The sequence below is a fragment of the Chenopodium album genome, chromosome 11 (assembly GCF_948465745.1).
Source record: "Chenopodium album chromosome 11, dcCheAlbu1.1, whole genome shotgun sequence".
NCBI classification, from domain to species: domain Eukaryota; kingdom Viridiplantae; phylum Streptophyta; class Magnoliopsida; order Caryophyllales; family Amaranthaceae; genus Chenopodium; species Chenopodium album.
In genome coordinates, this window is record NC_137844.1 from 50,412,674 (window position 1) to 50,469,607 (window position 56,934).

The window sequence follows — 56,934 nt, forward strand, 5'->3', positions numbered from 1 at the left end:
ATGAATATTAATATGTGTATAAGTAATCGTATAAGTAACCTTTCTCTTTTCACGCTTGCCAACGCACTATTTTGATGATTAATATCTCTAATTCTCGATATTGTAAAATTATAAAAAGTGGATATTAATAAAATATACATTGAGACGATTTAAACAAGATCGCACTTGACTATGTATTGTTGTAGCTATAAATCACAAATGCTAGTCAAAGTGTAGTTTGTTAATAGTGTAAAAGTCAAACAGTGTCAACTAAAAAAAACGGAGGTAGTACTTAATTAGTACAAACACGTGACCCGTACTTAATTAATACTTAGCCTATCCAAGTAATCCAACTACATATAATTGTATTCATCAAATTAATATACTTTGTATAAGTAAAAGTTCTAATAAATTAATCAAGATAGCCTATTAAATCACTTGTTAGATTTTATCTTCATAATCTAGTATAATATATGATTATTATTCTGTATACTACTCTACGACACTCTATATAAAGAGAGTCATTTCTAAGATTTAATGAGGGTCAGATGAAACAAGTCACAAAGAGTCAAAGACCCCATCTCCTCCCTACTACATACCAAACATTGTAGGTATATAGTATGGAATAAACCGACAAGGATTTGTACTATAAACAAATATTAAAACCCTAACCTTTTGGAGAGAGGAATCCAGAGACCTACGAGAGTTGTTATGCACAAATTATCAATCTAAATATTGTTTCCCTATATTTTTGTACCTCCTTATTTACTACTTCCTCCGTTCTGGTAACATTGCAATAACTTGACTTTTACACTATTCATCATACTTGTTTGACCACATACTATGATTTATACGTAAAGTAACATATAGTCATGTGGGGACTTGTTAGATTCGTATGGTAACACACTTTTACAATATCAACATTTTTATAAGTAATTTTTACTCTTATATAAATATGGATATTTAGCATATAAAATGTGATTGGAAAATTTGTCAAATAACACCTTTTATAACCGTTTTATTGTGAAAAAACACCTTATAATTTTTTTTTGTTAAAACACACCTAAAACCAGTTTTTTTTTTTGCGAGAACAAACCTTACCCCAGTTTTAGGCCATTGACTTTGATTTAACGACGTTGACCCCCTCACATGAGTGTCACGTGCTTAGAACACCCCGTTTCTTTCTCCTCACAAGCCACCACAACCACATCCTATCCAACCCTAGCCGCCAACACCACCGCCTAGCCGCCACTAGAACCACCTCTCAACCGTGGACACCACCATACCACCCACGACCCACCTAAATCACTCTAAACCTACCTAGAAAATCCCCCTCCCTTTCTTCATCCATAACAACTAGGCCATCCTCAGCTCCTCTAACATCGGCGCAACAATCCACGGCAAAGAGTGACCACCTTAACCATCAAGAACAAGATTAAAGTCAATAATTTGTGGTGGATTAGATGTGGGTTTTTGTTGGGGATTCTTGCTCCATTGTTAGATCTAAGGAAAAGTTCCAGAAAATTGAAGATCTTAAGAAGGAGGGAATGAAAATGGAGGAGAGAGAAAGATAAATGCGATTTTTCAGGTGGATTTTTTGTTATTTGGGTGGGTGATGATGGTAGCTAGGTGATAGGTGGTGGTGTCCACGTTTGAGAGGTGGTTCTAGTGGCAGCTAGGTGATGGTGTCGGTGGCTAGGGTTGTCTAGGCTTGTGGTTGTGGTGGCTTAAGGAGAGAGAAAGGGGGTATTCTGAGAATGTGACCCTCACGTGAGTCTCACGTGACGAGTCAACGCTGGTAAATCAATGTCAATGGCTTGAAAACCGAGAAAGGTGTGTTCTCACAAAAAAAAATCTGGTTTAAAGTGTGTTTTAACAAAAAAAAATTTATAAGGTGTTTTTTGACAACAAAAGGGTTATAAAAGGTTGACAAATTTTCCAATGTGATTTAAAATGCGTAATTTCATCTTTGTTGCAATATCAATGGAACAGAGAAAGTATGAAGTAATAAAATATACAATAAAACTTAATATAACAAAACCTATTTAAAATATGGTAAAATAATGAGACATAACATTCTCAAACAACAAATGAGACTATGAGAGCGTCCCACAATAACTTTTTTTTAAAAAAGTTAACAATTTATAACCCAAGGCCCGTGTTTAATATAGCATTAGTATGAACTATGAAGCTCACAGCTCGGCCTCTTAAATAGCTTTATTATACACTGGGCCAAATTGAATTGGATCACACAAACAAACTTAAAGAACTCCAAAATAAAAACAATAATTGTGGATCTTGATCTGTATCACTGTTCCTTAGTGATCACTCCTTCTTGTTCTTGTAACTCTTGGAATAAAAATCCACAAACAAATACAAAAGAGAAGTATTAAACACAACACCAAAACTCCAAGCATATTTAGGACCAGAACATGGGTATTTCACCAAGTGATAGTACAGTCCAACTCCTGCGGCGAAAAACCCGAAAATGAACTGTATAATCTGTATATTTGTAACCATCCTCTTCCAACTCGGGCGCACCCCAAGTGAACACATTAAGTAGTACCCGTACATAACTGTATGTACCGACGCGTTCGTTACGACCCCTAAGGGAAACAACGACTGAGCGGCGTCGATCCAAATGTATGACATGATCAACACCATAGAATGGTGAAAGACATGGAGAAATGACAGCCGTCTTCGGGTGCTATTCCCGTTTAAGAGAATCAAGAGTGTGTCTGTAAACTCGAGGATTTTGGACAAGTAGAAGACGTAGCCCCAGAAGAAGACGGGCCCACGAGTTGGGGTGCGGTTAGCAGGGAAGCAGAAGATCCAGTCGGGGTTGGGCATTTGGGATAGGGTGGAGAGGCCGCACCCGACGGCCATGAGGAGGGATAGAGAGAAGGAGAAGAGATTGTAGACTACGGAGATGGAGCGGAGGGGTAATGACATGGGTCGAAACGAGTAGCGGGAGAGGAGTAATGTGAAGGAGATGTAGGAAAGAACGGTGAGAATGAGGAAGTGAGGTGATGCACCATTTGTAGTTCCTGTTTTCCATTCAAAGTTGTGTATTATTGGGTGATAAACTAGCCAGTTTTTGGCTGTTTTTATCACTGTTTCCATTGTTATTTTGATATTTTTTGTTTGTGGGAAGTTTGATGACTTTAGAGGGAAGATAATAGAATGTTAATGTTTATGTTGGATGACTCATTGTAACTTCTAAGATCGTTTCCTTTTATAGAAGAAAGTCTATGTATCATTTGCTTTGAATTAGTCATAGATTTTGAGTGTGATGGACTATGTCTTAAATTGTCTTGAACTGGTTGAAACATTTTCATAATATATTTTAGGACTTTTGTCAATAACTACCTTTAAAAACAATTTTTTGTGAGAAACTACCTAATAAAAAAAATGTCGTAAGAAACCACCTATTAAAATAAAACTGTTGTAAGAAACTACCTTTTAAAGCAAATAATGTTGTAAAAAATCTATTATTGGTCGAATTTTCATCTTTGACTAATTTCTCCGGCATTAACCATGCTCGGCAGGTCACATGAAAGGCGACATTGTTGGTGGGGCATGGAAAAATAAAGGTTTTTAAAGTTCACGTGATTGGCAAGTAGGTGGTCAATGCCGAAAAAATTAGTCAACGGTGAAAATCTGGTGAAAAGGTAGTCTTTTACAATATTTTCATTTTAATAGGTAGTTTCTTACAATATTTTTTTTGTTAGGTAATTTCTCACAAAAAAAATGGCTTTTAATAGGTAATTTTTGACAAAAAAACCCTATATTTTAACTTATTATAAACTTATCTCAACTTAAATTATAAGAAGAAGAAAAAATGAATCAAATAAACTCTTGGTCACTCTTTTCAAGAATTAAGGTTCACAAACTTAACATTCAATTCTAATTGGATTCAATGAGATAAGTCACCTTATTGGAAGGGTTCTCTTTGCTTGCTTACTTACTTTGAAGAATCTTCTACTCCCTCTATTTCCAATTAAAAGTCTCATTTACCTTTTGCAAAAGTTTTCAGGTAAATAAAATAAGTAAGATAGTAAAAGTTTGGTTGTACATAATGGTGACTATAAAAACAAGGTAGTCAAGTTTGGTTGATAGAGAAGAAGTAAATAAAATAGTGGGCTCTTTCCATATATGCTAAGATAGTGGGATTTTTTTTTTTTTTTACAACGGTTTAAATAAATATAAAAGTATTACAAACTATGAGCCTTGCTAGCTCTTCTATTACAAAGAGAAAAACTTGAATTAAAGTACTTCCATGTTTGATCTTGCCGATTTGAATAATGTACCACTTGTCTTCGAGTATGCGACGAGGAACACACCATTTCATTTATGTATTCCACTTTCCAATGAACTTGGAGAATGCATTGAAGGACGACGACGAACAAACAAGGCATACATATTAACGAGCAGAAAAGGACACCAAGTACCTATTACATTAAGTAAATGGGGCAGGAAACCAAAGAGGTCAAAACTTAACAACACAAACTGAATCACCAATTCAAGTAAACATGGGCACGGGCCGTGCCCGTGCCGCCGCGGGCCGTGCCCGTGCCGCTGCGTGCCGTGCCGGGGTGGGGGCCGTGCCGTGTCGGCTCCGCGGCGGGCCGTGCCGTGCCGTGCCTGAAATTGGCACACCCCAGCCCACGGCACGGCCCACGTGCCTTGCGGGTCGTGCCGTGCCGGGCCGCGGGCCAAACCGTGCCACCCTTTTTTTTTTAATAAATGAAAAAAAACGAATTAAACGATATATATTTTTTTTAGTACAACTTAATATATGTGATTAATTTATGTTAATGTTAATATATTTTGTTTTCATTTTTTGAACAACTTTATTTTAATTTAGGTTATATAAATTATTTATCTAATTAATAATTATGTTTAAGTTTATTTAAACAAATAAAAAAAAATTTATTAATTTAGCAAAAAAACAACAATGCATATAATAAAAAAAAAATACGAGTGCGATAATCCGAAAACACAAAAAATTGAAGAATAACTTATTTTATTATATGACGGTAGCCGGTACGAATGTACGATAATTCAATAATAAAAAATAAGTAATGATAATTAAAAATCGTAGAATAGTGTATGAATATTGAATAACTTCATTTATTATACGGAATACGAAGTTCGATAATACAAAAAGAATACAATAGTGTATAATGTAAATATGTAATCATGTAATTATTATTGGTCGTCTTCGTCTTCATCTTCGTCTTCGTCTTCGTCTCCTAGAGGTTCAAGTTCATCCGCCAATTGAGTTGATTGAGAAGTATGAGAACTAAAAGAAGTCGACGTTCCTTCATCGTCGTCGTTTTGTGCATAAGTACGATCTTGAGAACGAGTTAAGGCATCCAACCAATCCTTGAAGAAAACACACATTTCAAGTGTTTCGGGTTTTATTCTTGTTCTTCTATCGTCTAAAACTCGTCCCGACGCACTAAAAGCTCTTTCGGAGGCAACGGAGGAGACTTGGATAGCAAAAATATCACGAGCCATTGCCGATAAAATTGGATGTTTCACGGCTTGTGATTTCCACCAATCGAGGATGTCGAGGCCAAACTTCTCTTCATCGTCCATGCCTTTCATGAAGTCGTAACTTAAGTACATTTGCAACTCCGAAACATCGCTTAGTGTTCTCTTACTTGATGATGATTCCGTACCTGAAAACTTGGACATCATGTTAGCAACTTGTGCAAATAAACCTTTGGCCCGTTTACTTACATTTTTGGATGTTTGAGAAGGGGAAAATCGAGACACGGTTCCATATTTACTTTCATAAACTCTATATAAAGAAAAAAACTCATCAGTCACCTTATTTTTAAAAGTTTCAACATCATCTTCAAAATTCATGTTACTATAATAAATATCAATTAATAAAAAGGTGCCATCATATTTTTGTCTAGGATCTAAAATAGAAGCAAAAATATAAATCATAGGAATATCGGTGTAATATTTACGCCATTTTTCCTCCATGGATGGAAGATATCCACGATAAACATGTTGTGATCGGTGTTCCGCAAAAAGTTCTGCAAGTAAACATGCATTGTTAAGAAAAGAATGAGAACAAGGATTATATACAGAAGAAAAACAATGTGTCATACCATAGCTGTTTATAGCTGTTGGAAAACGGCCAAAAACGGCTAGTTTTCCAACGGTCATTTGGCACGGGCCGTGCCGTGCAGTGCCGTGCCGTGCCGGGCCGTGCCGGGACATGCCTGGCCGTGCCACGTGCCGTGCCGGCGGGTCGTGCCAGCGTGCCGGCCCACGTGTCGGCCACCGTGCCGCCCACCGTGCCACGTGCCGTGCCCGTGCCAAAATCCAGAAAATTGTTCACGGCCCACAGGTGGGCCGCCGTGCCATGCCGTGCCGCCACCCGTGCCGTGCCGGACCGTGCCGGAGTCGTGCCGGGCCCGTGCCGCCCGCGTGCCGGCACGGCCCGTGCCCATGTTTAAATTCAAGTGATTCGATACCCTTAATTGTGGGTACCATTGATCTCTTCTCAAAGGAAGAGACCATTGACATACTATAAACCTCCAAAATTTTCTTTCACAGGCCCCCAAACATTTCATTTTGGGGAGCTATGACCAACCTTGTCAACCAAACCATACCACAACGATGGAACATTCCCCACAAAACGAAAACTCGCATATCCAAAATTCTTATAAACAGGAGCATAACACACCCATTTAAGTCCTCCAAAAACCTAGACAAACTCCAATTACAACAAAGAGAAACGCATCCAAGACCATCAAAATTAGAGCAAAGACCCATAAAAGCAAGGAAAACTAAAACCAAACTGTTAAAAACAAGTAAGGCCATAAAGCAAGCAAGTAAAACAACCAAATTACACCGACCTCCGATTGTAGCCTTTACCGTGAAGGCCAATACTCGACTAACTCCAACGGTGGCCACGGCAACCAAGAGAAACGAACTCGGTCCGAATATACGAAACAGAATACGGAGGAAAGGCACAAAGAATAAAGCCCAACGCAAGAAACTTACAAACCCTAACCCTAACCCTAACTTTACCTTTACCAACTCGATCTTTCCGATCACCCGTAGTCGGCGGCGTTAAAGCTAGCCGTGGAAACTTGTTTCGTCAACGAAACCTTAAACCCAAATTGAAAAACCGACCTTCTTACCCTCCAATACCCAAACCACAGACCTATATGTACTTAAAAAAATTTGAAAAAACTCAGAAGAACACCTTCACAATAACTTTCCGGCGAGAAGAGGATAGCACTAAGTGGAGGTAGAAGCCCTTGTAGGAACCTGGTTCCACTTCGACTTCACTGCTAGAACAGGATCTAAAGAAAACGTAGAACAGGTGAGGAACCCGCCGGAGAACCGGCCGCGGCGCCGGAACTCCGGTGAGTTCTAGGTTTCAGAGGGGAGGGGTTTTTGTTTTAGAGGAGAGAGAACGTTAACTTCTTTTCAGTTAGTGGGATTTGTTAATTAATTCCTCCCTTCAATTTTTTTGTTTTTTTTAGCAAGGCGAGTTGAATTTAGTAAATCTTTGTGGAAATGGGTTTTTTTTTTTTTTTTAAACAATTGTGGAAATGGGTTTGTTGAGGATTAAAAATTAATAACGAGTAATAAGGGTTTTTTTTTTTTTTTTTGAAACAAAGCAAGTAATTAATATTAGGTTCCAGTCCCCTCCCAATTGTTGTTACAGGGGATCGAACACGGGTCCTCCCTACCAAGTGTAATGCCAATCACCACTTCACCAACAACTAATTGGTAGGTAATAGTTTATTAAAAAGTAATAAATATGAAAGGAGAAAATTAATAATTAAAAAAAAATAAAAGATAAAATAAGAAATTATATCCCAAAAGAAGTTAGCAATTTAAAAAATTACTGCAAAAGAAAAGTGATACACATACAAAAAAATGGTCACAAAAGAAAAGTGGTGCACTTACAAAAATGAAGAGAGTAAAAATAATTTAAAATAATAAATAAAGATAAAATTAGACTTTATTTAGAAACAAGATTATTGGGAGAAATGAGTTTTATTGGAAATGGAGGAGCTACATCAACATTCATCCAAGCTATAAAGTACCAAAATTCTATCGACTTGAAAATTTTCTTTGGGAGTATAGATATAACAATTTTTTGTACAAGGATAGTGTGGTACTATACAAGTAACTCTAAAATTACAATTTTCTCAAAATTTTAAATGGAGTAGAAAAAAATGAGCATATGACATATCATACACATACCTTCAATTTTAATTATGTAGGCTCAAACCACATTAGATTTTCTAGTAAACAGTAATGTTCTCTATATGTAGTGGAATGTTTGGGTTAGGTGAAAGGTTAAATTCAAAATGACTTTGAGATAATGTATAATGTGTCTTGCTAAACTCAAAGTCCACTTTTTCTTTGCACCAAAAAGATATAAAGTAACAAAATTTACCTTTGTTTTCATTAGTTAAAAGAATAACTTGTGCTAGTTAACAACAAATGGGAGAAATACTTGTTATTAGCACTAACTAGTTCGCTCTATCTCACACAATTTATGATAAAAATTTGCTTCAATTGAAGCTTCATTTTTACACACTCAACTTTAGGCACGCCGCCGGTACACGACCATTTTCAAGATTTCAAGCAACAACTACATTTATTCAAACAAGTAAATATCAAGTATTACTTTAATTTTATTTATTTTAAACTAGATTTCATACATGATGTTTGCTAGAAAAAGTTGCAACTTTAGCTTTTAGGTTGGAGAGGGTGATAGGTGGCTTGCAGAACCACACAAAATGTTCGACGTAATTTATGACTCTGCTTTGTTCTATGTATTTTATTTTGTTTGTATTAGACAAATAAGTTATGTCATAATGAAAATTAATTCTAACATGCTCACAAAAAATTTTCTATTCCCTCCATCCCCAAAAGTTCAACCCTTTTAGTCTAATTTTAATCCCAAAATGATCAATTCATTTGCATTAAAATACCCACCAATTTACAATAATATTTGTGCAAAATTAGTTTTTCCATATAAAATTTTGTTTTTTCATGTAATTTTATTACTTTCTTTTTCTATTTTTTTATAAACCCCATGTAAATTTATCTTTCCAATACACTTTTACTTCTTTTTATTTAACTTTCTTAATACCTGCGAAATCAGCCCAAAAAGGTCGTTCTTTCGGGGACGGAGGGAGTACTAGTACTACATTAATGAAGATAATATAATCTTTAACATAGGTTCGTATGCGTTTTAAAATATGTTCAAATGTACGTACTAGGTACTTCGTAGTTCGTATAACATAAGTCTAATAAAGTGTTTGAATAAAAAAGTCTTCATTCCTGCATATTTATTGATCAAATGCATGCACATAGTCTTCTGTGGTCGCTTAACAAATGACGAATTGACGAGTTCAAATGTTCAGAAATTCAGACAGTATTGAAGTATTTAGTACTCCGTATTTTAGAGCCGAGTTAGGGAAAATGAACTATGAGATTCTTTCTATTGTTGAATATTTGTAATAGTTTAAATAGTACACATGCCAAGGTTGGTAACCTATACTCCATATATGTTATTCAATATTACTCCTACTAAGAATTTTTTTAAAAATGTTAAAATATATGTTGTAAGTTGAAACTAATGTACGGATTTAGGTACTCTAAGCGCAATTTTATGAATCATATTTATACGCACCTAAAACAAGATTGCATACATAATCGACAAATTTAATGGCTTGTTTATTATTCATCAATAGGTAGAGTATTTAACAAAATCTAATATCATAAGATATGAAATAACATTGGATCATTTACCAAAATGGCTAATTTAACAAAATTATTTCCCAAAACGGCTAATTATAAATTTTAATTCCAAAACTAGCTAAATTATTTACTTGGTAGGAAATTATCTATTTCTAATTTCCTTTAACTAAAAAGGTTCACTTTTTTGGGGTTTTTTTTTTAATTTTTTTTTATTTTGTCTGTTTTGGGTTAATTTTAAATTTTGCTCTTTTTTAGTTGGAAAATTTAAGGGCCAGTAATTTTGTACGTTACGTAGTATATGGTCTTTAAATTCCGATTTGCCAACATTTCTCGTTTTTTGGATTTAAAAAAATAATAATTATTTTGGTTTTTTTTCGAGAAATTTTAAGCCATAGTTTAAAATATCCATTAATTTGGGAAAGAACATAAACATAATATATTTGCAATAATTTTCAATTTTTTTTATAAAGTTACACAAAATAAAAAAAATGTCTTGAAAAATAAAAAATCACTCGAAAAATTATTCCAAACTTCCAATTAACAAAAATTAGCCAACATAGCAGAGGACGTACAAGCAAACATGAAAAAGATGAACAATAACTTAAAATTTCTTATCGTCATATAAATTTGCGGTTGTATTGATAGAACAATAATATTTTAAAATTCAATTTTTTGTGATATGATCACGTCGATCAAGACAAAAAAATTGGTCTTTTAACTTTACGTATATATGTATTTAGCTTTAAAACTTTCCAACTATATAAACCCAAAAAAAACCACCCCCTCCCCCCCACCCAAAAAAAAAAAAAAAAAGGTGAACCAAACTGGTTCAAAGGAAAATAAGAAATAAATAATTTTCCTCCAAATTAAAATTTTAGCTAGTTTTGGAATTAAAATTTACAATTAGCTGTTTTGTTAAATACTTTTGTAAAATTAGTCACTTTGGTAAAAGATCCAACAACATTCCTAAAAGATAACCTACTTTAACCATATATCCTAGAGATATATTCATTATCAATAAGAAAAATATGTTACACATATATTTTCCAATATGATTCGATCCCATATCTCTAACACCCTCTCGCAATCGACTACTCTGTTTGTCGCCTTCAAATTTATTTATTTTTTTTCACATTGTTGAAGCCGATCGAGATGCACTACTCTGTGTCTCTGTTGATGTGGCCTTCAATTTTTTTAATTTTATTTTTTTGAATGAGGAGAACGTTCATCTTTTCGAACCTGCAAAAAAAACATTACAACGAGAACGTCTCCTTATCTGAAACTCGTCATATTTCATTTGGTTTCTCCCGCGTAAAACCGAGCTCTAAATAAATATTGGTTTTTCATAGCAATCCACACTCAAAACATTTAAAACCCTTCTCTCACGGCACAAGAAAAACTAATATAAACCCTGTCTCACGATACAAGGAGAACCTATGTATCACGATATAAGAGAGCCAAAATTCTTTTTTATTTATTTATTTTATTTTTTTTAAAAAAAAAAAATCAAATCACAGGTCAAAGCTCAGACAGTCAGACCCTTGTTTTCACCTCGTCAACAAACTCACCAAAAACTTCCTCCCATGATTATATTGGAGCAAGCATCACAAACTACAAACAATATCACGCATGCATGATTCTTAAGTACTAAAAAAATCTATTATTTTAGCTAAAGGTTCATCCCACCGGTGAGTTTAATATTCTAACCCACCGGTAGGGGAATTCTTTTCTTGCTAACACTCTCAATATCTAACCCGCTCATGATATACCCTAACAATTTAATGACTTGTTTATTATTCATCAATGGCTTGTTTATTATTCATCAATAGGTAGAGTATTTATACAAAACCTAAGATCATAAGATAAGATACAATATTCCTAAAAGATAAACTAGTATAACCATATATCCTAAAGGTATATTCACTACTAAATATTATTGACTATAAATACTGAAAATATATCACACATATATGATTTGATCTCATATCTCTAACAATAACACATACACAAGAACCACATAATTATATATTTGAAGCGTGATTTCCACATAGCAACTTGATTGGCAATTAGGGAGAAAATAAAGCCTCAAGCGTTGTTCCTCTATCTACTTAGTCCACGGGATTCGAATGAGCCGTCCACCAATACTAGATTGGTCGGATGAAGGAGAAACACCACGATCACCACCTTTGAGGACAATCGACACCACGACGAACCACCACCACCGTACACCACGCAAGGGGAGAGAGAGAGAGTTTGAGGGGGTTGGTCTCGTGTCTGCTAACTCGGGTTTTTTAATTAGCAGTAAAAATTGTCTTATGAAAAACCTAAGCAGTTAAGTTTATAATCATATTATAATTAGACTAGAAGCAAAACCCAAAACCCTCTACACTCCTCCATGTGGCCGGCCACCAAGAGAAATGATGTCCAATATGGTCTCTTCCTCTTATGCTCAATTTAAGCCTTTTGTGTGACCTTATAGGACATAAATTTTTGGATGAGGTCACGCTCAGCTAGCGAATGAACATTTATTTTTGAACATTATATTATATAAAAATGAACATTTATAAAATAATAGTAAAATAAAGAGACTATGAAACTGGAAAAAAATAATAAAAATAAAAAAATTGTACATTTAATATCATATAATTGAACATTTCAGTTGTAAATAAAAATGAACATATGATATTATTTCGTATTCATCAACATTTTTTTTAATCTTCAAGTTAAATACCTTGATTTGTTCAATTCTATATGATTTAATACCAATTAAATAAATCAACAATATGTTTTTTAATAATGAACAAAATGTTAATGTCTAACATTATTAATGCTTGAACATCCTTTATTATAAAAACGAACCTTTATACAACTGAACAAACATAAAAATTTGTATTAATTAAAAAATAAAAATAACATTAATTTCTATAAGAATGAACATTATAGGCATGAAAATGAACATTTATTTTATAGGAATGAACATCATACTGCATGAAAATGAACATTTGATTATTGTGAAATACAAAATTATTGTAAAATATATTCAGTTAGAAAATGTTCATTTTTGTTAGAGTATATGTTCAATTTTGACGATGACCTTTACCAGTGCTGGCTAAGCGCGACCTCAGCCATTAACTACTGCTTATAGGATCTGTTTAGTTGGATTTTGGTCTATTTTACTAGCCTAAAGATCGTTATCTCTAGCTATAAAATAATGTCGAAGAATGTTACCGAATGTACTTGTTGTGGAAATCAATCTAGAGGTAATTACCATGGAGGATTATAATTATAATTTAATTACCTCTAGCTATTAACATCAGTGCATTAATTTCTTGTCTTTATATTTAATGAAAAAGTAGTGTACATATTTTGTTAAAAACCAATAATTGATCCCTACAAAAGACAATTGACACCCTATCATTTCAATTTATTTTTGTTAGCACTTAACAGTTAACAGTTAACAGTTAACAGTATAAGAAAGCCATGAACCACATTGAAATGATAGGGTGCAAATTCTCTTTTGTCCGGATCAATTTTTAATGGTTTCGGCCTCCACCATTGCCGGTTCACTGTGGGATGATGTAATAGGTGCCGCCGTTTAGCATTACTTCACTATCGATCCAACTCATTCACACGCTAGGTATAACATCGTTCTTTTATTTTCTTCCGATTGCTTTTTTCTTTCGAATTTTATATAATTATTGTTTTTACCTTGGCAAGCTCAATAATTTTTTCCAATTTGGTTGTTCTAAATTATGCCACTAATTGTAATTGCCGATTTTTTTTTTTTTATTTATGGTTGAGTGGGGCATTTATTTTGAACAGAATTAGGTTAAGAAATATAGAATTGTGATTTGCTAAAAATTAAATTTTTATTAGGGGAATCAGAAATCTTGAAATTATTTTCGCCATTCAAATGGAATAGGGTGTTCAATTGGTGAATTGTGTAGCCATGAGTCGAGTAACTATAGTCAACTATCAGATATGGGCTCATAGTTGTCCATACCACAATATATATATATTTTCCTTTTCTCTTCATTTTCTTCCTCCCTTAAATCCTTTCCCCACCTCCATGGATAGCTTCCATTGCCGGCCAAACCTCCGCCTACCACATCTCCACCTCCGACAACAAGGAACCCACCCCACCAGTCACCACCTTGGTCGAAACCCAGAAACATGCAACCACCTCCGTTAGAAATCACCAAAAACCACCCAAAAAACATAACCTGAAAAAAAAAAAAAAAAAAGAGTGAGCAATGCTATGGAGTACTTCCGGCTGATTTTTCATGGCCTTCAAACATAAACACGTTCCTTGTCAGAGACACAAACTTATGGCTCTAGCCATTAAAAACGATGAGTCTATGCTGAAATTGACGACATTAATTGTTTGTCGGTGCTCAGTTATTATTGATTTGTATACTGTTATTATTGGTTTGTATACTATTATTCTTGATTTGTATACTGTTATTAAGAGGAGAGAGACTACTTTTTCATAGCATGGCAAGTAATACGCAAAATTACATTTTTTGCCTCTGGTATGGGCCCAACGAGCCCATACCTGATAGTGGTCTATCACTACTCGCCATGAGCCCATGATTACCAAAGTAACCACCTTTTGTGGGGAAATTGAAATCATAAGAGAAATCTTGGGATGCACCAATTTCAATTTCTTATTAATTATTTGTGACTGTTTAACATACACACTTTATTCGGCAATTTGAGTTAATTCTTGGTTTCTAAGTATATTACTTTGTGTTGTAAATTTTTAAGTATGTTTTGGTTGCCTTAGAGATGTGCTAGTTTTGGCACTTATTTTTGTTTATCTGATCCGTCAATAGCCCTTTAACACTTTTCAATAAGAGTTCAATTGAATAATGCAAAAAGTGCAAACAAAGCAAGTAATAAAATAAGGAGGGTATATATGAGTACTATGTATTATGGAACCCAAGCAAAGTAAATTTGGTAAAAACTACTATTTTTTTTTAAAAAAATAATATTATTATTAAACTTAATTCATTTAAATTTTTTCATTTTGTATCGAAAATTCTAGTGTAGTGTATTGGGATAAAAGTTTGTGGCGCGCATCCACTATTATTTAATCTTTATAGATTGGATGTACATCCTTCACTTATCAATATATTACTTAGTTATATTCTTCAAATATTGGATGTACAGGGGGTAGCACGAGCCCCTCGGGTTACAACGTAAGTCGTTTGCCAGTGGTCACCAGATAAGAATGTTAGTTGTTGGCTTGTTGCTAATGCTAGCCAGGGCCAAGTACCAACATGTAAAGTGATGGGATGAAACATAGTTTTCATTGTACTACATTTACAATAACAAAAATGTGAACTACAATTTTGGTAGATATAGAACAATAATTTAATTAGCGTCACTCGTACAAATTAAACTTGATTGATTTTAAAAGTGATAGGATTAAGCGTGACGTGTGAGTCATTTCAAAGGTGAGTTTGTACACTTATGTGAGATTGCATTCTAATTGAAATTTTCTTCCTGCGTGCAGGCGTGCTTGGTGCATATTAGGGTGGTAATTCGGGTCAGGAGGTCGGGTTCGAGTCAGATTTTGGATTGATTTCGGGTTATGATTAGAAACAATAAAAAAAAATAGAGTAAAACTTAATAGTATTACGAAATATGAAATTTGGCGTGACAAAGCTTGGCAAGCTTATAAAAGGAAAGTTTATGAAAGATCAGTTTTAATTTATGAAAAGATTCTTTAAAGATTTTATCTCATAAAATCCGGTTTTAAAAAGATAATATTCTTTTCATAAAATTTATCTTTGATAAGTTTTCTAAAAATATTTTCTTCATAAAAGATTTACATAAAATGATAAAATGTGTTTTGTGAAAATCGGCAGTTTTATAATTTCTATCTTTTAAAAACTCTACTTTACTTACGAGTGCTTCTTGTACATAAAGTAGTAATCACATTTTGCACGGGGTGTGAGTTTATGCATGAAGAATCTGAATAAAACTCAATTGTGTAAGTTTTCCAAGTCTAAGCTTTGTCATATTAGTTTCGGATTCCATGTGTAGCTTTCCTATCACATATTAGAAGTCAAGTGTTTGTATTGTTTTGGTTTGGGTGAGTGAATTGTTTATTGCATATTAATTTGTAGCCTTCTATATTGAAGCTAGTGAGAAAGTATTCAGGGAGTACGGAGAGAACCTAAGTCAGGGACTTAGATTGGGTTGAATAGGGTTCTACTTTGGTTCAAGTTTATTCTGGAACTTGTGAGTTTAGGTCGTCTTATTATAATAGATTGTAACAGGAGAGTTTGCCCTATTATAGTGAAGTTTTTTGGAGTTTGTAATCCCTTAGAGGGTCGAGGTTTTACTTCCAGTTGGGCCTTGGAAGGTTTCCTTGTAAAATACTGTGTGATGTGCAAGTTCCTTTTACATTTGTTTTATATTCCGCAAAAAGTAGTCAATAGAAACTCACCTACAATTCACCCCCCCTCTTGTAGTGTTCGTCTCAAGACTCTCAACTAACAATTACATAGTTTCAAAATCATCCCGTCCCATTTTTGGCCCTTAAGGATGAACTTCCATGTCAAACCCCTTGACCTCGTCAAAACAATTTAGTGTAAATTTTTGCAAACGAAAAGAGAAAAAGGTACCTTTATCAACTTCAACTCTTACGGTTTTTAAAGTCAAAGCTAGTATTTACGGGCTAACAAATACTTAAAATTAGACATGAAGTGAAGTAAGGAGATCCTCATCTCCAAGCACCTTCAATTCAATTCACTTAGTAAAATTCGAACCCTAAACATTTGGTCGATTATAATCTAAGATAAGAGTCTTATCATATGAGTGAACTTTGATTATTGGTTATACACTTATTGTACTAAGAGTCTTATCAAATGAGCAAACTTTAATTTTTGACTATACAATATATTCCTAATTACTAAGATATCTTTTTAAATTGGCCTTTAAAATTTAGTAAGAAGTCATCTCAAAGATCGAATAAATATTATTCAACCTAGGTGACCTCTCAAACTTTGCAAGATGGTTTCAATGTCTCATACGTAACAAAGTTCACTCATTTTAGTCAAGTATTAGTCTTCAACAAAAACATGAGGAGGACTAGAGGAAACTTATAAAACTAAACAAATAGAAACATCCAATATCAATTCTTTGGAAGGATTATTTTAACATGTAATCTGCTTGACAGTAGAGTAACGCCAATAGTTTTAATATCGATCGACAGTGCTAGTTTACACTAGTAAGAACTTGATTAAGAAGAATTCATTTTTGCATTTTAATATTCAGATCTTGACAAAGTAGATTGTTTTTTGTGATTGTGAAGAAACTATTCTTCTGTTGATGACCATTTATTCGTACCTTGTTACAAATGCATTTAGTTACTAAAGAAAATCTATGACTTATGAGTGCACCCTATTTATTGTCAGGTTTGATATATGCTAAATTATTTTTCCCTTCGTTTTCATATAAAAACTTCATGTTAGTGGACCAACTCAACCAAAAGCTTAAGCTTATGGTTGAGGCCCAGGAATATGTTTTATACTCTATCACTCCCCCTCACATGAAAGGCCCTTTGGGCTTGAAATGTGGATGCAACACAGGCCCACCCATACCTGGTGCGAATTAATTCCACTTTGAAGGAGGGGTGGATGAGATTCGAACCCGTGACCTTTGTGTCACGCTGGCTCTTGATACCACGTTAGTGGACCAACTCAACCATAAGCTTAAGCTTATGGTTGAGGCCCAGGAATATGTTTTATACTCTATCACTTCATTTGCGCAATACATACAAGACCTTAAAGACAGTGAATAAACAAACTAGAAATTTAAAACTTAGAGTTTTATTTGAAAAGAATATGGTATTGCAATGAAATAAAACTTTAATCTATTGAGGGAAAAATCATGCAATGCCTTAGCACTTCATCACTTGTTTATACATAGAGTTCTAAATAAATGAATTAAAGTGAGCACTCCCTTTGTCGCTATATAAATTTATGTGTCTATAATTTTTTTGTGAGAAATTCACCGCCCAATCAGAAAGACGTTTTAGAAACGATTATAGTATTTAATCGTAAAGCGCAAGTTATAATACACACATTAATTAATATGATTGCTGAAATGAGCGAATACTTTATTCAACATAAAACAAAGTGACAGTATACAAGCGAACCAAGTGAAGCGAGAGGAAAAAATAACAATTGCAGTTATAGCTAGGGATGGTATTTAGAGAATTAAGCTATTAAAACGTAAAATGATTTTTTATTTAAAAAGTGACGTATTCATATATTCATAAACGGTCAAATAACACAAGTAATGCACTTATTCAAAAATTCCGATGTAATGTCACATAATCATTGCCACCAATTAGGGATACTCTATCAATAATGGGGCCTCGATTTCTCTTCATAGAAAAAGGATTTTAGGGGGGGGGGGGGGGGGGGGAGGAGGTGGAGAAGATTGAGTGCGGATCTTTTAACCATAAAAATTGATAGATCCCAAGCACACAAAATCAACAATATTAAGTTTGGTATTGAATTACTTTCACTTTATACAGATCTAGCCATGATTAAGCAACAAAAAAAATTATAATCCAAGTTTGCTTGAATTTTGGATCATGCTCTGGATACCATCACATTATATAATGTGATGAAAGCTAAAGAATACCACTAAACAATTTAGAGTAGTAGCTTGAATAGCTATACAAAGGGTATAAAAAGGGGTTATTAATTATAAAGTAGGAATGATTAATTACAACTAATCAATACAATTCAATCATGCGTGAATACAACAAGGAAATAATTACTTTTCCTACAAACGTTGTCCAAAAATATAATTGGGATTGTATATGGTGTTTAGATATCATAATGTAGGTGGTTATGCCCTTTGTTTGTCTCAAAGAGTGAGGGCTCTTTGGGAGAGATTTGAATATCATCTCGTGTTATGGTGAATTTCTCATCAGCGTTTTTAGATTTGTCGAATATAATTCCCTTCGTTGCTAAATGTATATACTTACAACACTGGTATATTATTTGTTTGTAGTTTAAGTGTGCACATACGCATTATGTGAAAAATGAGATTTTAATGTACAATAGTACAAGTGGTATTAACAGTTTGTAAATAAAAAAAAATAATAATAAAAGTTTAGTGTAACAGACTAACTGGAGTGAAAGAGAAGAGAACACAATGAAATGATATTAGTCCCATGTGAATTAGTTAGCCCCCTTTGAACGGCTATCAAGGGGTCTCGTAGTCCCGATCAGTGAGTCGGAGTCCAAAGAGCGACACATTATGGTGTGGTCACCAATGGGGTTTTTTTGGAAAGGGGGGGGGGGGGGTGTAATTCCCTTCGGCCTAAAACTTGCGAATTATATTATGTGAGCTATGAATTTTGTTTTGAACATATTTTCGGCTTATTCCATTTTCAGTTATAGGAGTACTATATGAACCCCTTTGGTTTAACCTAGTACCTAGTCACTAGTTGTAATTTGAACTATCCTCAATATCAATAAAATTTGGCTCTCACTTTTCCGTAAAGTAACAACTCCTTAAGTCGTTTGTGAAGTTGTGAACCACGTAAATTTGTGTTATTTTTGTTGATTTCTTTACTTATCAATACATTTATCGTAACAAAACTAATCTTACTTAATTTCAAAGCTAATCTAAGACAAATAGAAATTAATTAAGCAACATCCTTAAATTGAACTCAATATTTCTTATAACGCATATTTTTGTTGATTAAGAGTCAATTTAACACAGTAGTAATTGTACATTAAGAGTCAATTTAACACAGTAGTAATGTACATAACTACATATAATGTGTGAGTGGTTGTTTAGATTAGGTTTGGAAAAATCGTTGCCGAAGAAACTTCATAACATCTGCCACGATAGGCTTTTGTTACCGGCCTAAGTTGAAGCCCAATATCTTACACATACCCAATATGATATTATTGGGCTCAACAAGAAAATGAAAATTTTCAACTATGTCCTTCAACTTTATTGGATTCCTAATTTTTAATCATTCTATCACAATTATAGCAGTACAGCAGCAGTTTACCTGCTTCAAATATCTCAAATGGGTGCTCCCTTCATTTCAAAACATATACATCTCGTCTTGACTTTTATACTACTTACATACACCATTTTAATCAGGGGGGCCAACATGAGCCTAGCCCCTGGTACCAGCCAAATTTTTTTTAGTGCAATAGGATGAGTAAGGCCCAAATTGTGTACTTGCTATTAAATTTTAACCGTATACAATTGTCATATACTATCTTTAAAAAAAATTTCAAGATTGACCACTGCGACTACGTACTGGAAGTCTTGAACATAAAAGAAAGTTAATAAAACTATCTTTAAAATATAATAATTTCACATCACAAATTCTCAATAATTTAAGTTCAAAGTTATAAGTCTTAAAATTCACAATCCCATCAAATTTTAAATAGTTTATTACACAATATCGATTGTTTTAAGATTTTGGTCACTCTTGAGGTTTAATTTTAAAAAAAAAAAAAAATCAAGCTAGATTGGAGTAGATGAAAAACAAATACTTTTTATTGTTCGAGTCCATGGGTCAAATTTGGGTTTGTAATTGTTGTACCTAGGGCTAAACCCAAATCAAGAGCACATGATGATGAACTTCAATCTATTATGCTAAAGTTCTTGGGTCCAAACCCTAAAAATTAAGTTAAATCTAATTAATTTTGTTCGGGTCTTGAACCCATTGTCATCCTCAAGATATCGTCGTTTCACTTATCATTAATTTTGCTTCTCATCACGAGTTTAAGTCATTCTCCAAATACCATGCATGCAAGTGCAACATAAATAATACTCTTTCCTTTTTTTTTAGATGGTTACACTTTGAGATCTTCACAACAACCAAAAAGAAATGGTCGGAAAGTTAGAAAGAAATATCAAAACTTGGAATGTTGTGATAAGTTGAGTAGAGGGATATAAGAAAAGACAAGATTTTTAATAAATTGGCCAAGTAGAATGCATTTTGTAAGGAATAAAAAAAAATTAGGTTAAGTTAACTATTTTAAGTTAAGTGAGAAAAAGTATAGTGAAATGAATCTAATAAGGTGAGTCATATACCCTAAAATGAAATAAATAAAGTGTAACCATTGATTTGTAACACTTGTGTTAGAAATTGTGATTACTATATATTGAAATAGAAGGAATAGTTGAAACTATCTAGTTGTATTGTCTACAATAACAATAGTAGCACTACTCCATTAAGTTAAGTTAATAATTGTGTATTTATAAAAGTCAAGTAATTAAGACAATACTAAGTGCATGTGCAACAATGAGTTAGTTGTTTTTCCCAATTTAATTGATCATCCAAACTATTCGCTCTTGATGGTTGAAAATAATGCGAATAAATGAAAAGACGAGTGATGATTATTAGGCTGGTGATGGATACATAGTTAGCAGATAGAGTCAAGTTGAGCTCCATTCAATACACCCACAATCCATTGCTAGCCCTAATTTTGAGTAGTTCGGCCACACTTGTCACTACAAATCAATTGTCTTGAATGTGTACAAATAACAACTGATCCAACTCGTGACATAATACATCGGACATAAAATATGATTACTCTAACTTCAATGTTTATTTCCCTAGTATAGATCCCCCTATAACTACACACATGTTGATCACAAATACAATAAAACTATTGATGGATTGCATAGATGACTTATTATGAATCAAACATGTGTAAATGTTTTGTTAGATGACTTATAGTCTTTTAGTTCCACGTATCCTATAACTTTGTTTCATTGAATGATATGACCAAATCGATTGAATGATGCCTTTCCTTGTTGTGCGGTGAAATGAGAAAAACATACATAGGTGAATGATCATAAGACTTCACGGCACAAGCCTAGCTGTTTGTACAAAACTATCTATTAACCAAATAAACATTTTTGGTAACCAATTGCCAGCTGCATTGGTACCAATGTCTTGCCAATTTTGGCAGCCAATTGAAGCCACACAACATGTTACATTTGAGTAAGTAACTACTATTTGTATGACTTGGGATTTGCAACCCCTCAAAAGCCTAATTATTCCCAAACCAATGCATAAAATATACTATTAGAGTATTAGCTTATTATCTTATTTCCTTGATATCTTTTTCTAGTATTGGTTAAGTTATTCTATCTTGTATTAGTACTTTGTATGTTTAGTAGTTTTTTTACCCCCCCTGGTTATTATTGTAAATTTGTTCAGTTGATAAAGAATCAAGCGAGATTTCAAAATGTGTCAATATTTCTGATATAGTCATGTGAATTAGAAAGGAAATAAATTTTCATTTGGCTACAAAATATTATTAGATCATCTCTTTAAAAAGGCTATTGTATGTTGGCTTCTAGTAGTATATGAGAGATTTCACACTGTGCTACATCTACTCAACTATTGTAGTTTATATTAAGGATTCCTCCACACTTCATTAAACTTGTCATGTATTTGTTGAATTTGTATTACCAATATACTAGTGTATGTCATATAACGTTGAATGAGTCGTAACTTTATATAAATGGATGGAGAGGGGAAAAAATTTAAGGAGACAATTATTTTAAAATCTTAATTGTTAAACCCCCTAGCGCTCTTGATCTAGGCTTAAGAATTAAATCCTTGTCCATGCAATGGGGAGTTGTGTGGGTGATCTTGGACCTTTAGGTGGCTATTTAGAGAGGACAACCCATCAGCCTTTATTGTAACATAATTTTAGGCAATGCAGTTTACACGTCTTTCTACACTCCCTTGTCAGATAGAAGGGGAAAAATAATTACCCAAAATCGTCATTTGTGTAATTTTAATAAAGTTTGGGTCGAATAATCATGTACTCCGTGATTGTCAATTTATCAAGTACTCATACAATCATAGCGTACCTTTGGTGCTAATCTAAGCTTGGTTGGAAGTTACCAACATGAAAGTAATTTAATGGTTTTTAGTTACACATTTAAATCCGCACTAAGAAGAATAATTGATGGTAATAGTACATTAAATGCTCATGTTCCTTTATTTTACTCGACTCCCATAATTTTCCAACTTAACAATGGAAGGGAAGAGCTTGTCCTAATGGAGTTTCGTTATGCATAGAGAAATGCAGACAATGGGTAAGAGTGTAATTACACGTATATGCATATTCTGAATTAAGAGTAGGACCATTGGGTGATTAATACTACCATTGGATGATCAAATGCTACCATTGAACATTCAATAGTACAATATATGTATGTATTGGTACTATGCATTCAGTGGTACTAACTACGTGTAGGAATAATATCACTAAATAGACAATGGTATTATATAAGCTTTTAGTGGTATACTTAAAAGTAGTCCCACTTACCTATCTCTCTTCTCCTTTCTCTCTCTTTCATGTACTTTTTAATATTTTTATATTTGTTATGCATTTGCAAATGCATAACAAAACTGCATTAGTATTTCCTCGGAAGGGAACAAAGGAGGGGTACTTACACTACCATTGTAAATTCTTCAATTATAGCCTTAGAGCACCAACATCAATGATGAGAGATTAAGGCTTAAGGGTATACTCCTTCATCCTTCTTCTTCTTTCACCTCATTCCACTAATTTGACCTACCCCTTCCTCAAGTCTTCTTTGAATCTTCTATAATCTTGACCCAAAATCACCCCTCTCTATCCCTTTGTTACTATTTGCACACACCTCATATCGAATTCTCTAATCTTTAGAATATAAAAATAAAAATAAAAAAAAAATTAGTGTTATTATTACTTGATACAATCATTGTTGATCAATAAAATAATAAATAGATAATAAATTACACTATATACATTTATTATTACTTAATATGAACGTTCTATTACCATTCACCAAATTATGACCTTAATTCGATTAAGTGTATCAAATAATATTCGAAGTAGTGAAAAATCAATATACTCAGCCTAAATCAAAGATTCTATACATGTTGTGCTTGAGGCTTTCTCATGCATGACACGTCTTTTTGTGCTTGGGTCATGCCATATTAGCCAACGTTAAATCCAATACTCGTACAACCCATATTTTTCTCTTTTCGATAAATCGGCCACGTTTTTCACAAACACAACCACACACTAATATACACCCCATAATCATACGTCTTCTTCATGACAAACTATGCTTCAAGTCAATGTGCTAGTGTCATCTTCATTTTAATGTAGGGAGAGCCACAAAGGGCAATTAATGTACACAAAATTTGATACCAAACTCTATTTATTTACCAGAGTACCACCTCCTAAAAATAAAACCAATTAAAATAGTTACATCTTTCCATTTCGATTCATAATTATATTAGGATAAAACCGACTTCTCCATCAATCCAAGTATTATAGAGAAAGAAAAGGGCACAAAGCCAAAACCACAGTGCAAACAAAAGCAAGTAAAGCAACCAAAACCCACCCAAAAAATTACCAATATTGGTTGAATAAACTCAAAAAGTTCCCTAGAAAAACAATGTTTAACTAAAACCACCACAAAACTTTCCTATAATTTAAAAAACCCTTGATTTCGCCCTAATTTTGCCCTGTAAAAATTTTCCCGCAAAGCTTACCTTTTCTCATCATCTACAGCCCTAATTTTCCCGGGAAAAATTAACAGCCACTCGACAAAGTTCGCAGGTGAAATCAATCTCCATTCTCTCTCTCTCTCTCTCTCCTCCATCTTTCCTGTCTTCATCTGCCCCCTCTTTTATTTTCTATATCTTCTTTTTCACGCCTCTCTCAAAAACCCCAGAAAAAGAACCCCATTAATTCTAAATCTGCATCTTCACAAACCTTCAACAATGGCGGATGAAGATCTATCTTCATCATCTAAGCCTTATCTCATCAACCACCCTTCAAAAATTGCTCGCCCTTCTCTCTCTTTGGACAAGAAAATCGATGAGGGTCCCACTACCCCATCTCAAATTATCGACCGAATGATCAATTCGAACCACTACCCTTCTCCTTCTAGAACCATCTTGAGTGATCGATTCATCCCTTCTAGAACTTCCTCGAATTTCTCCTTGTTTAATTTGACGCCGTCGCCGTCTTCTACGCCGTCGCCGAGTAGTAAGAATCAGCCCGATGGGGCCCGGAGTGAGGATTCTCCTAGTGCTTATACATCGCTTCTTCGGGCCGCACTTTTCGGGCCGGATTCTGGGTCGTTCTTCCCTGGTACGCCGGATAAAGGACCGCCAAATCGGAATATTTTTCGGTTTAAGACCGAGACGAAGCGGCCATTGCCGTCGTTGATGCCTTTCGGGCCCGATGATTCGATCCCCGGTGTTAGTTATAGCCCGGTTAAAACTCCCCCGAAAGTACCAAGGTCGCCTTATAAGGTATAATTTTGATTTTAATTGGGTTGTAATTTTGGTATTTAGTGCTGCATTGACTTAAATATTGTATTTTGATAGTGGGGGTTTTGTGGGTATGGGTTAATTTTGTCCAATTGTGTGGGATTTGTAACTTTTATGGAATGTGATTATCATGTGTTAATGGGTGTTTAAGGTTATGGTATTATTGTTACTGTTGTTTGTTTTAGGTTATGGGGTTGACTTGGATTGATTCTGATTATTGTGGATGAAATTTTGATTCTTTGGGTTTGGGATCTTTTGTCCGATTGTTTGCCGCGATGGTGATTTAGGGTTTGATTTGATTGGTGTTCAAGAATTGGGTATTGATGATTTGATTGGATATTTGATTTGTTGGATTGATGGTTTTGTAGGGTTTATGCTTTAGCGATTTTCTGTATAATGTTGGATCTTGATGGTGTGTTTTTGTGGTAGGTACTGGATGCACCGGCATTGCAGGACGATTTTTATTTGAATTTGGTAGATTGGTCTTCACATAATGTCCTTGCTGTTGGATTAGGAAATTGCGTTTACTTGTGGAATGCTTGCAGTAGCAAGGTAAGCGCTTGAAATCCATTTATTGTGTGCATTTTATTGTTTGTTTGCTGATCATAGGCAATGCTCCTAATTTGGTTATGTAGTCTTAGTTAGGGTTCTTGGTTGAGTTTTGCGTATGTATAGAGTCATTTCTTGAATGCTTTGCTTGTATGGAGGGTTCTGATGATATTAATGTGTATGAGCAGGTGACTAAGTTATGTGACTTGGGGATTGATGACAGCGTTTGTTCTGTTGGATGGGCTCAGCGGGGGACACATCTAGCTGTTGGTACAAACAACGGCAAAGTTCTAGTAATTAATGCTTGTTTAACTGAATGAATACTGTTTTTGCTGAAAATATTTAGGTCAGACGCTGAGATTGATAGATTGCTTTATATAACGAATCAGTAGAACTAATATATGGCAATGTGGCATTTCTTGCAACAGATTTGGGATGCCTCTCGGTGCAAAAGGATCAGAACTATGGAAGGCCATCGGTTCCGTGTGGGTGCACTAGCATGGAGTTCTTCTGTGTTGTCTTCGGGCAGCCGAGATAAGAATATTTTTCAAAGAGATATACGTGCTCAGGATGATTATGTCAGTAAATTAACTGGACACAAGTCAGAGGTTTGTAGTAACTGTTTTCAGCCAAATTATCCTGATTTTGTTGTTTTTATTGAAATATCATTTCTTATGAGGGTGTGACTTTCTTATCATTAAATACTTTACTGAATATTCTCCTTCTGTTCCTGTGCTGAACTGATAAAATCTATTCATTGATTTAGGTTTGTGGGCTTAAGTGGTCGTATGATAATCGTGAGCTAGCGTCAGGCGGGAATGACAATAGAGTAAGTTAACCTAGTTATATGTTGGGTTGAAATAATGCTGGAAGTTCCTAGGTCGAGTTACTCATATAATGTTTGCTTTCTTCAGCTTTTCGTATGGAACCAACATTCAACTCAACCTGTATTAAAGTATTCTGAGCATACAGCGGCAGTTAAAGCAATTGCTTGGTCTCCCCATCTTCATGGGCTTCTTGCATCTGGTGGTGGTACTGCTGATAGATGCATTCGTTTTTGGAACACAACCACTAATTCACAGTTGGGGTGCATGGACACTGGTAGTCAGGTTAGTTTTATGCAATTATGCTGTATACTTGTATTTCTGCTGGTTATGCGACTTTCTACCTTTTAAGTTATTTCTTGAAATTTTTCACTTTTTAAGATTACGATTGAAGGATTTTAATTAGTTGGGTTTCTAAAGGGTAAACAGTCTATTGTAGTAATAAGCACACTCTATGCTAAATTTGGGCAACCATTGTATTATGGTGAAAATGGCTAAAACTAAATGTACAAGTGAAAATGTTAATGTATAAGATTCTGCAGCGATCAATTTCTTTCCCAACACTTGAAAGCTAGTTTGTCAAACTTGTTGGACTTTAATTGTCACTAATAATTAATGCTTGGAGCTTTTTTTTTATGAAAAACCTTGTAAGGATCTTCATTGCATAGACAACTTTGTGTGCTTTTATATGGAGGGAGCTATTTTAGAGTGGAGTGGGTGATGGCTATTGGGTTATGAAGTTTGAATGACACTGCAATATGCATCCTACATTTTTAGTGACCTAATTTGTTGACAATATTGAGCAATCGAAACTAGGTCCCATACCAGTGGTAGCTTGTTAGAAGAATTCAAATTTTTGGTCCTTAGTTTCCTTAATGTTTTATTGGGATAGATGCTTTTCATAATGATTAGATGGAACATGTAAAAGCTTCCAGTAATGTAATAATTTCTTATGTCATTGCATGTACCTAGAATATTTAATTGGAAGCTATAGATTGCAAGCGTAAGGTTCTCTCTTTGATGGATTTCCTATTATGAAGAATTTTTATACGGTTCCAAGTACATAGTACTCTAGTTCCTAAATTAGTTCACATTTGAACTTACTTTGCAAGTAGATGTAGAGAAGGAAAAGGTAAAATTTGAAGATGGAGAAAGATTGCCATTGAAATGTTTTGAATAGTTGCAGCTTTCCAAAAGGCTAATGTTTTAGTATTAAGCTACACTATATGGTGGAAAGAGCAAAAAATATATGTAAATGTGATAAGGGAGATATATGACTTGTAGCAAATAACTAAAGACTGAAAGGGATGTATTAGCAGCGAACTGTTTCTTTTGCCAACCCTTCAAGATTAGTTGGTCAAACTTATTGAACTAATAGCTTTTTTCCAGTTGTCGTAGATGATTAGGCTGTTGTAGGAGTGCCAGAGTTTTGCACTTGCTAGATTAGAGTGCTTAAGATTTTAAATTCATTTCAATTTCCCTAAAATTAGTGGCATAAACTATAAAACCTAAATGGAAATGGCATGATGTAGCTGTATATTGTGTGAAGTTTAATTCCTGGATCTTTAAGACTAGAATGAGAACATGATGGACATAGATGCTGGCTTGTAGTAGAAAATTGTTAGAACAGCCTGTATAGATTCTGTGCATACTTTTGTGTAGATAGGCATGTTCTTTTCAATGGAGAGGGGTTGCAAGGTTGGAGAAGGTGGTGGCTATTTGTGTCTATACTGCAGATTTTTTTCCTATATTTGATTGACTTAATGTCTTAATTAGCTGCCAATAATGAGCAATTAAAATTTTAATACCAGGTCCCGTCCCTCGTTGTTAGAAGAAGACTACAAGAATAAATGCTTTTTGCCTCGCTAAATTTTTAGAAGGAACACATAATATTTGCCGTCATGGAGTTTATGTAATACCTTATTGCCTCGTGTCATGTACTGAGGTCAAATATTTCTCTAAATGGAAGATGTAGACTGCATTATAAATGAAGAATTTTTTAAAAGGTTCAAATCACGTAATATTCCTTTTGTTCCTAAAGAAAAAATCTCGCATTTGGATTTTTCACGTAGATGAAGTATAGTGGAAAGAGGAAACTTTAGAAAACTTGTGGGGATGGAGTTACAAAAAGTTAAAGAATCAGTTATGATGGATAGTGATAAATATTGCTTTAAATAGAAACGTAAATTTCTTTTTGGACATCCATATGAGAAATAAATGAAATTTTCTTGGTAAAGGAGAATGTTAAGTCGAAGGATCGAGAACATTAATTTCCATTTGAATCATCCAACACCAAGTATTTGTTATATTGATGTATTAACATGTACTATTAGTATTACTAGATGCTTAAGGTTAAGTATTTATTTACTTGTATTTGTTATGTTAAAAATTGTTATTTTTCCTTTAATTAATGTATGGAAAATTAATCATGTTCTTTTTAGGAAGTTATATATATAACTTTGTAGTTAAGGCCATGTCTCAAAATATCCTTGTCATTTTAGCCAATAATTTGGATGAAAAATTAAGGGTGTTATTAAAAAGAGGTTAAGTTAGCACATCATAGTTTTAAGAAAAGTAAGATTTTTTTTTTTCACTTATTAAATGTTGTGCTTCCTATCAATCCTATGCAATTTACTACTTAGAAATTTGAATAATGAATGGGATTTGCCTTAGATAAACTATCCCTTATACTCTATAGCTAAGTGGAAAAAGATTTAAATCGGATGGAAGTTTCATTGCTCATAAAATTTCTAGGTTTTATTACCATGAATCTCTCCATTGTATCTCCTCTTCACTGTCTTCATTACTATTGTCACATTCCTTCCCTCTTTCCTCATCACTATCATTCTCTACACTATCATCTTCATCACCCCTATCCTACCCCCTCATCTTTGTCATCCCCTTGGTTAGCACTTCTCACTACCTCTTATTAGAGCTCCATTCTTTTTCCTATGTGATCTACCCTGTAAACAAAAGAATGCCATTACATTGGATATTCATTTTTTTTCCCTCCATCGCTTCGTCTAGGGACTAAACGGTAAAGAAAGAGTAAAGAAGAGTGAGGGGGAGAACTCTAGAAGAGGGAAAATGGAAACACGCTAAGATCTCTAGTAACCTTATTCAAAATATTCTTTCAAACTAAAATTATTTCAGTGACAAGGGGAAAGGCAGAAGAGAAGTGAGCTGCGAGAGAGTAAGTAGAGCATCTTTGGCAACAACTAAGCATTAAAGACAAGAAAATAAGAAAGGAAGAGTAATTAAAAGAGGTGATGGCTCAAAATCGTGAAACTTGAATTCAAATCTTGTATGGTTGTTACCTCTTTACCCAATATTATATTGGTTATCTCCTATTGATTGTGAATTGGGCAGAAGGGACAGTTGGATGGTAGTGATTGTCAGAGGGGGTTTTGGTGGTGGTGGAGAGTGTAACAAGCAAATGGCCATAGTAGTGGTGATACGCCATAATAAAAAATTATGCTCAGGGCACATACTCCATACATTTTCTTTGGTAAAAAACATGTCAAAATGTAAATGTGCTATAGACAAGTGTGTAGATGTTTACAATGCTTTCAATTTGCCTTTTCAGGTAGGATCCCAATTACTGTTCTCATGATCAATTAATTCTTTCTATAATACCCACTGTGCTCACATGATTGAATGATCCTTAATTAGTTTCTGTTTATTTAACTTCTTTTTTTTTTTTTTATTTAACTTGAATTCAAATCTTGTATGGTTGTACCCACTGTGTGTAGTTTCTGTTTATTTAACTTTTTTTTTTTTTTCCATTTCTTTAATTTTATTTTTATTTTCATTGCAGGTTTGCAACCTTGTGTGGTCTAAAAACGTTAATGAACTTGTCAGCACCCATGGATACTCCCAAAATCAAATTGTTGTTTGGAGATATCCTAGCATGTCAAAGGTAATATTTTCAGACTGTTCAATGCAGTATCACCTGAATTTTGTCTGTGCCTGACTTTTTTTTCCTTGTTCTGCAGCTGGCAACTCTAACAGGACATACTTACAGAGTCCTCTACCTTGCAATTTCACCAGATGGGCAGGTGATTATAGATATTTCTAATTCTAGTTGTAATTTAACTCCCTTTTTGTTTAGAGGTGTTGATTTTAAGCCTATGCTTGTTAATTTACTTTGTGATGTAATCTGTGTAATGAGTAATCCGTACAGTACTTTCTTTAATATTATGCCTAACTTTAGAATCTTTGATAATGTCAGACCATTGTAACTGGGGCAGGCGATGAAACACTGAGATTTTGGAATGTCTTCCCTTCTTCAAAGTCTCAGGTTAGTTTTCTCCATGCTATATGCATGAGGATCAATCGTCTTCAATATCAGTAGAAACTGCAGTGATTCTTCTTTCTGATATGATCAGATTTGATTATACAATTTGTTCTTCCTCACTTGCATTGGGTTGATAACAATATGTATGTGCACGCCCTAGAGACTTGTTAGGCTAAATCAATTTTTGGAAAATGCTACCCATAGAAGCTTTTTTTTTTTTTTTTTTTTTTATTGAAGTAATAAATAAAAACAGAAGTAAATAAAGGGAAGAGTGATAACATGTCCTCATTTGGCTCTCCCATCCTCTATTGAAAATGGATGGAGTCCAGCTCATGTATCATGAAATTGAATGTGGGTAAAGTCCATTAAAATATGGCTAATCCTTATCATTTTTCATTTTCATCTGAATTCTTTGTTGTGGGAGGAGAATCTCGGTTCTTTTTTCCTGGGGAGTGGGAGGGGTGGGTTTGGTGATGTTTTCTTTCTTTTAGACTAGGGGTTTCCATGGTCAAATTCTACTACCATGGCTCAGATTTGGAGTGATGGGGGTGGAATTTAATCATCAATTCCCAGAATCAGTGGTGAAATAAATTTTACAATAGATACACGGGGTGGTTTGGTGGGTGAATTCTGACTTTCTGAGGCCCTGATGGCCGAGAATGATTTAGTGTTTGTGGAACAGCTCACAAGAATAGGGTTCTGTTTGGGGTTATTTCCTTACAGTACATACGGGTGGTGATGGTGTATGGGATATTTTATTTTTGGAGGTTATAGATGAGCCATTATTATATGAATTATATCAGTGCCATTTGATGGTATTTTATTTTGTATGATGGTATGCAAGGTTGTATTGGTAGTGACTAGTGAGTGATGGTTTGGGCATGTTGGTAGCAGGGGCTGTAGAGTGCATGGTGAGTGTTAGGGGGTGGGAGTTTGTTTTTGAGGGACTGAGGAGGGGGGTTTCCCCTTATTATATGATCTGCCCCTTTATCAATGCTCTTTTAGTGGACCCCCAACTGTTAATGCCAGCATCTTGCTCATCTTTTCTGTTATTAGGCTTCCCTCAAACCTAAGTCCCTCTTCATCTCCCTCTCCCTCTCCGTATTGTTTTGGGAAGGTGGCACGTGGACTTACCATGCTACACCGTGTCTCATGAACAATTACATCTTCTCTTGTTGCAAATGTGTTGGAAAAATTAGTACATTGTTGTTTCTACTACTGTTGACTGTTGCAATGCGTTAAGGACACCTTATTATGCATGCAGAACACTGACAGTGAGCTCGGATTTCTATCTCTTGGAAGAGCTCAAATACGGTGACATCTACGACTTATAATCCTATTTATTGTAGAAAGCTTATACAATTGAGCAACAGGAGATTGCTCGTCTCTTGGAGGTTCCAGATAAGGCTGTGGGGAAAAATTGAAAAACGATAGCGATTTGTCTTCCTCAGGCAAGCCCTACAAGTTTGGTCTACTGGTGCCCGGATTGGCTCACTTGTTCGAGTAATTGGGGAGTCCCAACAATTTTGTCACTAGAGTTGATGGAAATTGCTATTAATATTGTTGTCTGAATACATGTATAGAGTGGGAGTTGTTCTCCTGTTATAATATATCCGTAGGGGCCCCAAAGATAATCAATCTTGTAAATAAGATAGTTGTCACATTACTATCATTTCTTATAGAGAGCTTTTTCTGTTCACATTTTGCAACACCCCCTCCCCCCTTTCTCTTTCTCCCCCTTTTTTTTATTTTCCATTTTTTCAAAGCTCTTGACTGTTTATAGATTTGTAGTGGCTGAAGGTGAAGCTTGAATCAATAAAATATGACCAACTCGATTGGAATATTCGGGCCTATTCTGATTTGCTGAGATGAACTGAACTGATTGGAGCTGAACTGAACTGAATACAGCTGAAATGAATTGTCTACGAGAGAAGGATTTAAGGAACTGAACTGATTAGAACTAAACTAAACTGAATTGAAATTAAGCTGAAAAGAACATACCCTCCATCCATTTCTAACTAATTTATAGGTTAGAGATAATTTATAGGTTAAAGACAGAATGAAAAAAGTTCAATAAATTCGGACAATTAGACTAGATCAAACCAGAATAGAATAAGTCAAAGCAGACCAGAATAGAATAAGTCAAAGTAGACCATATCAGACAACTAGACCAGATCAAACCATAATGGAATAAATCAAAGTAGACAATATTAAACGTAGAATACTTTATTTCAAGTGAAAAGAACAAATTTTAGAATAGAATAAATCAAAGCAGACCATATCAGACAACGGACATTAAACTATAATAGAATAAATTAAAGTAAACCATGTCAGACGTGGAACACTTTATTTCAGGTAAAAAGAACAAAGCCAGAATAGAATAAATCGTAAAGCAGCCCATATCAGACGTAGAACACTTTATGTCAGATGAAAAGGACAAAGTGTAGATATGAACAGTTTTGTCCTTTTTTTTTTTTTTTTTTTTTTTTTTTTGGCCATGTTACTCGGTAACTATTTGCTTAGGATGCTTAATCTCTTAATTAACTTGTGCAGATTTGTTCATGTCTCTGAACAAAATCAGCGTAGCAGAATACGAACCTTGCACTCGCAGAAATGCAGCAGTGTGCAATTAGACAGCCAAGCAAGCATGTGATCAAGTATACAAAATATTAAATTTGGAACCACATTAGCGGCCTTGTGGCTGATCGTGTAATATACAAGTACAAAATTAATGGCTGACTCTTACAAGTAGAGTCTTTCTAGATTCTAGCAGCCTGTGTGTGTATGACTGTATGTCACCCTTTAGCGCGCATATCGCTCGCGTCTACAGTCTACTGCAAAGGAGCTGCTGTAACTGCTGTGTTTCAGGATAAGACGAAATTAATGTAAGGCCAAGTTATGCTTAAACAATAAGACTTCTTGTCTTGATATTTCTTTGTGCTTTTGAACAATCTTTATTTCCCGCCCAAAATTATTATGTATGGAGTATGGAAAATATCTTTGTTTCATAACGTTCTTTAACATCTACTAACTATTACTAAAATAGAAAATTGCTGACATCATCATCTCCTCAAAATGTATACAAGTCGCTTTCTCATTAAAAAAATTTCTGCCTAATGCACTTATGATGTCATATATTTTTGGTTCTGTGTCAATAAATAAATAAATAATTTTTTTTTGATTGGAATAAATAAATTGATATTGAGCTAAAGCATTTTAGGTAACTACGACTTTTTTTAAAATTTTTTGTAAGGTTTTACTGTTATACTACATAAAGTAAATGATTATATAAAAAAAAAAAAAAAAAAAGTCACTTCAATATTATAACAAATACAACTTAACTATTTAAAACTCTGTGTTAGTCAAAGTGTTATAATTTAAAAAAAAAATGTGACTTTTTTAATTCAAAAAAATAAAGAAAAAAAAACATCCTCCAAAATCACTCCTAACTTGCCAAGATATAAAACTATAAATAAAGAGAGAGACATATCAAAGGGTATATTTGACTTTATACTCGTAAAGTTAGGGATAAAATTGTCATTTGCTACGAAAACTTTGCAACTAAGGTGTACCCAACGGAGGTGGTGTCGGTGTCGGAGTCGGAGTGGAGTAGCGTTTTGGGGCTTTGTGAAGGGGACATAATAGGGTGTCGAGGCTAGAAAAAGGGAATTTGGGGTTGGGGAAGAGGAGGGGGAGGGGGAGAGGGAGGGAGGGGTTGTTTAGGGGTGGGTGGGGATGATTTCAAGGCCGGTGGGGGCGGTTTCTAGGGTGGGGAGGGAGCCTGATTTTGAGGGGTGGGCTTGGAAGGGGGCGATCGGGGTTGGGGGTGGGGAGGGAGCCCGATTTTGAGGGGTGGGCTATGAAGGGGGCGATTTCCTAGGGCATTTTGGAGAGGGGGTTGCTGGAGGTGGTAGTAAAATATTTATGTCTTCGTCAAGTGCAATTACTAGATATATCAAGGATCACAATTATGGAGATAATTAGTTCATTTTTTTTGGGTCGTCATTGTTTATTGCTAGATATGATAAATTATCTTTAGGCTAGTTAAATAGTCTAAAACCCAATACAATGGATTCTATGAGGTCACATACAAGAGTATTGGATTGAACAAAAATGAAGCCCCATTAATAGGCCTCATGAGGTAATGACAACTCATGTGAGTAGGAAAGCTAGAGTAGATTGGATTGGATTAGAAGTTTGGGCTTCACATGGACTCTAATTATGTATGGGATATATAAATAGAGTCCTTGCCTAGGTTTTGATGACAAGTCACAATTAACCCATATAGTGAATTGTGAAGCAAGCAACCAAACTCCCTAACCCTAATCTTTCTTTCTCACACACGCCCCTCTCCTCTCTCCTATCCTTACGGTCGTCGACCCCTTAGTGGTGCATGGTGGTGGTGGTGGTTGTTCGTGGTTATCGTTCCTCTCCTCTTTATAGAAGGTTGATTGAAAAGGTTCAATCACGACTAACTAGCATTAGTAGAGGTTCGATTCGTGCCTGTGGACCAAATAGAGGAATCACGTTTGGGGTTCTAGTTCTCCCATTGTTCTTGCTCGATCACACGTGGAATCACGCTTCAAAGGTACAATTATGAGTTCTTTATGTGTTATTCTTGTAGATCCTGTTTAGGTGCTTATGAATATGATTCATGCAATTCCGCTTATAGTACCTAAAACCCTACAGGTGGAACTTGGGAAAGGGACTACTACAGGTTATTCTTTTCTTTTTTATTTTATTGATTGTTTTTATTTTTCAACCATTAATGTATTGCCATGTGTCCTTGCTAACTTGTTATAACAAGTTGATAATTGGATAATAAACCAATAAAAGCGAATACCCAGTGAGTTTTCAGTGTGGACGGCTGACACACGCCAAAACACTGATTGGGTAACCACTTACTGAGTAACCTCTGATCGAGTAATCCCTGATCGACCGAGTAACCTCTGACAGAGTAATCCCTGACTGATCGAGTAACCCTTGACCAAGACCGAGTAACCCATAAACGAGTGAGTAACCCCTGATCAAATAATCCGGCCACACGGTGTGGCCAGCCACATATGAAACTTTGTGTTGCTGCGGCTAAGGAAAGCTTGTCTCAAAATCTCACTTAAGTATAGATTCGTTTGAACATCTGAGGGAAGAAGAAGAGAGCTTTAACGTCGCATATACGCCCGTTTGAAAAGGAAGTGAAGTAACGCCCATTATAGAGAGATGGAGCTTTAGCTTTAAAGTATTCTCCTAAAGCTCAGCTCAAGTAAGGGATCATTATTTAAAGCAAATGGGCCAAAGTTAAGATTATTAAAATCTGTTTTTCCTTTTCCTTTTCCTTTTTCTTTGTCTTTTCAATTTATTTTACCATTATGCCATTGATTAACACCCTTTTTATCAAGGAGATAAATAGCGGCTTATACATGTTGGACAATTTGTGATTTGCATCTCTTCAACTTAAGGGGCAGTGAACATATTGGGTTTAGTAGGCTAACTTTGAAATAGCTTAGATGGGCCGTATGTTTATTTTAGAGTCCTCTTATTTAGATGTGTATAAACTTATACGAAGTACAAGTTATACTCACATAGTCTGATAGTCACATGAATACAGACTTGGGAAGTTTCACTTCTTGACATTACTCGTTATTGAATGTCATTTGTCAATTACTTCGTATTAAACTTATAATTATTATTACAATTTTAGGGTTATATGTCTATTTTAATCTGATAGGTTATCATGAATTAAAAAACACTTGATTGAATCTTTGATTGATGATATCATAGTATACAATTCAACTAAATATTTTTGGACGGTAAATTATCAATACATCTTCACTTTCTGAATCAAGTGTAGTCTATCATATCAAAACCCCCAAATTTTGGTGCATTCTATTCACTTGATTTTTACTTATCTGCACTAATCTGAACTTATTTGTCCTTATTAGAACTTATTTTAGTTATAAATTGAACTTAGATAGCCCTAATTAACCCTTATCACAATTTATCTGAACTTATTTTTCCTAAACTTATTTTATCTAAACTTATTAACCCTTATCTGAACTTATTTCAGGGTTAATAAGTTCAGAATAAGGTTAACAAGTTCATTCCTAGTTTCGCCACTAACAATTACAAATTACAAAAATTAAATAAAAATATTAGGTGTGTTGCAAAAAAAATGTACTCCATAATGCTAAGTAAAATAAATACTCCGTATAAATCTCCTCATAATACCAGTACTTAATTACTTACATTGGTAAATAAGAGATCTAAGAACTTTAATTAATGAATAATAGAAATAACATTCAAACTTAGACTTGTAGAAAAGTCTCCCCTAACCAAAATCAAATGTGGCATACTCCATATTTTGTGTTGTGTAACAATAGGAGTCTTTAATTTTAACAAGATAACTCCTATTAGTCACAATATATATTACACGTACCAATTTTTCACCAAAACAAATCAACGTGTATGTACAAAATTAAACACCATGAATTCAATCTTTTCAACCCCTTAACACTGGAGTGAGAGCGAGGTGATCTTGACAAGGTCACAAATACATACAAGCCTCCAACATTAGATCATCCGATACAAGGAAGCTCCTTTGTCCACCCGAATTTCGACTAATTCAATATGAGTACAATTTAATTTAATTACCTAAGATAAGTTTTCTACTTGTATGTGTTATATACAAAATAAATCATGGTTGTAATCATATATTTGGTGTTGCTTCAACCCGAGCATACAATATTTACCAATCACCGGGTCCCGGTGGGGGGGATCGAGACGTCTCCGGTAAGTTCTTGATCTAGCTGAGGTTGCTCATGTGATAGTGAAGGAGTCCAAGGGATTAAACTAGTTGGTGGAAAGCAACACCTACATGGTTCCGTGCAAGGCTCTAACATGTCCCATTTCGAGTTGCTTGTAATTGAAGGCTCTTCTTCGTCTTTCTCCTCATCATCATCGTCACCTTGCTTGTTTATCATCATCATCTTCTTCGTATTCTTTGAAGTGGGGTCCAGCGCGTCCTTGAGTGGGCCCCAGCACTCGACTTTGTTGAACTCAGGGATGCTTGAATGGAAATACACCCATACAGTTGCTTCTTGTAGTTCTGGGTTGTTGTTGAACAAATTTTCATCCCCATGCACAAATGCATTCAGTACCTGTCCATTTCAACACCACATCTCATGTTGTTTAGCGACATATTTGGACTTATGTTATTTTTTCTTATACTCCATTCTTTTCATGTAAGGTTTTCCGAAAAATATGTTCGGATAAGGAGTTTCATACAGTAGTCTAATTCAAAACTAAAAATGAGCTTTCATGTGTCCAAAATAAGCTTAGATAAGGGTTTCCAAGTGAAGTACAAATACGAGTATTATTGTTGTTCCATGTCCGGATCAGACAAAGTTGCATTCATCATATTGTATGACCCTAGTTTAGTAGTTAATACTCTTTAAACTAGCGTGGTAACTCTTGTACGTAATCTAACAATAATTATCCCTTCAAAAAAAATCTAACAATAATTATGGTTAATAATTTCTCCTAATATGGGGCAGAGGTAGGTATCACATCTTAAAGTAATATGCAACAGTGCAACTTTATTAGCTCACATTCAAAGAGTTCATATTGGACTTACTCTCAAATACAAGAAATGAACAACTTAATCAGAGTATCCATTGATATCAAAGGAAACTATATTGAAATTGAATATCGATTTTATTTTCGTGCACAAAAGTATTTGTGGTAGTTTACTTCAAACTTATATGTAGTCAAAATCTCCAATTTACATGCATTTGTTGTTTGAGAATGTACATTGATATTTTTGTAGCAGCTCACTCAATTTGAATTATTTCATACATCGCATCATTAGGTATCTCACTTATTTGGTATTCTTCGCACCAGTAAATGTTTTGATAGTTTTCTATACAAGTAAGAAAAATTATTTCTAAAATGTAGGCCCACTCTCAAATACTCCCAAATAGAAAAAAGATGGGAAAAAAAAAGGAAATAAAAATAAAATATGAGGCTAGTTTGAAGATGGCCACAAATAAAAATCTCAGATGTTCAAATATGGAAGTGGGGTAAGAGGATAACTACACTCCTGGTTCTTGACAATGTACTCACTACTCGAAGTACTCATCAATACTTTTCTGTTCAACCATTTTTGCACATGGGAAATAAACCATTTTCTGTTCAAATGTTTTTTTTTTTTTTTTTTTTTTAATGAACAAATGCTTGTTTATTTGAACATGGAAAGATACTATTGAAAGTTGTTTCTTTCATGGAGTTTAATTTTACAAGTAATAAGGAATCTAAATGTTATTTGATTAAACATGAGAGATAAATTTCACTTACATAAAGTAAGCTAATTAACATTCTCCTTTTTAGAAAAAGTAAAATATTGTGAAACTACTTAAGGTGTTGTCAACCAAATAACTTCTTGTTCATATAATTAAAGAGGTTTTCGCTCTTCATTTTCCTTATATTATGTCAATCAAACAAACATTGAATAGCCTTCTTCAACCATCAACACTGGATTAAAAGAACTATTAATCAGATTTTAGTCTAATTTTATTAATAGGCTCTAAGATACGTAACAAATGTCATTTGTTTATATTTTTCTTTCTTTGGTTAAAATTTATTCTTATTTTTCATGTATCGAAATCTATTTCAGATATGATTTGTACAAATTGAAAAAGATACTCCATATAACTAAACAAGTTTGTTTAATGCCCCTATCCTTAGCAAATTGAGAAGCCAATCGCCTAATCACTTGAAAACATGTATGAGTGCAAACTGGAAAGCATAAGACCTGAGATTAGACTATTATAGTGACTCTTTTTATAATTATACCGTACTACATAAATTAAAAACGATCTCATTCAAAACCTAATTGAATTTTCAAAAGAGTAGAAGTATGTACGAGTATGACTATTAATTTAAACTTTCTCGCGAAATAAGAGGAAGGAAGACAGAGTAATTCTCTTACCACAGGGAGTTCCTTGCAAAAGATGTAGTAACGCAAAGGAGCACACAAATCTAATAGGAAATGACCACCACTTATGTGACAATGAACATGTAGTGACATCTTCCCTTTTACTTTCTTCCATTCTGCCACCACTTCATCTCTATACAATTTGTTATACCATCCTTGCAACTATTAACAAATATTAACACTTTTATTAATCAAACAAAAACAATCACCAAATTAAATTCCCCTCATTTATTCAAAAAATACTAATTTAATGAATAAACTAGACAATTATGAAACTAAATTTATTCTACCCTATAAGTCTATAACATTAGATAATAAATCAACAACGACATTACTCATATTAGTATTTTCCTATCCTAAAAAAGTCCTGTGTTCAAGAATAATAGTTAATTAGTTACGTGTTGATTTTTACTTTTACCAACTGTGATCATTAATATCTTTTAAATAATAAAATTAAAAAATAATTGAAAGAAAAAAGAATAGAAATTAGAAATTACCTGGGAATTGTTAATAGTTTGAGAGATAGCCAAAGTGAGTTTGGAGGTGATATCACTATGAGTAAGAGTATAAGTTCTTGGCAACTTTGGGTGTTTCTCTTTATCAACACCTAAAAACAATACCTTCAATTTTGATGCTTCAAATATTGCTGGCCCAAATAATCTCATCACCTAATCTCAATCATCCACCAACAAAAATAACACACTAATCAATACCCATGTTGCCATATATACTCCCACGGTCCGGAATCAGTTGTCACGTTACTTGTTCAAATTATACCATCAACGTGACAATTAATTCCAAAACCCGACTCGAATAATAAACAGATAGAGTTACTTACAGGGGCAAGAGATTGACTTCTCTTGGATGAAGAAGATCTGCTACTTCTGAAATTAAAAAGAGAGGATTTATCCTCAGGAAATGAAGGTTTGAGCTTTGATGGCAGTAACATAGAGGCAGTTAAAGTGGCCATCACTCAAAAATTAGTAACTACAGAAGTATTAATGAATCAATTAATTACTTCTGTATTTGTATTAATTAATAAATTAGAAGGTCCAATAATTTAGGAATTTGAAGAAGATTTTATATGTAACAAGAGTAGTCTACCAAAGACTAGAAAGAAAAGAAAAAGAAAGAAAGAAAGAAAAAGAAGATACTTTGAGTAATTGAGTATTTTTCTTTGCTTAAGAGTTTTAATTATATTTTGGAAAACTTTGAAGGTTTGTTTTCCACTTTTTTCAAAGGAGGAGAGAGAAAGAAAAGCGTGTAGAGAGTTGATTCACAAATTTGGGGTTTAGTTCTACCGGGAAAGAAGGAAATCGCTTGAAGTTGCTAGTAATTGAAAGTGAAATTTAATTTACACGTGTTTCTATTTTAATTTTTGTATTGATTGGAAATTTTGGGGACATTTTGAACCAATTATATAACGGCGGTATGTGACTATAAGCTTCCTCCTCTCATTTTTGAGAGTAATTTTCTATTTTTCTATCTTGGAGTTTTGAAATGAATGTCATTAAAGTAAGATTTAACTCATTTTTTGTGTTGGATTTGCTTGAATAAACTTTTTGGATTTGGTTTAAAGAAAGTTAGAATTTGTTATATACACCCGGGTATATCGCACATCTGAGTAATTTGCTCATAATTTTTGTTCATTTAATAAATGAGCAAAAATATTCTGCTTATTTATTGAATGAGCAAAAATTAATGAGTACATTACCCGAGTGTACAGAACAGGCTCTCAAAGAAAGTCGCAAGATAATTGAATTAAATATGAGGTTTCAATAGAACAAAATTTTTGACGACTATGACTGTGATGATCGCTGATCATGCCTACATTAAAGGAGATAAACGTCAATTTGTTTTTGTTTGATGGTTCTAACTTCCAAGTAGGCTTCAACGGTTTTCTGTATAAATGAATCCACCCTTCACAAAAAAATCATTTGACTTGCTTAAAGAAAAACAAAACTACACAAGTACATCAAATTTGTACTCTCTTCGTTTTTAAATACTTGCTTTACTTTACATTTTCAGCCGGTTTTAAATACTTAATCTATTGGAAAGCTTTTACAATATTTAAAAACAAAGGGAGTAATACTACTACCTCCAATTTTTTTTTAGTTGCAACTTTGGGGGTATTATTTGTGAGATATAAAATATTCCAAAGTTGCAACTAAAAAAAATCGAAGATAGTATAATGTTTAAGGTTTTTTAAGGGTAAAGAAAATAACATTGAATTAGACTTTATAAGAAATTAGTCAATAAGGAGTAGAACTAGAGGAAATGGAAGGATTCAAAATCCACCTTCTTTTGGTTGGATCATTTGGAATGGATTGGATTGGATTGGAATTAGAATCCATTCCATTTATTTTTTTATTTGGTTGAGTTTTTTAGTAATAGAATCTCATACCCAAGGGATTTTAATTCCACCCCATACCTATAAAATCTCATACCCACCTTTTACTTTTAAGATTCACAATCCATTCTATTAATGAAGAATACTATCCATTCCAACATTAAACCAAACAATTTTAGGTTAGTATGGATTTTAGAATCCATAACCCTCTATAATTAGGGGTGTAAATGAGCCGATATGTTTGTGAACTACTCGCGAACAAGTTCGATCAAAGCTTGGTCAAAACTCGTTTGTTAAGCTAACAAACAAGTTTGAACAAAAATCTTAAGCTCATAAAATAAATGAACAAAGCTCGAACAACATGTTCGGCTCGGTAATGTTCATAAACAGCTCGTTTAAGTCAATTTATAAGTTTTTTCACGCCCAATTAAAATTTGAAAAATTTATATATCTTTTATTCATACATATTTGTAAAAAGTATTAATTATTTCATCATGTAAAAGCATGAAAACTCCGTCATTACCTTTTTTTTATAGAAAGAATATAAACATCTTATATAAAATTAAATGGATGTGTTAAAATTTGAAAGAAACCAATTTTTTAAATGATAAATTAAGGCTCGTTTATTTAATCAACCCGATTTAGACCCGTTTAAACTCAAAGTTAAACTCGAAATGCAAACGAGTACGTTCGTGAACAAAGCTCGAACAAGCCAAATTCTTAACGAGCCCAGCTCGAACAAGATTTTTAAAAGCTCGTTCAAGCTCGAGATAGTTCGAACATGAATAGTTCTTATCAAACTTAGCTCGAACAGACTAAAACTCGGCTTGACTCGGATCGTTTGCAGCCCTATCTATAATGAGATTCCATTTCAATCCATTCCAATATAATGAACTAAACACCCCCTTAATAGATTGCCTTGTGACCTGTTATATATATTTTGCAATACTTCTATGTTTATAGTCAATTTCACTCAATTCCGACTCCTTTACTACTCATTATAATACAACATATTTTCCTTAATCTTACTACTCAATCCAAGTTGAAGCAAGTTCAACAAATCAATTTACCCATCCCCTTCTCATACTGTGTTCATTCCAGTCATCTATCTAAAGTAAAATTTACAGTGCACAATCCTTTGTATGAAATTGTTAGGATGAGTATTTCTCAACTCTCACCAATACTAGCTTAGTCTACTACCTTGAAATAACTATATCAACTAAGCTGGTTCATATCACATGCGTGCTACAAGCAAAGAGGAACTTCCACCGGGACCATTCGGGATCAGGCCCCCTATAAATTATTGTAGGGAAATTGTTTCGTATACCCTCAAGGTTTTAAAAAATGCACCGTGTATTCTTGAAAACTTTTAAATGCACCATATACCCCTGAGGTTTGTAAATAAATGCACCAAATACCCTACCTCCAACAAATGCACATATCATTGACTTATATTAAACTAAAATTATGCCCACACTGACTTACTTTTAGCACATTATGTTTATACAATAAAACTGCCTAAAAGCATAAGTTATATCAAAATTTAAACTCCGTCGATCATTCTAAATCCTAAACTTTTGGGTGTTAGAATTTGCTTTATTAGTTAAGTTTACTTTATAATTAGTAGGTTTAGCATTATAGTAGCATTAAATTGTAATAATTTAATAGAATTTGAAGCTAAGCGGGTCTCAATTTAACAAAAATGTCATTTATTGTAAGTCTAAGGGTATTTGGTGCACGTTTTAACATACCTCAAGGGTACATGGTACATTTAAAAGTTTTCAGGGGTACACGATGCATTTTTTAAAACCACAAGGGTACATGGAACAATCCCATAATTGTAATTAATTAGTTAATGAACTTAAATAACCAGTATTTACTTATAAAATATTAGGGTATAGTGAATAGTTTTGAGCAAGAGGTTAAATATTTAAATCTCAGCCCCTCTAATATTTTCGGCCAAGATCAGCCACTACAAATGAATATTTCAATCATATCAATTTTCAAGAGCAACGAGGTTAATCCTCAAGCAAGCTAAGGGTATGTGTGTAATACTTCTCCTAATTATTATTATTATTATTATTATTATTATTATTATATCAGAAAAAACCTACAAAGTCAATCAATTTACAAGAAATTAGTGGGGAGCCGAGATACAATCTGGGCCCCCACCCCTCTAATAGCATCCTTATTATTATTATTATTATTATTATTAGTAGTAGTAGTAGTAGTAGTAGTAGTAGTAGTAGTAGTAGTAGGGAAAAGGTCCATTCTAAGAGGAGAGATTTTAGGGAAAGTCCTCCTAAGATGAGCTTAGTGAGATTTGAACTTCATCTCATGTCTGAAAGTTGGAGAACTAGCTAACTACTTTAGCCGACTAGCCATAATACTTCATCTCATAAGAGTCATAACCATAATATTTCTCCTATAACACTAACGAAATAACTCCCATAATGACTGGTCACAGAGTCATGCAGCCAAATTTGTGATATCTAGGCATCTCACCTCAGTTTTACCTATCCTAGTGCCTCTTTTATCCAAAATTTAGAACGCAATGCAATATACTTCCTCGTGATAATATGCATCAAATGCATACATATGTTGATAATTAAAGATGGGATTTCTGAACGAAAATCAATTTTTAATCTTTTATAATCCGTGCTTAAATTGTGTACTAACCCAGCTAAAACATGATAGGGATCTAAGATGGAGACAAGCCATGGCAAAGGAGCTCAGCGCAATGATTTCTTACTATACATGGAGTATGGGATGTCGGTCATTTTTAAAAATTTTATTTTTCTTTGTTCGTTTGTATGGTAAGGAAGACTCTGATTAGACTTTAATCTTCATGGTTTTTTTGGTTAAGTATTTGCAAGCCAATCACTTGGGAATAGAGGAAAGGGTTAAGAAATCCTAACCTCACCCAAAGCACCCTCACTAAGATTCAAACCCAAACTTATAGGATTTATTATTAGATAAGAAACTTACCAAGTGAGCTAGTACTTTACTGGTAAATAATTCATATTATTGGTTATTGTCCTATGATAGACGACAATAATAATATAGAGTTGATTTTGACTGTTAAGTAACAAGCCGAATAACAGCACGTTTATTTTGTGAAGGACTTGTGGTAGCGTCCCATATCCAGGGCCTACATCTTTACATCTAGTTCATTATATTTGCTCTGAGCCTCAGATTAGAAGATATGAAATGTCCCGAGTGAGCAGGCCATGCCACCATTACAAGCCTTTTCCAACCTCAAAAAGGCCAATTGGCCAATGACAGCACCATATCAACACTCAATTATTATTTCATAAACGTGCTAAATTGCATATTTATCTGAAATATTTGTTGGAAATACAGAGTAATACTGTATACGTTATGAACATAGAGTAGTGATTTAAACTAATTACAGCAAATACAAAGTAATACTATATATGCTATGAGATTCATTAGCTGAAATACTTACATGAATATTATCTTATCTAGTTTAATAGGTTAAATTTTAGTTATTAGACCAACACGCACATTTGGTCTTCAAAGTAACCAAACCCTTAATTAACCTAAGCAATCAATTAGCTTAAGATCTCAATAACATGTTGTAGATTTACGGTGTGTTTGGATTGAAGGAAATGGAGGGGAAAGAAGAGAAGTGAAATGGAAAGATGAGGTATCTTTCATTTAGATAACAAATGAGGAAGAAAGGGAATTGGAGGGGAGCGAAATTGAGAGAATAAATTGTAGGAAATTGATCCCTTTATTAATGGAGATAATTGAAAGGAGAACTCACCATTCTTCTCTTTTCCTCTTCTCTTTCCTCCCCTTCTTTTCCGTCCCCTTTCTTAATCCAAACACATTGTTAATTGCTACCTGTTCACCGTTATTATTCAAAAATCAATATACCGCCACAATTCCACATATCAAGCATATGGATGATATGATTAAATCTATGTCCAATTATTAATTGTGCTCGAGGAACACTATCATAATCTTCATACACCCACATATTCCTACAACAAATAACATCTACATGAACAATATAAATAAATAAATAAGCAATTGACTTATAAGACCAGGCTGGACAAATAAGCATCTCACCTACTTTCGTAGATTTTATTACAAAACTTTAAAATTTATTAATCTCAATCAAACACAAATACACATCCTAAGGCGCTTAGTATAACCTAATTAGACTAGGGGCCCGTTCTTGAGCCCTGCTCTGCTGAGCCCTGCTCTGCTCGGATCAAATTTGCTCCGCTCTATTTTCAAATAATAATTAATAATAACAATAATAATTATTATTCAATAATAATAATTAATATTGTATTGATGATAATAATTAATTATTTTAAATAATTATAATAATTATTAATATTAATAATAATTAATATTTATTAATCATAATAATAATTGTCAATAATAATATTTAATAATTCAAACTATTAAGAATTAATATTTAATAATATTGAGTTAAGTATAAAACAGGGGACTCAATTGTTGCAAAGTATGGGGAAAGGGGATTCAATTTATTTTATGGAGGAAAAGGGGACTGAGGTTAAATTTCCAGTTAAAGGGGTGTTTTTAGGTGACTTAACTCACATTTAACCCAAGAAGAATTAAGTCCCTTGTAAAGAATTAAGTCTCTCATTATTGTCTTGATTAAACCAAATGAATTTAATACCTTCATTAATCATTCTTTTTTTTTTTTTTTTTTTTGAAAGAAACGCGAGGCTTAATATTAATCAAGGAGTTAAATTACATCCAGGTCCGCAATAGTGGATACACTATGCGGAAAAGAACTCAGAAACAATTGTTCAACCCCACCCATAGAAACTAGCCTGGCAACTAAGTGTGCAACAACATTCCCCCCTTTCTTCAAGAAAAGGCATTAAAGCCACCATTCAAAACATCAATATCTTTTTTTTTTTTTTTTTTTTTTTGAAATATCAAAACATCAATATCTTCAAGAACTAGATCAGTAGGAGTTCTTCCATTACGAGATAACACTCCCCTCGCTGCACAGTGCACACTCAGCTCTTACACCTCCATGTCCACCCGAGACAGCAACATTATATGATCTGAAATATAATCGTTTGAAATTAAGAGAGTGCAACAACAAAAGCTTTGTTTTTTTAAAATTTGTTATCCAAAAAAATAATTCTTTCAATAATAATTTCTTAACAAAAAAAAAACCAAAGCATGTTCTTCATCTTCATGGTTATAGCTTATTTGTCTTTCTTTTGTAGCAGAAGCACACAATAGTAGTTTCAATAAATACTTGCAGAGCCCTGAAATTAAAAATAAATTATGGACTGTATTAAAATAAAAAATTAGGGACTCAATTCTTTACAAATTAAAATATTAACAAAAAAAAAACATACTTTTTTTTAATTGGTTAACCAAAGGGACTCAATTGTTTAACCAAGGGGACTCAATTCTTTCCCCTTAATTAATTAAAACCCACCGATAACCCAAGCCCGTTCTAGCCCAGTCCCCTTTTCCTCTTTAAAATAAATTGAGTCCCCTTTTTCTATATTTTGCAAGAATCAAGTCACCTATTTTAGACTTAACTCTAATAATATTATTAATTAATAATTTCTAATAATTATAACGATTCTTTCAAAAAAAAATGAATAATAATAATAACAATTAATAACAATTTCTTTTTATAAACATTTGATATTAGAACCACAATGTATAGAAACATTTTATGTGGGTATTGATTGTTAGTTCATTGAGTTGAATTATTTTTCAAATCTATCCATACAACTTAAGAATTAAAAAAAGAGGTTGTTTTCAAATAGTACTTTGTATATCATTATTATTTTGAGGGTTAAAAATATATGATTAAGACATATTTATACGTAAAATCATTATTACTCCTTAAATCATTTTATTTTAAAATTTTTGTGAAATGAATATAAGTAAACTGTTGTCTTTTATCTTTATCCTATTAACATATGTTAAATACGGTACACATTTATTTATGTTTTCACTCACCTAAATCAATGGTATATGCACTTAATAATAATAATCATAATAATAATAATAATAATAATAATAATAATAATAATAATAATAATGTTGAAATCTGCTCTGCTGAAATTTAATCTGCTCTGCTCTGCCAGAAGCTCAAAAGAATAGGGCCTAGGACTCCTTATGATATACTTTTTTTTGTCCCTACACGTAAAATCCAATCCTTAAGGACTAGTAAAACCGTGTAGGACTACTGAAAAAAACATTAAAACAGTATGACTTACCCTGATTAGACTAGGATTAAGCCTAGTAAATTCCCTTGCACGCCAAGGGTCCTCCGCAACCCGATCACTCATGTATCAAAATAACCGTCTAACCAATACAGTACAACAAACCCAAAACAACCCTATACAGAATTACAGATAGTTCAAAGATGAGGTTGACTTTTGAGTGTTGACCCATGCTACTCAAATAGTCAAATACACATCTTCCAGAGGTTAAAAAAAAGAGCAATAAGTAAAAGGAACCACCAGCTAGATAGACGGCATTCATTGCAACCCAATTTCACATACACCTTAACATGTCTGGCTGGCTATGAACGGCACAGCAACCAAAGGTTGGAGTGCCATGACAACGAAGCCCATGTTTGGCCGAAAATCAGGTTCAGGATTTAAGCACAATTCAGCAATTGCAGCCATCTGCATAATGATCCAATATATTAGCATAGATTCTAGTATTAATTCATTTGTCAGTAAAATTTACTTGCACAAAGAGAGAGCATGTCATTTACAACCATCAACGAATTGGTATCCAAACCTAAAAGAAATAATTATCCATGTTAAAGAATTATCCAAACCTTGGCAACACCTCTGCCACGATATTCTCCATCGAGTCTCGGATCAACACACTGCTCGACTTTGTCTTCACTGAGTTTAGGTCTAGCCTGACATCATAAAGTATATGCACTATGTTAGGAGCAAATCCTAGTCATTTGTACCAAAAATATATCACTAAACAGAGCAAAATAACAAGTACCCATGTCACCAGACTTTGCTGTCCTCGAGGAGAAGTATAAGCAACAGGTTTCCGACCAGTGAGAAGCTCAAGCAAGACAACACCAAAACTGTACACATCGCTCTTGTCATTAAGTTGCCCTGTCATCGCATACCTACAGGCATGAATCATTTCCACATGAATAAAATCAGATTAAAGGCAAAATAGTTCAACAGTGAATCTTCTAATTGGATAGAGACCTAATAAAACCTGAAGGTACTCCATCCTATGACTAATCATAATAGTACTCCCTACGGAGGGGAGTCGAGTACTCAAGTTTCGTAAACACCCCTCCAGTAACGTGTGTCATGAGGCCCTTAAGACACTAGGATTTTTTTTAAGGTTGTTTCGGCTCTACAGGGTGTCAACGAAATTAAGTCACAGAATAACCAGAAGATTATGCCAGTGGCCCGGTGTTAAAACTATCCTAGGCCATTCATAAATTATTGTTATACTAGTGTGATACTTTATAATAAGTAACCAATCCAATCCACACCACGTTTATGGTTAAAGGAAATTCCCTAACATGCTGAGTAATTCCAAATAGAGGTATAAAAGAAGCAAAGAATCCTTACTCTGGTCCATGATAGCCACGAGAATGAAGTCGTGCTGCCATATCCAGAGCTTTATGTGACAGATCAAAATCACCAATCTTAGCAACATCATCATCAAAGAGCAGTATATTACTAGACTTAATATCACGATGAAAAATGGGGAAAGCTGCCTTCTCATGCAAAAACTGAAGTCCCCTGGCAGTACCTACTGCAATTTTAACACGTTGAGCCCATGACAAAACAGGCTTAGGTTGTGCTCCTTCGACACCCTTCCTCCCTAGGCAAAATATAACAGGAGTATGTAAAAATTAACGAAAACAAATGATCACTTCCAAGACATAAAAACAAAAGGTCTCTGTGAACACACATGAAACGTTTCAATGGCTTAACTACAAGTACAAATCAAATTAAAAGAAATTCACTAATACGCACAGATTATTCAAACTCACATAGCATAACAGCTAGTTCATGTTTCTTGCAGCACTTAGATTTTGCACAGATTAATGAAAAAAGGAACATGAATCACCATATAACGACAACCTGCAGCAAGTAAACATTTCATATCATTTAGTAGTCCTTAGTCCTTACATGAGAATATGAGATGACAAGAAAAGAATCATCCATCTTATTCATAAGAACCAAGAGATAGAAAGTCCAAAGCTTAAATAAGGCCAAAAAAATCTTGCATAAAGAAAATATCAATCAATCTAGATAAAAGGCACTAGTAATAACTAATAAGACAAAAGGGCAATGGAAAATTAAAGAAATTAAAGGCCTGTAGGCTCCAAACACCGCAAATTCCAGCTTACCGTGAAGGATGTCATGAAGAGTTCCATTGGACGCAAACTCATAAGCAAGAATATGTAGGTTGTCATCAACACAATAACCAAGCAATTCAACAAAATTATCATGTTTTAGCCTTGAAACCATAGAAACCTGCAAATAAAAACGATAAAATAAGCACCTCAGTTTTCCAAGGTAAAATAGCACTTTAGTAGATCAATAATTTCAATATGATTTCCAAGGTTGTAAACCTGGGATAAAAATTCGTCATCTGGTTGTTTGCTAGCATCCAGTTTTTTTATAGCTGCTGCACGCCCATTTTTAAGCTTACCATAGTACACGCTACCATATGCGCCTTCCCCTATTAAAGCATTGGAGCTGTAGTTTTCTGTAATTTCCCGTAGTTCATCCACCGAAATTTGAGGGACAACTATAGGCTGGACTTCCAAGAGTGAATTGCTAAGTTCATCGTCAACTAACTGATCATTTCCATCTCTCCCTACAAAATTTAATAAATTCTTACTTTTAAAACTCAGAAACCAACAGCATATGAAAATGAAAATAAACCAAGGATGTGTCACCACAATAAATCAAGATTTCTGACATCAAGAACTTCAAATCAAACACAGACAGGCACACATGCTGACATGCATATGTATCAACAGCACACAGACCTATTCTATTCAGCATGATACACAGAGTACCTTTAAGACTATCAGCAGAGTTCTAAAACTACAAAATCAAATGCTTTCACAACATCCAAAGCAAGGCGCTCACAAACAATTGGTTAATCGTAGTTTATTAAGTAATCACTAAAAATAGTGGGTTAGGATTTTAAATCATACCATCAGAAACAGAGTGAAGGTCGGGGGAATTGAGCTGTATGTCCAGATTACTTTCCAATCATCATGGTTTGGAGTGTCAAGACCTTCAAGGTCAATCTGGGTTTCGAGAATAGAAGGAACTGGAGCCTCACTTTCTGAATCAAGACCCTCAATATCAATCCCAGCAGGTACGACATCCAGTTCAGGACCTGAAACCTCAGAATTAGTAGTGCCATCCCCTGATACAAGAGCCACAACACCAGAATCACTAACCCCATCAACAACTTTTTCATTCAAACCGTCCATTGATTCCACAGGTATTATAAGTTGAACAAATCAAATTGAAGATCTTAGGTTACAAAGAGATGTAATTTCAAACAGAAAATAAAGATAAAAATGATATATAAATAGAATTTATCAAATTTTGGATACAATATCAACAAAGACCTTATGGATCAAGCATTCAAAGGTAAAGGGGAAGTACAAAGAGGAAAAGGGCACAAATCAATATATACACCGCCACCGGTTACAAGTAGTTCTACGAGTCGCATTAAGGGGCTGTTAGATTGGGGTAGTGGGTAAGAGAATTAACATACTTTATAGTTTATTCCCATTGGGGTTGTTTGTTTAACATTTTTCTTTGTCATTTCTTGATTACTTGATTCCTTATCCCTTAGGTTTTTCCAACCTCTTTCCCTTTGTCATTAATCATTATCCCTTTTCTCCTCTCAAATCCTAAAACACCATAGCCACCCCTCCCCTTCGAGACTCTGCCAACCGTCTCCAACCACCATCTTAAGTCTCCTATCTACTTATCTTTTATCTTTCCCCAATTTTTGTCCTTAATTCGAGCACCACCGCCCCTTAACCAACACCACCACCATCTCCGAACAACCAACACCTCTTTTTTTTTTTTTTTTTTTTTTTTTTTTTTTTTTTTTCCATTTCCTAAATCCTTACACAACCCACCACCAATTGCAAACACCACCACCGAAAGTCCGAAACCCCACTTTCTATACAATTTGTTGTACCGTCATTGCAACTATTATAACATAACAAATATCAACACAACTTTATCAATCAACTTTAAAATAAGTACTCCATAAATTAACACCGAATTCCACTGTTTCCCCTGATTTTAAATTAACCCCTCAAAAATATATACTAATTGAAATGAATAAACTAGACAATTAGGAAACTAGAACATACTCCATATTCTATAAACCCTACACTACAGTGTAAATGTATAATGCTAGTATAATGATATATCACAATTCACAGACGATAGTCACATGCGGAGTTATACTATTACAAAATGCATAATTTTGATCATTAAAATAGATAAAATATAGAAGTAAAAGTACTACAGATTGGCTTGAAATTACCTGGGAATCGTTAAAAGCTTGAGAGACAGCCAAAGTGAGAAGGGAGGTGATTAGTGCTGTCAAATTTCAAACCGAAACCGTTTAACTGTCCAAAACCGACCGACCCAAATGAGAACCGAACCGATTAAAAACCGATTTTTTTGAAACCGGAAACCGACCCGAACCGTATTTTAGTAAACCCGAAACCGAATCGACCCGAATAATGTTAAACCGTATAAAAACCGAACCCGTTAACAAACCGAACCGAATATAAACCGAACTGAAAGAAAACCGAACCAAAAAAGAACCGAACCGTATCTAACCCGAAACCGGTTCCAACCCGAAACCGTTTAAACTGGCAAAAAAACCGCTTACACCGAACCGTTAGCAAACTGCTACCCGTTTGCACCGAACCATTTAAAAACCGAACTGATTGTAAACCGAACTGGTTATAAACCGAACCGTTTATGAACCAAACCGCTTCTAAATCGAACCGTTTACAAACTTTTTTATATAATTAAATGGATTTTATTATTATTTTTTTTTTATTTTTTTTTTTTTTTTTTTTTTGACAGGGATATAATTAACTGGATTAAATATTAGAAATTTTAGAATATTTTTTTTTAAATAGCAAGGCAAATCATTCATTAAGGTCTTAAGGATAATCACTGATTACTTGATTAGCAACACTTTGTGTACATATGATTATCCTTAAGCAAAAGAAGACAACTAATTAAAAGATTACTAAGAGGTGTGAGTGTGTGACAGCATGGAACTGAATGTACAGTAGGTTTGATTGATTATAAAAAGGAAGTAGTATAGCAGTAGAATGGTGATGTTTGTGTTTTAAGAGTTGTGAGCTAAAGTGAGTGTGGAGACTTGCAGCCTAAAGCTGCTAACTTGTAAAAAATCATTTGTTATCAATGAAAGCTTCAACCTTTCCTCTTGGTCTTTCTATTTCGGGTTGAAGCAATTACACACCCTAAAATCATGCTATATAGCCTGAGACTCTTCAATCAACAGAAATAATAATCTTCATCAGTTGCGAGCTAGCTGAATATTACACAAAGACAATAAAGGACGCAAACCAAGCTAGCTGCTACATACCATCGCACATTTCTTGGGACACAAAGAAAACAGGAGATTGACTAATTTGCACAAATTGTTTACTGAACATTCAGATTGCAACTCAACTAATTTTATTCTCAAATTACATATACAACTGCTGCCTCCTCCATTTGCATGTATCTCCATCACAAGAAGTAAAATGCAAATCAGAACAGCAAAAGTAATTTGAAGCAATAGAAGAAACAACACAACACTTCAATATAACAATCCCAAAACCAAGCAAAGTCCATTAGCAATTTTTTTCCACAGGAACATTACAGATGAAATTAAACAAGATGAGATGGCAGAACACAGCAGACAGAACAGCATACATGGCTGAACAGCAGCAGAATAAAAGAACAGCAGCTAGCAGAGAGCAGCAGAATAGAAGAGCAGAAGCAATCAGGAGCAGTATAGAAGAGCAGCAGTCAGCATACTTCAGAACAGTAAAGAACAGTCAGTATAATGGAAGAGCAGTCAGCGGACATCAGAACAGCAATAAGCAATCAGCAGACGTTCACCCCAATGTAGCATCGCCTAGGCTTGAGGAAAAAGAAAAGCTATATGTGAGCAGAAGGGAGGCAGGAGGAAAAAAAGCTATTTAAAAAAAAAAAAAAGATTAAAGGACGTCAATTGTTTAATTTTGTTAATTCAAATTCATACATTTCCATCCCTGAGCCATGTTACAAGGAGAAAAGATCCATTTTCATAGTAATTTCCTTGAACCAATTGTTTGTAAGTTTTTTTGGATTTTTTATTTTTATTTAGAAAATGGCTGAAATCAAATTAATTAAAATGGCTGAAAATGGCTGAATTCAAATTAATTAAAATGGCTCGATTAGGGCCTAAAAAATAATGCAAGTCAATAACAATCAAATTTGACTCAATTACGAATCAAATTAGGCTAAAAAAAATTCACATAAATACTTCTGGATTAAGTATATCAATCTAAATTAAACACAGTAAAATCCTAGAAACAAAATTATTCATTGTACTATTTCATAGCTTCAGTAATTATAAACAATACTTCACGAACCCCTCCTAATTTGAACCCTAAATTGACAATACTGATAATTAAATCAATGATAGTTTGATTAAACCCTAGATTATGAAAAACGATCTTACCTCAGAAGCTGCTTCAATGGAGGATAGAGAGTGGGAGAGACAGAGAGTGCTGAGCAGAGTGGGAGAGAGGCAGAATCAGGACAGCTTCAAGGTCCGCCGTGAATGAGGGAGACGGAGAGGCGCTGAGCCCGTGAGAATGAGAGGCGTCGTGAGCCCGTGAGTGGTAAAGTGAGAGTGGTAAAGTGAGAGTGAAAGGGTTTCAAAAGGGTTTCATGTAAATCTAACCATTGATTTTTTAATCTATGGTTCAGAATGATTTGTGTGTGTTGTGGGAGAAAGAATCTAACCATTGATTTTTTTAATCTATGGTTGAGAGTGGTGATCCGTGTGTGTTGTAGGAGAAAGAATCTAACCATTGATTTTTTTAATCTATGGTTGAGAGTGGTGATCCGTGTGTGTTGTAGGAGAAAAAATCTAACCATTGATTTTTTAATCTATGGTTGAGAGTGGTGATCCGTGTGTGTTTGTGTGTTGTACATTCATCTACAAAAATATTATTCCCTCAATTCTTTAGTATTTTTTTGCCCCATTTGATCGGGATCAGTGCCCAAGACACGTATTAAAACATCTACTAGACTACTAGTATATCTTTATTTTCATACACGTAAAAATTATAAAAACGTTATATTAATGAAATGTATAAATAGATAGATTTAAAAAGATCACTAATGAAGTAATGAGTCTATAACTTTGTACTGATACATATGAATAACGATGATACGAATATTTAACGATGATACGAATATTTAACTATGAGATGGTTAGATGCCATGTGTTAATAATGTGTACATATGATCGATTGAACTAATCAATATTACCTTGTTAATCAATCATTAGTGTTTTCTTTCATTATACAAATCAAAGCACTTTGTAATATCTTCATAATTTCAAGAAAATATATAATGATAAACGAGTCATAATTATCAGTCTTGTTGACTAGTCAAGTATCGAATTACCAAATTGCAAACTTCCATTTCACAAGAACTCATCAAATCATGATTATGATACTATGCGTAGTATAAAAATGATTAAATAAGAAGCATATAATAACCTAATTGTAAAACAATAATACATTAATACACTAACTCTTATAATCTACTTCGTAATAAACTAGTAAGATCAGTATGACTAAACTTGAAATAGAACATAATATGTATTTATAAAATCAATGAGAATTTGTTTATAATATGATGCCTAAATATGAAATGATTCGCGACTTTATATAAAACTTGTGAACACAAAAGGTTAGCAAGTACTATCAAATTTCAAACCAAAACCATTTAACTGCCCGAATCCAAACAACTCGATAAACAATTTATTTTTTGAAACCGAAAACCGACCCGAACCGTAATTTAGTAAACTTGAAATGGAACCGATATGAATAACGTTAAAGTGGTTAAACAATCAAAGAACCGAACCAGTTATAAACTGAACCGAAAAAGAACCGAACCAGTTAAAAACTGAACCGAAAAAGAACCGAACCAGTTAAAAACTGAACCGAAAAAGAACCGAACTGTTTCTAACCCGAAACCGTTTCCAACCCGAAACTGTTTGAACCGAGATAAAAACCGTTTACACCGCACCGTTAACAAACCGCAACCCGCCTGCACCGAACCGTTTACTACCGGACTGTTTACAACCCGAACCGAATTAAAACCGCTTAAGAATAAACCGAAACCGAATCGAACCGATAACTATTTAAACCGAACCAAAACCGACCCCTGAGACAATTAAACCGATTCCAAACCGACCCGATTAAATACCGAACCGATTTCAAACCGAACCAAAACCGAACTGTCAAACCGTTTTGACAATGCTAGAGGTGATATCACAAGTTTAAGGTTAGTTCTACCTGGAGTGGTTTAAAGTCACTAACTTACCTTTTGATGTTTGTTGGGAATTCCTAACACTGTAAACTTATAAGGGGCAAATATGAAAATTAAAAAACTTTTGTACGGAGTATTATAATATACGGATTAATAATAAAATAAAAAAAAAGGCAAATATGAAATTAACAAATATACCCCTTGAGCTGTTAAGTGAGCA

The 56,934-nt window shown here is 34.0% G+C and overlaps 4 protein-coding genes across 4 annotated transcripts; 1 reads left to right on the forward strand and 3 right to left on the reverse strand.

The window, feature by feature from the left end:
- Positions 1 to 2,304: 2,304 nt before the first annotated feature.
- Positions 2,305 to 3,102, reverse strand: LOC145566787 (uncharacterized). Its single transcript, XM_081626096.1, has one exon. The coding sequence runs from the start codon at positions 3,100 to 3,102 to the stop codon at positions 2,305 to 2,307; it is 798 nt and encodes a 265-aa protein (XP_081482222.1).
- Positions 3,103 to 24,331: 21,229 nt separating this feature from the next.
- LOC145569081 (B-type cell cycle switch protein ccs52A-like) lies at positions 24,332 to 32,462 on the forward strand. The gene is made up of 10 exons (XM_081628452.1): positions 24,332 to 25,075; positions 25,523 to 25,645; positions 25,831 to 25,935; positions 26,071 to 26,250; positions 26,409 to 26,471; positions 26,557 to 26,751; positions 30,284 to 30,385; positions 30,462 to 30,524; positions 30,698 to 30,766; positions 32,028 to 32,462. Exons 1-10 carry the CDS (start codon positions 24,539 to 24,541, stop codon positions 32,079 to 32,081), a joined length of 1,491 nt encoding a protein of 496 aa, XP_081484578.1. The 5' UTR covers positions 24,332 to 24,538; the 3' UTR covers positions 32,082 to 32,462.
- Positions 32,463 to 37,022: 4,560 nt separating this feature from the next.
- On the reverse strand, positions 37,023 to 41,029 carry LOC145569082 (protein STAY-GREEN homolog, chloroplastic-like). The gene is made up of 4 exons (XM_081628453.1): positions 40,591 to 41,029; positions 40,250 to 40,420; positions 39,747 to 39,914; positions 37,023 to 37,917 (listed from the first exon to the last, which is right to left on the reverse strand). The coding sequence occupies exons 1-4, from the start codon at positions 40,720 to 40,722 to the stop codon at positions 37,513 to 37,515; spliced, it is 876 nt and encodes a 291-aa protein (XP_081484579.1). The 5' UTR covers positions 40,723 to 41,029; the 3' UTR covers positions 37,023 to 37,512.
- Positions 41,030 to 48,331: 7,302 nt separating this feature from the next.
- On the reverse strand, positions 48,332 to 51,513 carry LOC145569083 (protein CYTOSOLIC ABA RECEPTOR KINASE 1-like). Its single transcript, XM_081628454.1, has 8 exons — positions 51,314 to 51,513; positions 50,720 to 50,967; positions 50,495 to 50,621; positions 50,135 to 50,225; positions 49,707 to 49,962; positions 49,114 to 49,246; positions 48,935 to 49,021; positions 48,332 to 48,776 (listed from the first exon to the last, which is right to left on the reverse strand). Exons 4-8 carry the CDS (start codon positions 50,202 to 50,204, stop codon positions 48,654 to 48,656), a joined length of 669 nt encoding a protein of 222 aa, XP_081484580.1. The 5' UTR covers positions 50,205 to 50,225; positions 50,495 to 50,621; positions 50,720 to 50,967; positions 51,314 to 51,513; the 3' UTR covers positions 48,332 to 48,653.
- Between the last annotated feature and the right edge of the window lie 5,421 nt (positions 51,514 to 56,934).

Coding starts and splice junctions, on each gene's coding strand:
- LOC145569082 (XM_081628453.1), bottom strand. CDS start 40,722: ATGGCCACTTTAACTGCCTCTATGTTACTGCCATCAAAGCTCAAACCT. Junction 40,421..40,590: donor GAAGTCAATCTCTTGCCCCT/GTAAGTAACTCT, acceptor GATTGAGATTAG/GTGATGAGATTATTTGGGCC. Junction 39,915..40,249: donor AAACTATTAACAATTCCCAG/GTAATTTCTAAT, acceptor ATTTGTTAATAG/TTGCAAGGATGGTATAACAA.
- LOC145569081 (XM_081628452.1), top strand. CDS start 24,539: ATGGCGGATGAAGATCTATCTTCATCATCTAAGCCTTATCTCATCAAC. Junction 25,936..26,070: donor CAAACAACGGCAAAGTTCTA/GTAATTAATGCT, acceptor TTCTTGCAACAG/ATTTGGGATGCCTCTCGGTG. Junction 30,386..30,461: donor GATATCCTAGCATGTCAAAG/GTAATATTTTCA, acceptor CTTGTTCTGCAG/CTGGCAACTCTAACAGGACA.
- LOC145569083 (XM_081628454.1), bottom strand. CDS start 50,204: ATGTTCCTTTTTTCATTAATCTGTGCAAAATCTAAGTGCTGCAAGAAA. Junction 49,963..50,134: donor TGAACTAGCTGTTATGCTAT/GTGAGTTTGAAT, acceptor TATTTTGCCTAG/GGAGGAAGGGTGTCGAAGGA. Junction 49,247..49,706: donor CGTGGCTATCATGGACCAGA/GTAAGGATTCTT, acceptor TCATGCCTGTAG/GTATGCGATGACAGGGCAAC.
- LOC145566787 (XM_081626096.1), bottom strand. CDS start 3,102: ATGGAAACAGTGATAAAAACAGCCAAAAACTGGCTAGTTTATCACCCA.